The following is a 72,089-nucleotide window of genomic DNA, read 5'->3' on the forward strand; positions in this document are numbered from 1 at the left end:
TTCAATCCGGGGGACCAGCGGAGGGAAGGTGGCGATCTATAATTAAGATAAGTAATTAATACGCTGCTTAACTCGTGACACCCGTGACTCCCTGGATGAAACATCCACTCTACGCACTCGAACAGACCACGTATTCCAACCCGGGGAGAGAACGGTGAAACGACAAAAGTAAAAGCATATACCTAGCCAAATTAGCTGGCAAAAATTCAGCAATAAATTAACAATTACTCAAAACCACCTGCCTGTACATCTCTCGGACGGAAGAGCGACCTTAAGCATGCGACCGTAAGCACTCGACCAAACAAGCACTCCAACCCGGGGATCAACGGCGGGATGGTAGCGAATTATTTAATAACCGCTAGATATGACAATGCTTGAATCGTGACATCTGTGGTGGAACATCCACCCTACGCACTCGAACAGACCACGTATTCCAACCCGGGGGGAGAACGGTGAAACGACAAAAGTAAAAGCATATACTCAACCAAATTAGCTGGCATAAATTTAGCAATATAAATTAACAATTACTCAAAACTACCCGCCTGTACATCCCTTGGATGGAAGAGCGACCTTAAGCACTCGACCAGGCACTCCAACCTGGGGATTAATGGCGGGACGGTAGCGAGTGATTAATAACCACTAGATATGCCAATGCCATCCAGACCTAACCACGATAACCATATTATTCTACTGTAAATATGTTCATGTCCTGAAGCTCGTGATTGACAACTGGCATATACACCACCCGCTAACGACACATTATTATTATTATTTATTTTTTTATAATCAACCAAGATAGGACACCACTAATTATCGCCTATTTTTTTTTGCAGCACTCTCATTGGTCCAATCCAGCCAATCACGGATCAAGAACCCCACTACACCTAACTGTAAATAAACTGCATGAATTTGTCTTTGCACCCGCACCATGTTTTATTTTATTTTATTTTTTTTATTACTGATGCATTCCATCCTAGCTAACTAAGGTAAGTCAACTAGGGTTCCAGAAGCAAAGACATGCAGAAAAACCGATACCCAACTATCCAGATAGCCTGAAGACAAACCAAGTAAGCCTACTAAAATCCTATATTTAGGGGGCGGGAATCAAAATTCTTCAAACTAAGTATCTAGATCGGTGCATATATGTATACAATTGCTACTTGCCACCGTTAGTTTTGTTTTATTGCATTGGTAATAAAGTTAAGTATGCCAAGCACTAGTCTTTTAAACCAATACCTACACTATAAGGGTTTAACCCTTCAAATTAGATAGCTAGGCTAGTTTAACTCCCCCTCCGTCATTGTATTCAATGCTATACAAGGACGGAGGGGGATGGGTTGTCATGAATGACCGTTGAACTCACTAGAATAGGGACTTAAGACAACAGGTACAACCGTAACACAAAACTAGGATTCACACACAGACTACATGCTCACTGCATCAGTACACAGGGTGCATTGACTAATGATAACAATGCACCCGCCCCCATTTAATGGTCCAGCACGTACTCTAATAAGGAACCGGACAAAAGAATACCGTTCCGAGTACACAATTGCAATGCACCCGGGGGAAGCTGAACAAAAGAATATCGGCCTCCCCCACCCAAACCCCCAATACTTGCTGCTGGTAATAACTTGGTACTTGGTGATGCCTCGACCAGAAGCGGTCAGGCCCTTTATAAGGGCCCTATGGGCAACCTAGGGAGACACCACAGCATCGTAAAGGTCTAAAATTAACGAGCTACTCTCGATTCACTAATATCAAAACCTATAATAGCTCGGCCATTTACCTTTCGACCGACCGTTCAAAATTGCGCCAAATTCCCTCAATTAAAATTGCGCACCCTTTTCTCTTTGGCATTTAACTGCTCCACTCAAATTCCATAGCACCACCACCACCACCACCCACACCCACCTGCTACCGATTTGATCGGGCTGCTGGTGCTCCCTTGCACCTGCCAGTGCAGGCGGTCCCTCCTCTCCCATCCCCCCACCTTTCCTGTCATGGACGGAGGAGCCGGCCAAGGCAAGGCCGGCTCTTGTGCCCACGACAGGCGTGCGCTACAACAGCTTGTTCTGAATGTGCACGTAAAACCCTATGAAATGACATGACATGACATATGTGTATTACATCAGAGTTTGGTGTGTGATTTGGGTCCGCCAAGAAATACATGCTAGGAATGCACAAACCTCCTTGAAATAATAAATCAGTTATGGTTGTTTGAAACTGGACTTTATTATATTCATAACATGGTGTCAGAGTGCTCAAGAATGCTATATCATGAAGAAAATTAACAGGTTCATTAATTATTGAATGGTAATCCGAAAATGCCGAAATTAAACCCACTGGAGAATTTGAACTTCAGCAATCCGGGTCAGTGGCCGGAGTGGAAACAACGTTTTCAGTGATACCGGACAGCAACAAAACATTTCCAAGAGGAGGGAAATGTGCAAGTGAGTTCTCTTATTTATGCCATGTATTTCGATCATTCACTTTTGACAGAGAAGTTGACCCAGATAATTATAACGTAGTTTTGCACAAATTTGAGGAACTTTATACTGAAACGAAATATCATTCACAAGAGGGCAAGATTTCGTCAATTATGTCAGAGACGGGGTGAATCTGTGGAAGTTTTCATTCATAGTTTGTATGAACTTGCAGAAAAATGTGATGCCAGCTAAGTCGACATTGAACAGTCCTGGAGCTAAACTCAACTGCAAAGGTAGATTCGTGGCACATACTGTTTACAAAGGACAGATATATTATTTTCGTGTGTGTGTTGTGGCAGGAAACCAAGTGAATAACTTGTTAGGTCCTCCGGTTTCACAAGGCATGTGACTTGTAAAATGCATTGAGGAAATCAAAGAATTCGGTAATGACATATTTACAAAGCCAGGCCTGCTCAAATGTGAACCAGTCAAAATTGTGCTGAAAGACGATGCTAAGCTGTATAGTGATTGTTGCAACTTCAAGAAGAGTTCCGTTTCCACTTTTGTCGAAAGTCAAAAACAAACTAAACCGAATGAAAAATGAAGGTATTATTGAAGAAGTCACAGAGCCAACTGATTGGTGTGCACCAATGGTACCAGTATTGAAGAAGAATGAAAAGTATGCATCTGTGTTGATCTAAAGAAACTAAACGAAGCTGTCAAGCGCGAACGATATATATTACCTATGTTGGAAGATATTGCTCCTAAACTTTCTGGGGCAAAGGTGTTCTCTACACTCGATGCTGCAAACAGATTCTACCAGTTGCCACTTGATCAGGATAGCTCAAAACTGACTACTTTTATTACGCCAATGGGCCGATTTTGCTTCCGCCGTCTTCCTTTCGGGATTACCTCAACGCCAGAGATTTTTCAAAAGAAAATGACCGATATTCTTGACAATCAGAATGGAGCTGAAGCTTGTATGGATGACATTTTAATTTTTGGTTCGACTGTTGAAGAACATGACCGGCGACTAACCCAAGTTCTTGCAAAAGTTCAGAAATCTGGTCTTCAGCTAAACAAAGACAAATGTTGCTTTTGTCAATCCGAGATCCAGTATTATGGACATATTATCAGTGGCGATGGAGTTCGTGTAAATCCAGAGAAGGTTCAAGCCATTCGTGATCTGCAAGACTTGGCTGAATTGAGGCACATCTTGGGAATGATCAATTATTTGGGAAGATTTCTGCCGGACTTGTCTACAGTCATGAAACCAATGACAGATTTGTTAAAATCATCCAGTGCATGGTACTGGGGTCCACAACAGGAGGATTCATTCTCTAAGGTGAAGGACATGTTGATGTCAACACCAGCTTTACCTTTCTTTCATCCGGCTAAGCAGACAATCGTGAGTGCAGATGTCAGCAGCTATGGTATTGGTTCAGCTCTTTTCCAAGATCATGAGGGACAACTAAAACCAGTAGCATTCTGTTCTCGTACTTTAACTTCGGGAGAAGCAAAGTATGCACAGATAGTGTCTCACAAGTGTTTGGGCGTGTGAACATTTCTCACGATATCTGATTGGATTAGACACGTTCACACTACTAACTGATCACAAACCTTTGGTACCACTTATTAACACTCAAGATCTTAATAAAGTACCAGTGCGATGTCAGCGTCTTCTAATGCGTCTGAGAAGATTCAATGCGAAAGCCGAATATGTTCCAACTGTTAATTATTTATTTTTGAATCCAATCCACAACGCCACAAACTTTTCCATTCTGTTCACAATTAACTTCCTAGGAGTTCACTTATTATTAAGATGTCATCGGTTTTGTTTTATTTAATTTCTTACAATGCAGGTAATGATCGCGAAATTTATTTTACACTGTCGTCGTTTTGGTTACGTACAGAAACAAATAATAGGTGCGTTGTCCAATAATTCTATGATGTGTATAATGTTCATACATGTTGAGATCACAGTAAACGCGTACACAACAAAAAACTAATTTAGCAAAGCAGGTTTTGTTTTCGATAATAGCAAAGCAGGTTTTGTTTTCGATAATAGCATAGCGACGTACTCGCAGACATTTCTACTTTCTGTTTCACGATACTGCCACGTGATTTAAAGCCAAGGACATTGACCTTGGTAGAGTCAGATTTTTAGTACATGTGATCGGTTGACGGGCACCTGAAACAAACATACACTGATTTAATTTCAACTCAGTAATTCAAATTTACCTAGTGTAAAGCATGTATATTTTAAAATTAAATTTACATTAGGGTGGTTTTGGGGGGGGGGGGGGGGGTAATGTTTTTTTGATAGATTGCTATGATTCGAGTTAGTAGTATAATAAATGACGTGTTAACTACGATAATGAAAGAATCCTGTTTGTAAAAATAAATATTTATAAAAATTGTAGTAAGATATATTTGGGTACAAAATAATAGCTGTTGACATTTTCTCTGTTATGACATTATTTGGGGGTTTTTAAGTAGAGAACTTGCAGGTACATAACATGTATATTATGATATCATGATAAATGTGATAAGCCTGTGCCATGTGGTTGTTACACTTTTAATTTTTGTTTAGTTTAAATGATTTACAAATAGGCCTACTTAAATTATTTTTTGTGAGAGTTTTATTAGACATTTTACAGCTAAAATTCTTAATAACAAGACCATAGTTGTTACAATGTCAATTCACATTCAGTTCACAGGTTTGTGTCCATGGAGAAATCATATCATTCTGTGATGAAGACAAATTATTGTACTTGTTTTAAATAAAACAGAATAAGCACACAAAAAATCAGTTTCAATTCTTTATTCATAAATAGTCGACAGATTATCATGATTCAGAATTTTAATGCAACATGATATGCATATAATACATATGAAATTGATAAATGTTGTGTTCATGGTGTTTCTTTTTCTTGTGTAAGACTGCAATGACCCAGTCCTTCATCTTTGAGAACAACCATCATATTAGTTAAATCAGGATATTTATTTTAAAAACACAAAACATTAACTCTTAAGATATTTAATTTAGAAATAATTACTCCTCAAACTTAATCATGTTTATGGGTGCAATTCCTCCCGGTCTCTTGCCTCTAATTCTGATTATTTTGAGGGGTGCGATTTTTTCCTCCTCTGCATTTTGAGGAGTGTGATTTCAACCCCCCTCGTAAGCATTTTGAGGAGGGCGATTTTTAGCACTCCTGGGTTTTTCAAAAATGAAGGTCTGTATTGTATTCACGTTTTTGTCATTACCCTAACAGAATCTGGGGTGTTGATTTTACTAGTTGAGAGACATATTTAAGTTTAATGTTATTTGTAAGTGAACTCCAAGATAACGAAACCAATTTAAAAGTCTATCATCAGATTTAAGCCAAGGAAAAAATTATTAAAATGTGTTTAATATAATCAAGGAATATTTTTTAGCCAAAGACTAAATGTATAAAAATTAGCATTTGGCTAATTTGGCAATGGACAGGGCCCTGCCTTTAATTGTATGAAATTGAAACTGACAGGTTTCAGCTTGGGTTTTTTTTCTTTGAACATAAAGCACATTCTAGCCTTGATCCAACATAGAGCACTGTTAGTGGTAAGGCCTGTCAGACTTTGGCCTGATCAATATTTGCATGGTGTTGTTTAGTACATCAAGATTAACCTTGACTGCATATGCAAGCACATGCAGTCAAGGATAAATCTTGATGAACTAAGTGTTGTCAAACCTGCTCAAAATATAATATTGTCAAACATCGTCATCTAAAACAAATTCTGCTTCAAAATGTCCCAGAATGCAGCATAAAACATCTATTTAAACAAAATATGTGTGTGGGTCATTATCTCACATTGTCTATGTATGGTGGAGTCAAAATGGGTCTTAAAAATAGTTTGGGCTTCCTGGCAAGCTTAGTTCTTAGTACATTAATGAACTAGCCTAGTACTAATTAAAACACTAAAGTTAGTGTTAACTCAATACACTATTTTAAACTTTTAATAACTCTTAATTCTAACTATATCGTTTAATTGTAAATACTAACCTGAAAAAGTGTAACAAATCAGAAGGAAAAACTTCCTGGTTAACCTACAAACGAAACCGAAACTAGTTATTTCCTCGCCCATTGGTTTCCCCGAAAAATAAGTATTTTTCTTTTCTTTTTTACTTTCATGCGAAGTTAAGATGTAATAAACGTTATGACTTTGTTAAAATAATTAGCATCAAAACGTGGCTGGTTTGCAAGGAACCAAAACAAAACAAATCAGATTTTACCCCTGGTCTTTGACTCTTGGTACCGGCGTCGTGGTTAAGCCATCGGTCTACAGGCTGGTAGGTACTAGGTTCGGATCCCAGTCGAGGCATGGGATTTTTAATCCAGATACCGACTCCAAACCCCGAGTGAGTGCTCCGCAAGGCTCAATGGGTAGGTGTAAACCACTTGCACCGACCAGTGATCCATAACTGGTTCAACGAAGGCCATGGTTTGTGCTATCCTGCCTGTGGGAAGCGCAAATAAAATATCCCTTGCTGCTAATCGGAAGAGTAGCCCATGTAGTGGCGACAGCGAGTTTCCTCTCAAAATCTGTGTGGTCCTTAACCATATGTCTGACGCCATATAACCGTAAATAAAATGTGTTGAGTGCGTCGTTAAATAAAACATTTCTTTCTTTCTTTTTTTTTACTCTTGGTCGTTATCGATGTTCTGATATCATTTGGAACACCTCGGTTGATTACGATTATAGAATCGGCAGTAGGGCGAAACTTGTCGAGGTGTCCCGAAATCTAATCGTCATTTTTCGATTGCTAACAAAAATATTTGCAGCGACACCTAGGCTACAACATAATGTGTCTAGTTGTCCGAAATCGAATTATATTAATGTAATACACGCCTTTTTTCACACTATGGAATTTACTACAAGTTATTTATTGTTTTTTTAAATTGCACACAAAAATTGGTGGGTTTTCTTTTTTTTTGTTATTTTAAAAACAATTTTATTTTTCTTCTTACGTCAAAGCAAACTAAAATTATATACAAAATACATTTTTGTTTGAGGATGGGACGGACTATAGATTATGCTTCCATTTAAATAAAAAGATTATTCAGCCAACCAATCGATTTCTCTCTCTCTCTCTCTCTCTCTCTCTCTCTCTCTCTCTCTCTCTCTCTCTCTCTCTCTCTCTCTCTCTCTCTGTGTGTGTGTGTGTGTGTGTGTGTGTGTGTGTTGTTTCTTACAAGTTACAAAATACATTTTTCTTTACCCATTTTTATACAGGTAGGTACACACAAATGAAAATATATACATCATAATATAAATAAGTGAAAATGTGATACCCCTTTTAAAAAATTGGTTAAAGATAATCTGCCCCCTTTTCCTAAGTATTTTGTTTGATTGCAGACCTTGAGATGGAAAAAAAAAAAACGAGGAGAGTTATTGTTCCCTAACTTATAGATTATAGGGAGCCATTTAAGATAAATTATATTGTTTATGCGTATTGGACATGTGACGGTACATGCTCTTAATTTCTTTTCGCCTGTGGCGATATTAATTGTGTTAGAGGGCCGTGTGCAGTTTCATTGCACGTAGCCCAGGTGGGCAACTTGTTACGTAATACTTCTGCGCGACGGTCGTCTAATACACACCCAGCCAGATGTGGAGGCCATGTGGCCAGTAGTTACGTAATACCTCCGCGCGACCGTGGAATCTCTAGCGAACTGGCGACATTAAGTCTGACGATCTGAGGAAAAAAATACCGCTTGGTCGCGATGGAAATATCAGATGATAAGATTCGGTGCCGCGATGTACCCCTAGGCGATATTTCGATTTATAATAAATAGCTAGAGTTTTAGAGTTATGATGAGAAGCTAAAAGGACGGCTCCCAGGGAACGTAGTCCGTTGGACTTTGGTAAATATTTTATTTCTGCTCTGTTGTATAACCTTGATGTGATTGATGTGACTTTAAATATTTTAATACTGTATTATACCAATATTCTTTAGACAGTGTCTTCGGTCATCTGACGAAGTAAATCGTAGACTTTTTGTTCTAACATTATATGAGTATTTGGTAATATAAAGCTTAGCCAGTCATCCTAGAAGACCTAGGTAAACTGTAGGTTATTGTCTTTATTGTGATAGGTACCAGTATTAATTCTGTGTTACAAGGTTACTGAATGAGTAGTTAGGGTTAATTAAAAATTAACCCGTTAGGAATAGAGCTGTAATTCCTTTATTAATTAACTTCTCCTAGAAGCGTTTCTCAATTATCACACGTGTGGGTGTTTTGTCACGGTGAAGTGTTTAGCATAGTGTGTACACTAGACACCTAGAGATTAACTAATTAAGTGATCAGTTCTGGGTTGTTATTATTGTTGTTATTAATTAACTACTACGGCTGTACATTTGTCAGCTTACGTTAATACAGATTCCAAAGTGTATTGTGTTTTTGTTGTGTTTTCTAGTGAACTAAACGTGCTATAATAATATATACTTTATAAGATCGTATCTCTGATCATACCTAGAGACGAGCCACAGTGGGTATATACCGCCTGTTACAGAGAGATCTAATAGATATACAGTTAGGAGAGATATTTGGACAATCGTGTTTTATTCAGTTACGGGTATTATAGAATCCCCGTGACAGGACATGTAACAAAAATCAACCCCAATTCTACCATCTAAACTAATAGAAAATTCCCACTAGCCACTGCTAGTAAGAGCACTTTATGCATCATTAATACTATTACCCCCACCTCCACCCTCATGTGCGGATACGTCATCGAGTTGTGGGCTACGGGTCGTTATCCAGTAGTAAAGCGTTCGCTTGATATTGGGCTATTTCTCGTTCTAGGCAGTGCTCCACAAATGGTGCAACAAAGACCGTGTATGTACTATCCTGGCTGTCTATGGTATGTTGCAAATAAAAGATGCCTTGCTGTTAACCGGAAAGAGTAGCCCATTGCACAGCGCAGCGCGTTTCCTCTCACATGATCTGTGGTTCTTAACCATATTTCCTACGCCATATATTTAACCATAATTACAACGTGTTGTGTAGGACTACGTACATTGCTTCCTTGTTACGATTGGGCTATTGAATTGTATTTTTATGCTTAGAACACACCCAGTCCTTACACGTATCGCCTCAAATGCAACAGAAACCTACCTAGGCGATCTAGTACGTTTTTGCTTCAACCACAAGGTATGTGATTGGTTATATTGTCCAATTATATTATCATTATTACATAGTTTATTTACATGTATTTTTGTCGAGTTGGAAATGGGCAGAATTTTGAAAATAGCAATTAGTAAAAAAGTTAATCGAGTTTAAAAAAAGAAAGAAAAAAAAAAGAAGTTACAAGACAAAAATAAAAAGGATTGACTGCTCGGTCGAATATTTATATAATTTGGAGCATTTTAGAAGGACAGTCCAAAAATAAATAAGAGAAAGAAGAGAGGATCGGACTATTTAATAATATTAAAAAAAGAAAGTAATTTCGACATAAACTTTTGAACGAAGGTCTAAAAGTTTAAAGTCCGATCTATATGTCCACGTGAGTGGCCTCGTTAAGGCCGTTAGGATGCACAGCTTGTAGGGACGAGATGGGTTGCATCCCGTCAAGAAAACCCCTGGATTGACAGTCAACAGACGTTGAAGGTGTAGTGCTGTGCTGAAATACAGTAACGTGGTATTTTGACTCCCGTAGAATAATGACTCCCCGGTCACTTTTCTACGTTGAATAATGACTCTTTGCCGTAGAAAACTGACTTTTACGGTAGAATTGTGACCGGGGGGGGGGGGGGGGGGGGGGGGGGGGGGGGGAGGGGGGGGGGTAGGGGTGGGGGGGGGGGGGGCAGAATACTACGGCATCCCAGTAACGTGGTATTTTGACCCCGCGTAGAATACTGACCCCCGGTCACTACGGACGTTTTTGCAGAATACAAATACCGTTACTTTAAAATTCGGACCGCTGCAGCGATTTAGCTCAGTGGTTTGAGCGCTCGACTGAGGTGCTTGGGTCGTAGGATCGAATCTCCTCGGTGAACCCACTGTTTTTCCCCCCGTCCAACCAGTGCCCCACGACTGGTATAACAAATATCGTGGTGTGTGGTGTCCTTTCTATGGGAAAGTGCATATAAAAGATCCCTTGCTGGTTTTTCAGTAGGAGTAGCCAATGGAATAGCAACAGCTGGTTTCCTCTCTCATTATCTTCGAGGTCCTTAACCATGTCTGACGTCAGTATAACCGTAAATAAAATGTGTTGAGTTCATCGTTAAACGAATCACTTCTTCTTTTACGACGGCGACGGCATCAGTGGCAACGACGACATCAACGTTTATGTTTATATTGCGAATTAATTTCCAATTGAATTGTTAAAATTTAGTATAAATTATTATTTTATAAATAAAACCAGATAAGTTATGAATTCGTCTCAATCGACTATTTATTTTTATTTTTTAGTTACTTTGTTGTTTTTCAAACGAAACAAATTTATAGTAGGAGAGGTATATAATTCCGCTCGTTTTTAAAGTTGTATAAATACCAAATGTTCTTCATAGTTGATTTAGTGTATTTAATGATAAGTGTTTATAATTAGGCAATCTAATTAAAATTAGCTCCACTATTACATGTGGATCTAACACCAGCCAGTTGGAGCTCATGTCCACCAATCAAAACCTTACTTGCAGAATCATGCCAGTGATCTGAAAATAATTTGAAAATATTCCTAATTATCCTGAGGGTATACGATGTGTTTCATGTGAATCTTTAAACTCCTAAAATAATGACATTTTTTTCCCGCTTGCAAAACCCTCGATCATTTGCATAGGCTCGAAATGTTCCGAACGTTCAAACTATTTCCGGATTTGTCCGACAACGACTGCAGGGAAAAGCTGTCTGCTTTAACATATTTTTCATTGAAACTGAAATGCTACTATTATAAGCAGTCATGGAACGAGGTAAGCATTATAAATGTTTTTGTAGGTTATTTTTTCTTGAAAAATTATACAATTATTTGTCTTTTATTCCTTGTCACTTTTAAAAATACACACACATTTTCGACCATCTGTGATTTTCGTTATTATTGGGGGGAGAAAAAAAAATTCATGTTATTTTATTAAATTATTTTACTTTAGTAGGTATGACAAAGTCAAATATCGGAGGTGAATCTAGCCCAAATACCTTATGGCTAGCGAGCTCTCACCCACAATTACATTGTTTTGGTTGTTTCTTGCGTGGAAATGGTCTTCCTTTTTTTAAAGCTGCAATCTCGTCTCACATTAATTAGCATAACTGCATAGAAACACACCTACAGTTTTTATAAAGAACTGTGTGTGACAGTAACACAATTTTAATAGTTAAATAAAAAAAATTATAGATATTTTAGGTAATATTCCGATCAGCACACAGTACCCTCCCCTACATGCTGTATTGTTCTTCTTTAATGTATTTTCCAGGGAAACATGACCCCACTCCCACCCCCACCCCAACACACACACAAAAACCTTTGCTAGCCACAGTCTAGACCTCTACACAATTTCCTGCACAGGTGCCTGTTTTACAAAATATTTTGTTTCAGTGCTTCAAATTAATTTTATATGTACATTAAATTGTATCATAAACATGCTAAATTGCAAATTTTGCTGTAATAACAGCAAAAATAATTTATCCTAAAAACATCGACCTAGTAACTGTAACATTAGTATTTGTATAAACATGTTTATGTTGGTCTTGCATGTCGATTTTTCAAGATATAGGTAGGGCCTAAATGTCCAACATGTTAGAATGAAGACATTGTTGTACACATGATTGTAAGCATAACTGGCAGGCAAATCAACATAAATAAACATAAATAAAACAAAAACAAATATCCCAATCCACCCCCACCCCCAAACCACCCCAGTAACAACACCAACCCCACCCCAAAATAAAATACAAAATACCCTCCCCCTCGGCAAACACACACACACACATGCTCCCCCCCAAAAAAAACCCCAACAAAACAACAACCCCAAAACAAAAACCAACAACCAAGAACAAAAACAAACATATAACCCAGACGAACACGCACATTTTCTATCTATATTTACAGTGGCATGCAATAATCACATTTGTATTAATATTATTATTATTATTATTATTATCAAGACCTCCCCCACCAAACCACCACCCCCAAAAAAGAAGACACGTCACCCACCCCCCCAAAAAAAACATTTATTTTTCTTCGAAATATTTTCACTATCATTAATCACATTTGTATTATTAGCATTTAATTTTTTTTTTTTTTCAGCCTTTTATATTTTTTTTCCAAATGTATTTTTTGTTACTCAGCTTAAATCAAGAACTCCCCCACCAAAAAAAGACAACCCACCACCACCCCTAAAAGACCCGTCAACCCCTTACCCACCACCAACTTTATTTTTTCTTCAAAATATTTTCACTATCATTAAATAGACTGTTTTACCCAATTGTATTATAATTGCTAGTCCCTGTCACTAGTTTTCGTCACGTGCTCATTCAAACACCCATGTGCACTGCCTTTATTTTCTATGTAACATTGTTTCACTATTTATGCATAATAGAAGTTGGAAATGAATGGGGTATCGGTGCATTGTCCTGATAGGCTAACTAAATATATTAAGTTGTGAAAACAACAACGTCGCTTTGTATTGCTTATTTTCCTATTTTACGTTTATAACGACGTTAGGGTTCATGGTTACATTGTAACATTATAATGGTATATGTTACCATTTTCCAGTGGCTTTAAGAACACTATTACATATTCCAGAATAATATTTGGGTGTTTCAGATTGATTTTAAAGTGAAATATACACATGGTGATTAGTAGTTGAGTTTAACAGGCAAGTTTAGAAAAGCGAGTCAAATTTGGCAGACATATTTCACAGCACGCCAAACTTCAAAGGACTATAACTTTCTAACCACTAAATATTTTTCCGTCCGGTTTTCATTAATTTACCTTTTTTGGTACATATTTTTGCTTGAAATAAAAAGTTTGACCACATATTTATTTTTTTATTTTTCGTTGTTCTACCTAACTTTAGCCCAATGTGATTAAAATTAGCTCTACTGGTCTACCAGTAGATCTAACAGCATTGTGTGGACTCCCATGTCCAGGTGACATTTCATCTATAAATAATTTAAATAACCAATTACACTTCGCCTTTTATAGTGTTATTTGGGAGCATACAAATTCTAAAAATATTGGGTGAGACTATTTATGCAATAGGGGGAAAAGTGCAGTAATAAACTCTGGATTGTATACTTATATAAACAGATTTTATGGCTATACCATCAGGTTTTTTTGGGGGGGGGGGTTTCATCTTAAAACAAATTTTATATAAAATTTTATATTGAACTTAGTTTCCGGCATACTTCGTAATTCACCTGAATCATTTCGTATACCTTTGGCATAATCCCGAATGTTTTCAAATTCTTTTCAAATCACTGGCATGATTTTTCAAGTAAGGTTTTGATTGGTCGAATGAAAGGTCAACTGGACATGAGCAATAGTAATTAACCAGTGGAGCTAATTTTAATTAGATTGACTTTAGCCAGTTTATAGGATTTAAAACTTTAGCCTAGATTAGTGCATGGCGCACATTAAGTCAATACTTTTTTTAATGCACCACTCTCAATATCCGTTCGGACTAAAAAAGGTATGATATATATTTAATTTATTTTACAGGGTTTAAGCTGGATGTCAAATATTTGGTAATTCTGACATATATAGTCTTAGAGAGGAAATCTGCTACATTTTTCCATTAGTAGCACTAGCCCGACGGTATCCCTGTCCTGAGTCAGACCCCCGATCCTATCGGAGGCCGGACTCGGGATAGGCCTGTTCAAAACCCTAGTGGTATATGGACACGTTAAACCATTTACTAAGCTAGCCCGAAGGGACGTAGAAAGTGTGGTTCTTTGTACGTTCAAATATTCTTACAGTAACATACCCTATATATAACAGTAATTCAAAACTTTGACACTATGTTTCAACCGTTTGTCAACCGAAAATGTGCAACAAATGGACACATAAACCAAAAATGTATAGCCTACCTTACTCACTAAATCTCAAAATGAATCTTCCAACGACAACATAAAAATTTTGCCCGCCATTTTAAATTTGCTAAATAGAGGGAAGCAACTCGCCTTGCACATTAAAAAAAATATTGACTTAATGTGCTCCCTGCACTATAGTAGCAAAGGATCTTTTATATTCACCATCCCACAGGCAGGATAGCACATACCACAGCCTTTCATATACCAGCTATCATGCACTGGCTAGAACGAGAAATAGCTCAGTGAATCCACCGATGAAGATCGATCCTAAATCAACCGTGCATTGAGTTCAATTTGACGAATATATAGAGGATTCGCTACAAGTGTTTTTTAATATGGAAAATATCAAACCGAGTCTACATTAATCAGTATTTGTTGAGGCTCTGCCATCAAATTGCTTGTAATTTTAGGCATCCAATTTAAATCCTATTATTGTCAATTTATTTATTTAAATATTTATATTTTTAAAATTAATTTTAATTTAAGTTGAAATGTGGAAAAGGCCTTTAACAAATTGTGGTTTTCAGGGAACTAGTACATAAAAATAAGTAGGTTAAGTCAGCTTTTATTTTACAGCAAAATTAGCTTTTGGTGTCTGTCAAAAAGGCTTTAGTAAGGTGCTGTTAACCAGTCAAGTATTTGCTAGATGATTTATGACTCACTGCATGTGCTAATTATGATCATCTTAAACACTTTGTTCGTGTGTCAATTACATAGTTTTAAAATCACGCAAATTGCTTAAAGGTTACGTATAGTGAACTTTTGTGTTCAAAATTAAAAGCTACAAACTGTTCTAGACTAATTTTTGGACACTTGATATATAGCACATCGAAAATACATTTTAGTTCAGTTCAAATAAAATGTAGCATAGAAACATTGTACAAGTGTTTTAGGGTTAGGTAACTCCCCAGGTACCCAAATATAATTCACATAACAATGTTTACATACTGCAGGTAACATGGAAATATTGTCCCCTGCACTGATACAAAAATTATAAGTGATAGTCGGCAGTGACAAAGCTGATCAAAACTTTCAAGTATTGGTTGGCTCTGACCAGCACCAAGATCCATGGGCAAAACCATGACAGCTGTCTTTTTCTTGTGTTTTGATGTAACATTAAATTTTTTAAAATTGTTTTTTCTTTCACAAACTACACCAGTAGTCCAGTCTGTAAAATGAAATGAGCTGTCTTATCCAGTTCTCCTCTGTCACCAGAGAGTTTGGTTTGTATGGTTGTTTCAATAGGCCACTAAGATTGTCTCAAAGCGTTATAGGTTGGGCACTGTTCTAGGATGTGTTCCGTTGTTTGGTCTTCGAGTCCACAGCTGCAAGTTGGGAAAGGTGCTGGGTTGAACTTTTTGAACATATGAGCATTTAGTCTGTTGTGTCCTGTATGGAAACAGAGTTACGTGTACCACTCTGCTGAGAAAGAGATAATCATCCCTTACTGTCCTAGGCCTATTCACCGACCACAGTGGGCTGGAATCCATTGTAGATGAAGAAGTTTGTCCCCGTTTAACGCTTGCAGGACTGAACAAGCATCTGACAGAAAGACAACTTGTAGAGGCTTGTATTAGGGCTTGGGCCTCTGCATTATAGTTGGAACTATGGGTGCTGGTGAGGATGTCAGCTTTGGAGATGTTTTCTGAGGGGAACTTAACAAACATGCCTGCACCTCCTTTGGTCATAGCTTTTGTTGATGAGCCATCTGTGTATGCATGGATCCAGGATTTTTCTGGGTACTACTCATTGATCAAAGCAAATGTTTTATTTAACAACACACTCAACACATTTTATTTACGGTTATATGGCGTCAGACATATGGTTAAGGACCACACAGATATTGAGAGAGGAAACCCACTGTTGCCACTTCATGGGCTACTCTTTTAGATTAGCAGCAAGGGATCTTTTATATGCACCATCCCATAGACAGGATAGCATATACCATGGCGTTTGATGTACCAGTCGTGGTGCACTGGCTTGAGCGAGAAATAGCGCAATGGGCCCACTGACGGGGGATCGATCCCAAACCGACTACACATCAAGCAAGTGCTGTACGACTGGGCTACTCGTTGATCATGGCAATAGTCAACAAGCGTTTGCCCATGTCACCTTGGGAGTCAAATATAAATGTAGATCTATGTGACAATGTTGTAAATTGCATGTATTTGTTAAGTTTTTTTATTTTTAGGTAAAAATACAGTAAGTGGAGATAAGAACAACAGTTCCTTATATCCAGATCTTCAAGTAGTGGCAAATGAACAGCCCACAGTGGAAACCAGTAAAAGCAGGGAAACATGGTCTACCCGCTTTGAATTTCTTCTGTCATGTCTGAGCTATGCCGTTGGACTTAGCAATGTTTGGCGTTTTCCATATGTGTGCTACAAAAATGGAGGAGGTATGTATAATAATATCAGAGTCTATTATAATCATATTATATGGGCATGTGGAATAGAAAAATTCACCTGAGGTGCTGAAAATTTCTATCCCACATTTTGCCTGTAAATGTTTTTCTCTCATCCATTCAGTAAATAAACTATTATTTTATACAGACAAAGATGGCTGAAAAACTAACTTTTATTTGACCACTTTATCATACATAAACTGTACCATTTGCCATGTTTGTAGCACAAGCATAAGTACACATGTAGCTGGTTTCAGAATTACCAAATGTTTGACATCCAGTAGCTGATGATTAATAAATCAATGTGCTCTAGTGGTGTTACATTTATTATGGGGTGGGACATAGCCAGTGGTAAAGTGCTTGCCCAATGCACAATCAGTCTGGTATCAATCCCCATTGGTGGGTCCATTTAATTTTGATTAGCAACTGTCACAAATCTTTTGTAAACACAATTTTCCATATAAGGTGAGCTTAACATTATCTAGATTTTTCATTTCAGGTGCCTTTATTCTTCCATATATGATCACGTTGGTTGTAACAGGACTTCCTGTTGTTTATCTGGAACTATGTTTTGGACAGTTTGCCTCTGAAGGTGTAATCTCAATATGGAAGGTTTTACCAATATTTAAAGGTAGTGGTACACTGGTTATTTAAGTTTTACTAAACATTTAGTTGTTAGCATCTCACTGGATGAAAAATACATTTATTTATCCTGTAACTTACCCATGATATCCATGTCATAAACCCATGTGATAATTTTAGTGTATTAACCCGGTTAATAATGGTATGCAAATTTGCACGGTCTCTAGGTAATTTGTTGCTGTGGATGGGTCATTTGCTTACAAGCCAACAAGACCTGTGTACCTGATCGTAACGTTTTCAAAGATTTAGTTAAAATGTATGATTGATTTTTTAATATGGAAAATATCAACCTCGTCTAGTAGACTTGGTTGATATTTTCCATATTAAAAAATACTTGTGATGAATCCTCTATATATTAAATATATAATTACTGTATTTAAAAAACACCTAAAACCCAAGGTAAAGCAGAGTAGGCAGGAGACAATAATCTAAGAATCATAGGTAACCAGTCTAAGTCAGTTCATATGAGTTTTTAACTAAGTTAAGTGAATTGTATTTGCATTACCTAATCCATTGAAATTGGTTATCTTGTGAAATTTGCAACTTCTTAGTTCAGAACTCTTAACCACCTAACTGATAGGCAGTTGCATTTACATGTGAACATGTTTGAAATATTGTCTTCTGACAAAACAAATATAAGAATCATGTATGAAGTCTGTATCAGTGCGGTTGCTGATGGTTCTGAGCAAGTTATTATATGCCCATCTATGGGTCGTATTATAGTATGGCGTTGTCCGTCCATCCATCTGTTAACTTTTTCTTGTCCGAACCATATCTTGCTTACAGATGCATACATGACCATCAAACCTCATATGTAGGAATAACTTGGGATGGCGGTTGCGTATTATTACTAGGTAACTGTGACCTACTTTTCATGGTCTACTGCACATAACAATAAATCCTTGTGCGGACCATATCTTGCATACAGATGCATACAGGACCATCAAACGTCACATGTAGGAACAACTTGGGAAGGTGGTTGGTCCAAAACAAACTGTTCATTCATCCCATTGCAAAAATTTCAAATAATTAGAATTGAATCATACCCATAACATATTCATTACCGGTAATATAGATATGGTTTTCCATCAAACTCCTGATGGGCGTATCATGTACCTCACCGGCACTCTTGTTATTATATGTTACACCATTGGCTGTTTTGCAGGTTTTCACATTTCCCTGGAATCCTGAATTTTAACACTACCCAAAAACCTTCTGTTCTGTTATGAAAAGCTTACAATAGCACCCTAATTTTCATGACTATAAAGTTTCCAAATATGTTGGTCATTATACTATAAATGAGATTTTAAAAATAACAAATGGTTAGTAAATGAAAAAAGAAACATGAATGAAAACAATAATTTGCGCTTTCATATCTATACACACATGCAGGGTTTCTATCGGAGGGTAAAACGGGTATGGTGCCATATCCAAATTGTTTTACAGATTTGTCTTTTGACAGAATTTATTACTCTTATCATTAAATTAAATGTATGCTTTTCTTAACCCTAACTCTAAACTTAACCCATTTTTATTCTGGGGGAGGCTCCCCATTCTCCCTGTTGACTGTGGTTGCATTCAATTCCATAGCGCCATACCCAAAAATCTCTTTTTGGCAGAAACACTGACATGTATAATTTCTATTGAATGTTGGATGTTCGGTTATATCCAGAACTTGCCTAAACAAATGTGATATTTGTGTTGAAAATGCCCTACAATTAAACTTGTACCCTGCGCTGTCATAAGTCTGGCTATATCACTTAAACATGAACAGATCTTTTGACTGTCCTGATTCTGCACAAAACTTGTCATGCTCTAGATTTAGGAGACTCCCACATGTTTCAAGCACAATTGAAATATGCGGTACCTCGAAACTAGTTCAAATCAAATTACAGGAATTTACTGATCGATTGACACAACACTTTATGACAATATAAGTCTTGTTACATGCACTTAGAACTTTGACCTGGTGGGATGCTATTTGGTATACTGCCACCTTTAAAGGGAGGGTCAACTCAAATATGAACCTGATGTGTTGGAAAGATGCACACCCTGACCGCTAACACATACTGACACTTTAACAAATGAAAATTTTTAAAGTTAATAAAAAACCCACGATTATTCCTGCTAACTAGGGGCAGCCATTTTGTTTCATTTTTGTGACGTCCGGTGGTATAGCTTGGGGCGAAGTGACATTAGCTCCGTCCAACTCCACTATGCACAGTGTAAACAAATGCTCTAATTTACGACAAGATGCTTCGCTTTCATCAACTTGATTTGTAAAACAACATAAATGACTTGATCGTATAATAAACTATTTAACTAAATATATTTCAATTTGCATCAATAGAACGAAATGGAGTAGTATTTTTCTCTTTTAAAAAACCCAAAGAAAAAATGCATATTATTAGGCCTATTGGTAGGGTACGTTCGAGCAAAAACGACCACTCTCGATACCCAAGTGATAATTTGTTTTTCTTTGGGACTACGTAATTAGTCAGTTTTGTGATTTTAGATGGGAAAGTCTACTTAATCAAGGGACTGATAATGTCCATTACAATTTGAGGGGTGTCTGCGCGGTTATCATACAATATCCTGTGATCTTAATAAAAGAGGCACATCTTTTTAGTTTGTCAAGACACAGTCTGGGGACCATCTAAATATACACCTGCCAATCAGGAACCACAGTTACAGGCCACGGAAAGAAAAGACCAATTAACCAAGAAAACACTCCGATTATTATTTCATTACGTGGGTTAATTTATGTACAAAACATAATACAGTTGTTTCAACATTTTGACAGTGGTTGTTTATTTTGTATTGAAAAATAATATATACTTGTTGCTGGCTTACTGGGATGGATATTATTACAAAACATTGCAATGCATCCGCAAAAATCAGGTATGTTTTGTTTCTTCAGTTCGAAGACTAATAATTCCTGACGTGACATGTTAGGTACTACGTAACCACCAGCTCGCCAGAGGGCGTATTCACTGGGATGGTACAAAATGGCTGTGCCCGTTATATATAATAGCCATCATATTTAACAGTTTTATTAATGAACTATATGATTATACTTGATATTAAGCAATAATGTGCATTATATATTGTTGACTATGCACACCAGGCCAAATGCCTTAATTGTCCCTTCCATTAACTATGATACCGTAGTTGTTTTTGGCAATGATCTTGCTATTCCTGTTTATTTTTCATATTTCAGGTGTGGGCTGGGCCATGTTTATTGTGTCTGGTATTGTTTGCATATACTATAATGTGATCATTGCCTGGACCCTCTACTACCTTTTTGCATCCTTTGCTGCAGTGTTGCCATGGAGTAACTGTGGTTCTTGGAGTTCACCTTGTAAGTTTTTTTGCTTTATTTGGTGTGAATAAACTATTTTATACCATACAAACTCTATTCGTGACAGTAATAATAAAATCTGCTATACAAAATCCATTGATGAATTATTTGACAAAACAAAATCATGTGACAATTACAAATTGCATTTCAATGCTTTGACCATTTGTGACTTTAGTCAGGAATGCATAGTTAATTATGGTGTGTGTGTGTGTGTGTGTGTGTTTAGTTTACTGACATTTCAGTATATTTTAAACTATATGGGTGTTAAACACAATTGATAACTGTTCCACTTGGTCTGCAGAATTGAGTGAAAGAAGAAATAAACTTGCATCCATATAGTTTATACTCATATGTTTTATATGCTCTTAACTATACAGAATAATACCTACCATCCTATCCTAAACTCTGTTAACGTGCCTATATCCAATAATGGTTCAGGCACGTATACCCTGGGCCCAACCTCTGGGTATGCCAGTAACAGAGTTTGATTTGGAATGCCAAGTTAGAAGTTAGGTCAGTCTGGAACCTAAAACCTAAAGTTGAACTCCACAAATTCTATTTATGTCTGGAACAAATTAGAGCCCAAAATAAACTTTGACTGCTCAGCCAAAACACTTCATGTGATTTGAGCAATTTTGACAGGCTGCCAAAGTAAAGTGCATCGGACTGTTTACAAAAAAATAAAAAGAATTTTGATCATAGGCCAAAAATTTAAAGTCCGGAGGAAAAGGTTCGGAAGGTGGTAGCTCTGTGTTGGTCTGCAGAGAGGTTATCATCAGCAGCACCTTGAAGTTCGGTAGCTTCTAAGCTGGCTCTCCACAAAGTGGTGCCGTGCTAGTGTAGACCACCATAAACATCATCTTCAGGAATCAATAGATGGAGTTGTTATTCCATGTCCAGTGTTAATACTACTTGGGAGTGTGTGGAGCTGTGCCGAACAGTGAAGATTAAGACTTCCCCGTGATAATACTCCATCCCTTTTATCGGTGTGAAGAGGTACTCTCCCTGCTGATATTCCAAGGGATAGTAGCAGCTGGATTCAGAAGGTACGATAAGCTCGGCCTTGGTGATCTGTCTTAGTGCACCATTGATACTTGGATCGAAGCTTGCCAAGGTTCGTCTGCCAAACCTCTACTGTTTCTCCTGGAGTTGGTGTAGTCCGCCTCCTCTTTGGTTCCATTTGGGCCACCGGCTCTACATATCTAGTGTCCTCTGGAACAGTAGATAGTGTAGCCGAAGGAGGACGTGGTGGGTCTACGTAGCAAACATGACTAACAGCTGGCTTGACAGATCAACTAGGTGCTGACAGATCCACTGGGTGCTGACAGATGAACTAGGTGCTGACAGATCCACTGGGTGCTGACAGATCAGCTAGGTGCTGACAGATCAACTGGGTGCTGACAGATCCACTGGGTACTGACAGATCAACTAGGTGCTGACAGATCAACTGGGTGCTGGTTCTGTAGCAGGAACTGTAGTGGGATACCTGTTTTTCAGCTTAAGTGCCTCTTGTGCCTCTCGTGTCTCTTGACCTTTGATTTATATATCAGTTGTGAAGTACCTAACATAAATGCCAAATGGAACATTGGAGCAAATGAAGCAGTGCAGAAACTCCTAACAGGTTTATTCACAGAGGAGTTACATCCTATTGTCCTCTGTATAAATAAAGACATGCAGGGCTCGAACTTAACAACAGCACCGACGGCAATTGTGTTTGTTGTGATATCTATTGCCATCTATGGAAGGGATCATTTTTGGTTTTTATATTTGTTACTGGTTTAAAATTGATGTAGGCAAGCTCAAAATCGCCATTGGTGAGCATTTTGTCTATGGCAAAAATATTTCAAAATTGATGTAGGTAATGAATTCATAAGTTTGATCTCTGGACATGTAGATGTTCACAAACTACCTTCAACACTTGTTTATTGAATAGCTTTAGTTTACATTAAACAAAATAATGTACATGTATGGTTCATAAAAATTATTTTTAATGAAAGAAATGTTTATATTCTGGTTTTGATTGTCAGATTGTGTTGAGGACCGTAGTGAGTTGTACAACTGTAGCCGCTATAATGGCACTTGGCTTAACAACAAGTGTAACACGTTGGAGTCAGTCGGAGAAAAAGAGTATGCTCATATACAAAATATGTCAAAACAAAATGGATCATATCGGTCAGCAAGTGATGAATATTTTCAGTAAGTAGCAGAGAGATATTAAAGATGCTTTAAACTAGCACTGTAATTTGTAGGACAACTTTTCTGTAACCCAAACAACGCATAAAAATTGCACAAGTTTAATTTTAATTCATAGGCATATTTCTCAGCTTTCTCCATTTTTTAAAGTGATTGCCTGAATCAGTGTAAAAGCTGTCAGATTTAAGGGGCATTGTAAGGGAAACTTTATTCAACCATTATTCGGGTTGGGGGGGGGGGGGAGTAATTGCACTAAAGTAATTTTCCTTTTGAAATATATTTTATTCTCCTGTAAATCAATCTTGACTATAAGTCGTGACCCACATTTCAAGCCCCAAAAATGTAAAAAACCCAAAAACAATTACTGACTCATTAAAAATGGCCTACAAATGTGAAAGTATTTCTTATTTTCAGTGAATGAGAATCATGAATGGCTCAATGTATGATATTTGGTCAAAAGAAAACTATTTTAAGTTGTCGAAATGAAATTGTTAAATTAACTTACCAGCTAGGTCACAGAGCATAATTCAACACTAATTTTGCAATATCATTCAACAATAATTCAAATTGGGGCATAGTTCAACAGTAGAATTTGCAATACCATACTGGAATAGTATTCTCTGTATATTTTGATGTTAAAGAGTTTCTCAGCTTTTTTCTTTTGTGAAGTGATTGCCTGAATCTGCGTAAAAGCTGTCAGATTTCAGCGGCACTGTAAGAGAAAGTTTATTCAGCCATTATTGGGGGGGGGGGGGGGGGGGGGGGGGGGGGGGGGGGGGAGTGGGGGCGGACTAATTACACTAAATTAATTTTACTTATGAAATATTTTCAGTGATTCATGAATGGCTCATGTGTACAATATTTAATCGAAAGAAAATTATTTTTTTAAGTTATGAAGATGAGAATTTTTTTTAATTATCTTAGCAAGACACAGGACATAATTTAACAATAATTTTGCAATACCATTCAAAATAATTCAACATAGGACATAGTTCCAACAATAACATTTGCAATAGCATACTTGAATAGTATATTGTCTTTATATTTTGACCTGTAGTGGCAAGGTTCTGGAAATGTCAGAAGGATGGCATGACATGGGAGGAGTCAAGTGGGATCTGGCCCTATACCTTCTGCTTTCTTGGGTCTTTGTCAGCATATGTTTGGCAAAGGGGATCAAAACTTCTGGCAAGGTAAGTCTGACGTGTCTACTGGTTCTGCTTCTGTATCACTAGGCCACTGAGGTATTCGGGGGTTCGCCGACAGGGTATATATGAAGAGTTCAGGCACAAAATGCGATATAAACCATGTTCTTTAGTTTTTTTAATTAAAGCCATTATTGTATGTCAGTAAGGGCTAATCGTAGGCCCACTTATTTGCCGCAAAACGCGATTGATCCTTATGAAATTGTATTGGGTAAATTCCGTTTTTTTATTTTATTATCAAAATGCGATATACGTCAATTTAAAAAATCACTTTTACTGAAATAGAAAAAATGGATATAGCGTTATGCACCTAAACTTTTCATATATATATATATACCGGTGTGTGCAGTTTAAAAATGCTGCCATTTTAGGATTTTAAATTCCTATCAAATGACAAGTTTTCTTAAAACATTTAAATAAACTTAATTCTGTAATTTGTTGAATGTCTCAAAATTACTGGGGTACATCATGTTCTATAATGTTGTCTGTTGCAAGATCTGTAGTTCGCGCCAGCACAATAGTGGTGTGTTTTGTTACATTCGATTCAGTTTCAGTGCTTTAATTTTTCACATGCTACCATATTCACCAGATTCTAAAATCAGTGGTCATCCAACGGACTACCTTTGTGAAATTCATAGTCGCCCTTAGCCAGTAAAGGTCACTACAGGCAACTGGGATTAGTAATGTAAATGTCTTTGAAAATCCGTAAAATGCCTATAATCATGATAATCTGTCCAAATTTTCCTCTAAAACTGCTATATTTTGGTATGCAAATTCCTATATTTCCTATATTTTAATATGTACAAGTGGCTGGGAGACCTGCAGTCACAAATTGTATGAATCGCATGTGACTGTTATACATTGATAAATGCACAAGAAAAGACAAACAATTATTATAATTACAAACACAATCTGTTTACTTAAAATACACATAAATAAGTTTTTAATGACATCACATTTGACACAATGAAGGATATAGTGAATTGTATAACAGTGGAAGTTTATAATTATATGAGGTTAAGAGATTGTGAAACAAATCTATCTCGGTAGATTTGCAAAACAAGTCACCTATTGTGATATATGATGAATTGTGTGATATTTGGTTTGCAGGCTGTGTATTTCACGACATTGTTTCCATACCTGGTCATGTCCATTCTGTTCGTACGAGGTCTCACTCTAGATGGGTCTGCAGACGGCCTGAGATACTACCTCACTCCACAGTGGGACAAGCTGGGCAGTGCAGCGGTTTGTTGTTTGTCATAAAAGAACCATTCCTGATTACCGGTATACTGATGCCTGTAATCATGCATGACATGCATGAGCCCGATTTTTAGTCAGTCTCTTACCTTTATCTTGATTTTTGTTTTATTTTGTTATGTTTTTATTCTTGTTATTTCATTTACCGGTACTTTAAAAAAGAATGGCCCTTTTGATTTTTGTTTATTGGAAAGTAGAAAAGTTAATAATTCAGTAAATATTGTTAATGTAGAGTTTGGGGGTAATTATGAATGTTTATGGGATATTTGTAGAGTTGTGTCCAACTTTTTCTGTTTGACAAAGGTTTCTGAACTTGAACAAAGTGTTTGAAAATATATCAGATGATCAATTATGTCCAACTGGTGATGCATAAATTAGGTAAAAATATGGCTTGTGTCTCTCTACTATGGAGGCTGTGACCCCCACTCCCCCCACACACACACTAGAGGTTGTGTATTCCCACCCCAGTTATTCCTATAGTCCTAATAAGTATTATGACAACCAGACCCTTGAATGTTATGTGACTTTGGCAGGTTTGTGTCTTTTGTTCAAGGCAGTTAACCAGATCTGCTGATGCTGACAATAGTACCGTAATCTACAGTACACGAACAAACCATAATTGCGTCTAGACGGCGACTCCGTCCAAGCTAGACGGCGTCTAGACTAGTCAGCAAAATTTTAAAATTTCCTGTTTAGACGGTTGATCGGTGGTAGCTGCAGACACTGAAAACATGCACGAGCTACTTGATTTGAGCCTCTAAGTTTTTTTTGTGGGTTGTCAATTGCCACTACATGAAAAAAAAAAAAAAAAAAAAAAAAAAAAAAAAATGAATATATATATATATATATATATATATATATATATAAATATATATATATATATATATATATATATATATATTTATTTCACGTGGGGGTTTTTAAATCGCGATTGACGTGTTTACAAGGCATTCACACTACATTTAAAATAATAATTAAATAATAGATTTTTATTAACCAATAGCCCTTGTAAATCGTTCAGTGGGAAACGATTACAATAAACAAACAATGAACAGGAGTGTATGGAGAAGGAAGAGTTCTTCGGTTTACTAAGGAAAGAAGTGAAATCGAGAGAAAAAGGGGGAAACGAAAGAATAAGCTTGCTTTTGCGTACGTGACAATTAGCACAGCAGTGGACAGTTCATTTCATTTGTGAGGGGATGTCGAATCTGTTTTTACGTTTACTACATTTAAAAAAGTTAAATAAATAATAATAATAATAAAAGAGAAAATGATAAAAATAAGTGTTTTTAAAAGAGGGGGGGGGGGGCATACTGCGTGTTAATAAATATTTAAAAATAATAATAAGTTTGCTTTTGCCTACGTGACGAATGTCATGGGCAGCTATGGATATTGTTTTATTTGTCGGAGGGAATCAGGTTCCCAGGTCCGTAGGAATAATATCTGGGGTAGGGTGCACAACTTAGCGGGGGATCACAGCCCCCATAGTGTGGAGATGGGACACAGGCCATATTTTTACTTTATTTTTGTCCTCGAGTGCAAGTGGGGCAGGCTGCTCCACCCCCCCACCCCCTCTCCCCGGTCCACCTAAATTCCCACAGGCCTGGGATGTCGAATATGTTCGCTGGGGCATTAGTTTTCAAATTTTATTAATTTTCTTGTTTGGCCAATAAAATACATTACATATATGGTATTTGATCCCCGTTAAGTCTATTGGTATGTTTTATGATACCTTTTCAGGTGCTGCCACAAATTTTGGAGCAAGTAGTATATTGTAGTATTTACTTTATTTTTTTGTGTGTCTTCGTTAAAGTTTTCAACAATAATAATAAAATGTGACTACAAAACTCATTGTATATTCACCGCCGATGTGACCAACGATCCCAACGATCGCGGGTTGCATGTCGTTTACGAGTTTTGTTAAATAAATGTGTGTTGGCGTGATTTCCAAAAAGAACATGGGTACAGGTTTTTTCTTGAGCTGTTGTTGTTTCAGGTTTATTCTCTCTAGCACCCATTTATCTTTTCCTCCATTAACTATACCAATATTACCTGTATACGTTCACCGCCGATGTGACCAACGATCCCAACGATCGCGGGTTGCATGTCGTTTACGAGTTTTGTTAAATAAATGTGTGTTGGCTTGATTTCCAAAATGAACATGGGTACAGGTTTTATCTGGAGCTATTGTTGTTGCAGATGTATTCTCTCTAACACCCATTTACCTTTTCCTCCACTAATTGTACCAATATTACCTGTACACGTGTACCGCCGATTTGACCAACGATCACAACGATCGCGGGTTACATGTCGTTTACGAACTTTGTTAAATAAATGTGTGTTGGCGTGATTTCAAAAAGGAACATGGGTATAGGTTTTTTGTCAATCTGGAGCCGTTGTTGCAGATGTATTCTATCACCCATTTACCTTTTCCTCCACTAATTGTACCAATATTACCTGTATACGTTTACCGCCGATTTGACCAACGATCGCGGGTTACATGTCGTTTACGAGCTTTGTTAAATAAATGTGTGCTGGAGTGATTTCCAAAAAGAACTTCGGTACAGGGGCTGTTTGTATTACAGCTATATGTATATTTCCTTTTTCTAGGACTGTCGTTGTAGATATCTCTCTCTACTGGGTTTTTTTTTTTTTTTGTGTATACATTTTTTTCAGTGTTAATCCATACAATTTGATTTGGGGAAAATATTCCGTGGTTTTTTTTTTTTTATTACTATTATTATTTTAGTTTTTTTTTAGTTGTTTTTTTATGTCATATATTTATATGCTAATTTTATCCATTCAGTTTGATTTGGGAAAACACCCCATAATAAAATACCCCTTTTTTTCACCTGTAGCCATACATGCACACCAGTGTGTGTTTATACCGCCAAAGTTACAAACGATCGCCGGTCTGTGATATGCTTAGTTACATAAATGTGTTTACGTGATTTGCAAAAGGAACTTAGGTTACAGGTTTTATCTGGAGCTGTTTATTTTGCATGTGTATTCTCCACTAGTTGTACCAATATCATTATTTATTATTTCACTCGGGACATAAATTTGATAATAACTGGTAACTCGTTTATTATCCTCTATACATGTATGTTTATCGCAGACATGACCAACGATCACGAGTCGTTTCGTCTGCGAGCTACTTTGTTAAAGGGACATTCGCGACTTTGCTGCAATTTGTAAGATGTTATTGACTAACAGATACTTTTTAACGATTGTAATTACATATCAAACATATTTTTCTGCATAAAATATTAGTGACTGTATATTAAACGTGTTTCTGATCGTTCTAATATTTGTACTAGGTTAAATTTCATTTTATTTCCTAAAATAATTTTTTGTTCGTACGTACGAAATTATTGGAAGACAAAATCCAGTTTGGGCTTCTTACAAATATTAAGACGACTAGAAACACATTGAATATACAGACGCTGATATTCTAAACAAGAAAATATATTTAATATGTAAGTTTAATCGTAGAAATATTTTATTAGTCGGAAACTTCTTATAATGCAGCAAACTCAGGAATGTCCCTTTAACACAGGCACCAAGCGTTAGCAAGCAGAACAATACTGTCGAATTACGTACTTTACATGAACATGCACGCTCTTTGAACTGAATACACATTACGCAATACGGTTTTATGGCTCTTTGCTGTGTCGCTTTGTACTTGCTTTGGTGGTCTGTATGGAGAGATGGTAAGAACACATGTACGTACACCTGGTTGTGATGCAATACACATGAACACCTGCATACATGTGCATGTGCAGATGCAGACAATGACATAAAAACAAGTTTGTCAGCTGGATTTTGAATACGGGGTTGTTGGGGTTTTTGTTTGTTTGTTTGTTGTTGGGGGTTTTTGTTGTTGTTTTATCTGTTGCTTTGATATTGCAAGGACTGTGCGGTCACGAACAAGCTTCATTTTGTCAATCCAATCTTGGAATAGTGGTAGTCCTCTTACTGCCGGTGCAGGAAGGATGAAGTTGTCTTGTGCCTTGCTCGGACGCATTCTAGAATCGTGGTCGATCCCCGCCAGTGGGATTATGTCTCGTTCCAGCTACTAAGTATGTACTATCATTGGGGGGGGGGGGGGGGGGGGGGGGGGGGGGGGGGGGGATATTTATAAATAATAAAATTGAAGTGAAAATACTTTATTTAGATTTTTTTGGGTGGGTGGGGTGGGGAGGGATATAGCCTATAACAATGACTGCGGGGTGTATTTGAAAGGCGTGGAGAGGGTGGGGGCATGGTGTCGGTTCAATGGCCTGGGAGATGAAAATAAATATATTTCACGGTCTGAACCTGCTTGAATTTCAGGTGTTAAAATGTCACATTTCCGGCCTTCTGAACAGAGTAACTGGAAAAGTGGGAGAATGAGGACTATTATGTCGGTACCTTTTAGGATATAAAAGGGACATTCCTGAGTTTGCTGCATTATAAGAAGTTTCCGACTAATAAAATATTTCTACGATTAAACTTGCATATTAAATATATTTTCTTGTTTAGAATATCAATGTCTGTATATTCAATGTGTTTCTGGTCATCTTAATATTTGTAAGAAGCCCAAACTGGATTTTGTCTTCAAATAATTTCGTACGTACGAATTTTTTTTATTTTAGGAAATAAAATGAAATTTAACCTAGTACAAATATTAGAACGATCAGAAACACGTTTAATATACAGCCACTAATATTTTATGCAGAAAAATATGTTTGATATGTAATTACAATCGTTAAAAAGTATCTCTTAGTCAATAACATCTTAAAAATTGCAGCAAAGTCGGGAATGTCCCTTTAATGGTTACATAGTAGGACGGGAAGGGGAAATGCAATACATTTAGTCTAATTCAGCCAAACAAGTGGACACTAGATTAACAGTTGGGCACAAATTTAGAGGGTTCACCAAAAATAAAAATGCAGACAGTGGCCTCAAATTTTGTTCGTCAATAAGAACCAAAATTGTTCTGAATGTGCAATTTAAATATGACTTGACCTGACTGAAATTTTAAACGGAGTGCTTTCATAATCAGGTTAGGTCAGGTCATAGGGTTTAACGTGCATATTCAGAGCAAGCTGTTTTAGCGCATGCCTGTCATGGGCACAGGTGCCGGCCTCAGCTGGCTCCTCCGTCCAGGACAGGAAAGGGTTGGGGTGGGTGGGAGAGGGGACTGTCTGCACTGGCAGGTGTAAGAGAGTAGCACGTCCAATCGGTAGCAGGTGGAGGTAGTTTTGGTGCTATGGCATTTGGGATATCCCGTAGGATTAAGCATAATTGAATGTAGGAAATTTTACGCATTTTTGAACGGTCCGCCTAAATGGAAATGGGGAGCTATATATATTTTTGAACTTAGTATGCCGAGAGTAGCTCGTTACTGGAACCTTGTTGGAGTTAAGATGTCTCCCTAGGTTGCCCATAGTGGCCCTTAAAGGGCCCGATCTGTTCAGAAAAGGAAATATTCACTTTGTTTCACACACACACACACACACACACACACACACACACACACACACACACACCAATTGCCACATTTAGTAAAAATTGTAGGCATTAGGACAAATATTGTTAAAATAGCAACTGATTCAAAATTGTAAGTACAAAAATACTAAATAAATTAAGAATAAAAGTACACAATATTTCAACTCAATATCTTGAGGCATCGGTTGAGTGCTCGCTTGCGGTGCTTGGGTCGCATGATCGAACCACCTCGGTGTATCCATTCACCTGATTGGATTTTTTTTTCTCGTTCCAACTAGTGCACCACATCTGGTCAAAGGCTGTCATATGTATTTTCCTGTCTGTGGGAAAGAACATAAAAAAGATCCCTTGCTGCATCAGAAAAAAAATGTAGCGGGGTTTCTTCTGATGACAACGTGGTGTTTGACATCCAATAGCCTATGATCAATGCATTCTAGTGGTGTCATTAAACAATGCACTTTAACTTCTAACAATATTAAAGTACAGATAAATGTTCATAAATGTTAAATTTTTAAAGAACACCACAGTAAAAACGAGTAATATAAATAAATATTATGTACCGGCTTCGGTGGCGTCGTGGTTAGGCCATCGGTCTACAGGCTGGTAGGTACTGGGTTCGGATCCCAGTCGAGGCATGGGATTTTTAATCCAGATACCGACTCCAAACCCTGAGTGAGTGCTCCGCGGGGCTCAATGGGTAGGTGTAAACCACTTGCACCAACCAGTGATCCATAACTGGTTCAACAAAGGCCATGGTTTGTGCTATTCTGTCTGTGGGAAGCACAAATAAAAGATCCCTTGCTGCCTATCGTAAAAAGAGTAGCCTATGTGGCGCCAGCGGGTTTCCTCTAAAAAACATAAAATATTGTCAGAATGACCATATGTTTGACGTCCAATAGCCGATGATAAGATAAAAAAAATCAATGTGCTCTAGTGGCGTCGTTAAATAAAACAAACAAACTTTACAAATATTACGTAGTAACACGAAAATAACTGCGATTTGGCTTAGATGATAAAACGTTCTCAATTTCATGTCGGCCTTTTCTTTGACCTACAAGCCCAAGTCAAAACTAAAACGATGTATATTTCTCAAGCAGCTCGTGCGTCTTGTATCAGGGACAGTTCTAACATTGTCTGGGTCACCATAATGGATTAAGTACTAGCCAGTGCACTGTTCGACGATTAGTCTTCGCAATAATTATTATCTTTTGGATATAAATTAATAAATTAATTGTGCTAAATAATACTAACTACGTTTTTAGGGGTGATTTTAAAAAGTCAATGCAATAATTTGAATAAACAAAATCATGGGCTCCGTTTGTTTCGATGTTTGATCTCCCCGAGCAGTATGGTCTAATCGTGTGTGTGTGTGTGTGAGAGAGAGAGAGAGATCAGATGACGTCACACTGTTGCAGCATGCCACCTTCATTGTATGTGACAATCGGTTGAATCGACCGTTGCCAAGCATGCAAATCGGGCCAGTTGTTCAAAAATTAATCACTGTGTAACCATTAGTTAAGAGAAATTATTAAAACCAAATATTAAATGACTTCAAAGAAAAAAAAATTGAAAAATATATTAAAATTTGACTTAGAACAGCACAATTAAAAATATATTAGGCTAACCCAGCAGTGGCCGTAGGAAGCTGCCAAAAGGGAGGGGGAGGAGGGGGCGCACACCTATACACACCCACACACACACACACACACACACACACACACACACACACAGGTGGTTCGATCCTGCGACGCAAACACCTCAAGCGAGCGCTCAATTGACTGAGCTAAATCCCGCCCCTTCTTGAAGGAATTTTGGCGTATTTTAGAACTGTTCACCAAGCAAACAGTATAACATTGTTAACATTTATGAGTTTGGTGGAGTTCTACATTTATAGGGTTATTTTAAAAAATGACCATACTGGGGGGTGGGGGGTGGGGGTGGGGGGTGAAGGCATTGCAATTGTAGTATTCGTTCCGATGATAAGAAGAGACGTACGCTTCTACTTGGGTCAGAAAAAGGACCGGGGGTGGGGTTGTGGCAGTATCAGTTGTGGGTAGAATAATGGTAAATAATTATTGGGTGGAGGGTTTTTTTTTTTCGGGGTGAGGGTAGGAATAGTCTGTAACTCACTTTGGTGAAAATAAAGTTCCCTCCGATTACATGCCACATAAATGATGTACTGACTTTCTTCTCTCTTTTTTGTTAATTCAAGATGTCTGTGGGTGCATTCTGGGATATTTAATTTAATTATTCATTATTGGGGTGGGTTAAATTCTTTAACCATTAAATGCATTTTTGGTTAATATATCTTGATAATTTTATTTTATTCTACAAATACATAAAATATATCAGACACTACTGTAACGGTCTTTCTTCTTTGTCTTCTTATTATTTGGCTTTGAACTTACTGTATTAAATACCTGAAAAAGAAAAAGAAATCCAAAGACAGTCCAAATATCATACATTAAAAACAAAATAAATGAAGTGTGGATGAAACCAATCTTCGTCATCTCATTTATTTTTTACTTTATTGATTGACTGATTGATTTTTCTAGGAAGATAGGACAATTTACTGTCATCACTGCTGATAGATCACAATTACATGTATATAAATAAAATCCAGGCGCGGATATAAGTAGGCTTTTTTTTTATTAAAGCAGAGTACACATCTAAAATTTCAGTTTCTATATGTAGTACCGTAGCGTCATCTTCCATGTATATATTTACCATCGGTTGATACCGTGCGCATATGGTGTCGATTTTTAAAAATTATTATTATTAAAAAATTTTTTAACCAAAGATCTACAGTTTTTTTTCTATCAAATTTAGATAACGTTATTCTTATCGAGTCTTACCCATTGTTGGTCCCAGCACGAGGAATTCGCACCTCCACCCCCCGCCCCATTAAAAAGCCCGCGTATGGGCCTGATATACTAGTACTTTCTTTATGTGATAGAACCAACTGGCCTAGTTGTGCCTCATCGCCGGCCCAATTACACCTATTTTCTCCCACCTTTTACAATTACCGGCCATCCCATATAACACGTGGAAAAGAGGGAATTAACACCCATGCACGGTGTGGTGATTTGCTTCCTTTGAGAGTCTGTGTATTCGAGACGTCTGGAGTCTGTGTATTCGAAACGTCTGGTGGTTTGCTGTAAGGCAGGCAAAACAAGACCGTAAAAGAGAAATGTTTTGTATACTTCGGATTGTGGTTAGGTTGTGGGGAGCATAATTGTATATAATTGTTATTATTTTTGCTTTTAAGCCTGTAACACATTTTGTTCGATGATGGGGACCTAGGTACTATGCTACACAGTTTTAATTCAGTATGTGAGTAGATGAATTCTAGGATATTTGATTTCATTATTCATAAATACAGTCGGAAAATATGCTAGATACTAAGTTATAAAGGTCTTATTTCATCTGCCGTATTATTTTATTTTTGAACTTACTGTATTAAACACCTATGGGGGGGGGGGGGGGGGGGTCCCAGAAAGTGAAAATATAAAACAATAAATATAGCGTGGATGAATCCAATCTTCAGACTGCTGTTGTTTCTCCACTCCCGCTGCACTGAATTTTATGTGCTTAAAAAGGAACAGCTGCGAGACAAAATTTGAATTAAAATGTTGTTGTTGTTTGGGTTTTTTGTTGTTGTTTTTTAAATCGTCACAATATTGTAAATACTAATCAAAGTCAAAACTGATATATTTGAAGAAAAAGAACTTAATAAAAATAAAATAAAAGTAAATAACACCTGAAATAACCCCAGAACTCCTCTATCTGTGTGTGTGTGGACGGGGGGGGGGGGGGGGGGGGGGGGGGGGGGGGTCACACACACCAGACAAACCTGCACCCAAATTACTTTCGTAAATCGGGTTGGTAAACGCACAAATGTGCATGTACGGTTATTGGAGAGAAATGGCATATTTTATGATTACACGTTTTTCCAAATCAAAATCAAATGAACATGTAAATGACAGCCCTATATAAAACCCGCACTCGATCCTTTTGTAATTGCTGACACGTTTTGAGTTATTAAAAGAAAGCTCCTAGACAAAATAACATAGGACCGTTGGTAAAAAAGATATACTAGTAAGCATACTGGTACAGCTATTGGAACACAGGTAACTGAGGGATATATATATATACATACCCGCACAACAACAACAGTCCCAGATAAATCAGGTACCCAAGTTTCTTTTGGAAATCACGCCAGCTCACAATAACTATTAACAGGAGTTATGAAACGAAACAACAGGTGATCGTTGGTCAAATCGGCGGTAAACATAATATTTGTACAGCAAGTGGAGAAAGGGTAAATGGTGGCTAGAGAGAATACACCAGTAACAACAACAGTCACAGATAAAACCGGTACACAAGTTCCTTTTTGAAATTATGCCAGCTCACATATTAACAAAGCAGCACACAAACGATCGGCGATCGTTGGTCAAATCGGCGGTAAACAAGTATACAATGTTATTGATACAGCAAGTGGAGAAAGGGTAAATGGTGGCTAGAGAGAATACACCAGTAACAATAACAGCCCCAGATAAAACCTGTACCCAAGTTCCTTTTTGAAATTACGCCAGCTCACATATTAACAAAGTAACACACAAACGATCGGCGATCGTTGGTCAAATCGGCGGTAAACAAGTATACAATGTTATTGATACAGCTAGTAGAGAAACTGTAATTGGGGGTTAGAGATGATATACCGGGCCCATAACAACAGCACCAGATAAAACCTGTATCCAAGATCCTTTAGGAAATGACGCTAACTCACATTAATTAAATAAAACAGCTCGCAGACGAAACGATGGTTCGGATCGTTGGACAACTCGGCGGTAAACATGATATTGGTACAGCTAGAGCAGAAAGGGTAAATGGTGGCTAGAGAGAATATTCTTGCAACAACAACAACAGCCCCAGATACAACCTTTACCAACGTTCCTTTTGGAAATCACGCCAACTCTCATATTGACAAATCAGCACACAAACAAACGGCGATCGTTGAGATCGTTGGTCAAATCGACGGTACACAGAATGATATTGGTACAGCTAGTGAAAAGGTAAATGGGGTTAGATATAACATATTTGCAGCAACAACATCTCCATATAAAACCTCTTCCAGGCACATGTAGCACACACTTGTGGACGAATATGTACGTTTTTTTTTTTTTTTGTCCTATATATAAATACAGATTTTTTAAAATTGGCTTCTGTTCCCTCCCCCACTAGAGACTGAGCCCCCTCCATTAGAGATTGTGCTCCAAACCCCCACACCCGGATATTGTTACCACGTGCTTGCGTACGTTCCTATCGAAAATCACTCCCAACACAGACGAAATGACTAACGATCATTTGTCAAATCGGTGGTAAACATACATGTATAATGCTATTGTTACAGATGGTGAAGAAAATGTAAATGGGGGCTAGCGGGAATATATCCACAATAAAAACAGCCTCAAATAAAACCTGAACACTAGTTCCTTTTGGAAATCGATTAACAAAGCAGCTTGCAGACCCGCGATCGTTTGGGCCCTTGGTAAATTAAGCCGCAAACATAATTATATTGCAGGCGCGTGTGCACAGGGGTGTGCTTCAGGGTCTACCCTCCCCCTTCCCGAATTTTCTTTAAAAAAAAAACTTTTTTGCGAAGCATGACCCGACATTCCCTAAAAACATCTCACCAGTCTAGACACCGGTACTCAATGTTCTGCAAATGCGCCTGTGTACATTGTTTTGTAACCCCCCCCCCCCATAAACATAGCTCGTCAGTCTAGACACCCCCCCGCTAACATTATTTCATACGCGCCTGCATTGGCAAAAACAGAAAAAGAAAATAATTTTAAAAAACACCCTAAATAATAATACATGTAATAATAATACAAATAAAATGCAAGCCACGTGCACATTTATTTGTCGATTTCACTTCTTTTCTCTCAAAACCGCAATACACCCCCCCCCCCCACACACACACACACACACACACATGCAGTGACGCTCCTTTTCCATTATACTTTTCCTTTTTCAGCTGTCTACAAGGGTTGTCGGTCAGTTAAATTACATCATGTGTTTTGGTTTTAAAATTTATTATAGTCAGTATAGAGTGAATGATTTAAGATGCCAATCGGAATATATCAATAACAGAAGTTTTAGGATAATAATTTAATAATTCTGCTTTTAAAACGTATGTCAACGCTGCGGCATACAAGGTTGTTTTTTTTTTTTTTTTGTTTTTTTTAATTAAATTAAATTTATAACATATCGGCAGTTAACAACAACCGACAGATAAAGAGGTCACAGATTCGCAGCAAAGTGACCGGTGCGAATTTGCAGAATCGCAGCAAGTTGTTACTGGTGTGGAACAAAATAGTCTATAGCCAATTTGGTTTTAAACATCCGTCCCTCAAACCACCCCCCTCCCCATTTTTTTTTTTTAAATCGGTGGCACATCGAAAAGTCAAACTGATCCCCCATCATATATAATGAATTCTTCCACAGCTGACGCAAGTTGCATGTAAGTCAGTTTTACTATTTATTTATTTTTAAAAATTGGTGTTTCACTTTTATGACTTGAAGCTGTTAATAACAATGTGCATGTAAACATGGTCAATATAATCCTAATGAACAGTTCTACGCGTTGGATGAAGTGCAAACGTAATTCTTGTTGAAATAAATATTTTACAAAATTGACGATCCGCCGATCGGCGAATGTTTGGAAACATGGGTTTTTTTCCGAAACCGCCGAAACCGCCGAGCCGATTTCCGATATTGCCACTATGGTTGGTTCGTGTACTGTATGTTGTAGGAAGAAAGCTTGAATTGTTTTAGATTTGTTTTTTTGTTTTTTAAGTCCCTTACCGGGCCAACTGGATAGGACTATAACACATGACTGAAAATAAGTTAGCTCCCCTCCATTGATGGAATTCTTCTGCGCAAGTTCTACTTCCATCTCTGTCATTCTGTCTGTCTGTCCATCTGCCTGTCCATCTGCCTGTCCGTCTGTCCATCATGTACTGATACAGATTATGTTTGACTTTCATGGCAAATTACCCATTTTTGACAGAGTTATGGCCCTTTAACTTAGGAGATATGAAAATGTGTAGGGCTTGGTAGGGGACAATGTATTGCTTTAGCAGTACTCTCAGAATGCTTGTTCTCAACATTTCAGGTTTGGAGTGATGCTGCTGTTCAGGTTTTCTTTTCTCTATCACCTGGTATGGGAGGACTCATTACTCTGGCTAGCTACAATAAATACCACAACAACTGTTTTAAGTGAGTTTTAAGACAACGTTCAAAGTTAGTGTTTGTTTAACGACACCATCAGAGTACATTGATTCATTAATCATCAGCTATTGGATGTCAAACATTTGATAATTGTAACATCTAGTAATAGAGGAAACCGGCTACATTTTCCTATTAATGTCACTGACAGGTACTTTTCGCACCATATTTTCACTTTGTACAAAATAAATATAAAATATCTTACCGTAAGTTCACATTATCTCCATGTTTTGTAACTGGTACAGGTTTTAAAAGTATGTTTTCTTCAATCACAGTTTATTGCATTAATTATTAACATCAAACAAACGTTTCCAAAATTAATTTTGCATTGGAAGTTTTTCAGCATTCTGTAAACAAGAGCGTCATGCACCCAATTGTTTTTATAGGCAGAAGCAAAGTGATAGCATTCATATTAAAAACAGCTACATTATTACTATAGCTGTGTTCACACTTACACAAGTTAAACTGATTTAACTATACTTGTTTAGCTAAAACAATTTTGGATGGAAATGACAAGCATTCACACATATAATAGCTAAACCAGTATACAGCTGAAGTGTAGTTATCTGGACTTGCACATGGCATCAAAACAACAATGCACTTACTGCATTTTCTGATTTTGACATCAGTGTCACTTTCACCTTATACTAGTTTAACTAAAACAGTTTGCATTCACACTTACATTTTAAACTGGTTTAATTACACTAGTTTAAGGTTATGCTTAACCAAATTAAAGGAAAAACCATCACAATCAACCCTGTTAAAATAGTTCTGATTTCCATATTTATATGAACACGTCTGTATGTTTTTACGTTTCATAATTTTGCACAGAATATTAAATTTAATGTTAAAAAGATGAAAGAAGAAGAAAGTACCATTACTCAAAGAGAACATATCAAAATATTTATTGTATACAAAGCCAAAACTATGGTGCAGCATGCGTCTGTTGTCCACCTTAGCGGAAAGGGATCTTTTATATATGCACTTTCCCTCAGACAGGACATAATTACCACAGAACCAATTGTTGTTAAACTTGCATAATTTTACTTCTAGTGTACCATATATGGTACTAGTATAAAAATAGATCAAAAAAAGTTTCTGTATTTGACTTTTGTTATTCAGTTTACAGGTAAAAACTACCACAGTATTAAGACCACCTCGTTATTGTGGATTACGACCAGTAAAGTCAGTCCCAATAGTAGTTTTTAGTGCATTTTCACCCCATCAAAGCAACCATATTATGATAGCAAATTTTCAGTATTTTTCGTTTACACAAGTGTTGAAAAGTCACGCATCTAATGGTTTCTTTGTTCTTGCTGATTGTTAACAAATGACAGGTAGTACAGTCAAAGAGTAATCATGTTAGTTTAATCTGTGGAGCATAAAAAGGATACCGGGACTTTTAGTTTCCGGAAAACATTATCACCTAGTTAATATTAAAGAGCGGTGTTTTCATACTGCAGTCAGTCATGTCACCCACAAGCCTGGACACATTGATTTGATTTCAACTTATTTTTGTGCTTATATTCAATTAAGGTTCAAGCACGCTGTCCTGGGCACACCTGTCCAGGACAGTGGGTTAGTTGTTAGTTGGTTAGTGGTTAGTGAAAGAGAAGAAGGTGTAGTGGCCTTACAACTACCCATTGAGCCCTTAAGAACTCGCTCTGGGTTGGAGCCGGTACCGGGCTGCGAACCCTGTACCTACCAGCCTGTAGTCCGATGGCTTAACCACTGCGCCACCGAGGCCGGTCCCTGCACACATTGTGATTACAGCTAATTAAATACAGTTATAAAGAAACACACTGACTATACAAATTATTTAACTTATTAAGAAGAGCATCACTGCAACTACTTTTAATGCCCAGCTCAGAACATTGATTACTCTGAAGTTGCCTCCACATGTGTTAATTGTTAATTGGAATATCGCTCCATCAAGGTGACCGACTAATCCAATAGGTAACAAAACAAGTGATATTTAGAGACAAAGTGAGTTTGTGTATTTTGAGCAGGTTGTGTCAAAGCGTTGAAAATAAAACATGAATATTGTAGTCATACAATCACTATTTCGATATACTTTTATATGTAACATCGTTATTAGAAATGTCAAATTCAACAATAGACAATAGACATGTTTTTCATATAATTTGACTAATATTCAGTATTTATAAATTCATATTGACATTAGTTCTTAATTCTATTTTAGTGCTCACTATAAATAATTCAAATAATTATGTTATAATTGTATATAATTTGGAATCAACATACAAAGATAGTAACCCACTAATAAGACCACCCTGCTCTTAAGATCATATTTAATAAGTCTCGTGGGTGGTTTAATAGCAGGGTTTCACTGTAACTAAAAAAAACCTATTTATTTATTTGTTATTCAATGTATTTATTTATTTACTATTTTATTTATTTATTTACCGGTACTTACTTACATCAGTATTTTCAAATTATCAAATTATTTATTTTCTATGTTTTTATATAAAATATACATTTGCGAAGGTGCAGACAGAACTTCATGTGACAACCAGAAATAAAGTACAGTACACATTAATTGTTGACTATAATAATGTGTGTAGATTTGTTATTTCACAGTGATGCCATCATTGTGACAATCATCGACTGGTTGACCAGCATATTCGCAGGACTGGTTATATTCACAATCATTGGCTACATGGCGTTTGAACTTGGAAAGCCAATCTCAGAGGTCGCCGAAGGTGGTACGTATCAGTTTTAAGAACATACTTAATATACTTGTACCTGTTGTGGAGCACTGTAGGGTTATATAGTGGGCGGTTTACACCTCCCCACTGAGTACAGAGTGTAGGAAATACTTCTTTTTTTAATTCTTCTTTTATCTCACAGTCCCGTTTTTTTTCACTCCTTTGAATTCAGTCTTATTTCTTGCCGATCTGACAGCTCCTCCTATTTTTCAACTTCTTTGGCTGTCCACCTCCACGTCTTGGTCCTTGTCTCTCCAACCGTGATGGGTCTTGTCTTTAATGGCTATCTATGCCACACACCTGTCATTTCTCATCAATTTTAGTTGTGGGCTTAGTCTGATCACTTCGGTGAGTGTTCAGTGGTTACTTGTGGCTTTAAGAGGCTGTTCTAACCACCTACTATACTCCCCTACTACCGGCGGTCGTTAGTTAGTGCCGTGGATCTGATCAGCTGTATTAGTGGCAGAGGAAGAGGATGTCATGTGGGTGCAGAGAGTTACATAGAGATTGCACCCGTGGAGAAAATTGAGATAGGTAGGTGATGGTGTGGACTTCTCTGAAGACAGTTTCGGAGAAAACCGACAGATCCAGGTGAAAATAGATTGAAATCATGGGAGAAATTGGAAAGTTTTTTTTATATTAAAATAATGAGAATGACAGGTAGAGAGTGATAGATCAAAACGAGTGGGATACAAACTTAGTTCCTCCCTGCTGTAAATCAAATGGCTTAATAATAGAAGTATCAGTGTTAAATAATATAGCCATATTTTGTCCAGGTTGCTTCTCAGAAGCCAGGCTAGCTGTGTTAAACATTTTGATGGTAGTGATGGCTTTTTTTGCTTGAAGGGGTAAATGTTTTCCACAGTAGCTCCATTTCTGAGAAAGTTTAGGTGCTAAGTCAGCCAAACTTCATGTACACATCATCATGGGCAGAAGAAACTCACTGCTACCATCACTTGTATTGTGTATTTCAAAGGAAATATGAATGATTTTGCATTAAAGATTAAGATTTTTGCAATTATCGTTATTTTTTCAACATTAAAATATCTTCATTTCAGCAAAGTGTGAGCTGTAGTAGAGCTTTCAGTAAGAGATGTTTATTTTCTCAGTCCCATCGGTGAATAGATCAAATTCACTGTTTTAGAGGGTATTTTATTATTGTTTTAAAAAATGCTTCATGACTGGTATAACAATAACCATGGCATATGCTGATATAAAAATGTATTTGCTAATTGATTAATAAGAGTAGCCTAATAGTGTATATGTGGTGGTGGCAGTGGATTTCTTCTGTCTTTCTCTAGATATTTGTGTTTTAGATGTGGTTAAACAATGTCCTTTCCATTTCATGTCCTATTTCATATCCCACTTGTCCAATGCATTCTTTCAGGAGCTGGCTTAGCATTTGTTGTATATCCGGAAGTGGTTACAAAACTGCCCGTGTCTCAACTGTGGGCCATTCTCTTCTTTTCCATGCTTTTCACTCTAGGTCTTGGCACACAGGTTTGTGTACATGTTGCCTGTTAATTACTTGTTGAAACCCATTACGGTCATTTGTTTCTCATTAGTTCTATTCTTTGTGTTGCTTTATTTTGTTGTGTTGTTGTTTTGCCCCCGTTTCAGTTGATGACATGTCACATTTGAGACGGCTAGAGCCAAAAAGCTGTTATAGTTTTTGTTCATCTCGTACCTGCTATGTAGCTGATTTAACTTTATCAATATAATCATCATCAACTGATATTAATTAAATGCAATAGTGTAGGCCAGTTTTATTAATGGGAAATTTGGGAAATTTAAGTTGATTACCGGGTAAGATACCTTTTTATCATTTGCACAGATAGAAGACCTCCCGGCCAGAAAATAGTCAGTACGACACTGGACTTTAACACAGGTTCCTGATTTGAATCTCCTTAGTGGAGGTAGCGCGGGAATAGATTCCACTTGACTTTACTGTTCTAGGTTGTACATGTTGGCTTGGGGATTCGGGAGGGAAATGGAGGAAAATGTGTTGGCTATACATGGTGGATACATTGAATATTGTGTCTGAGGATGAAAAACGTGGAATATCGGGAAATATCGACAACAGTTTGGAGAATCATATTGTAGGACTAAGAACCTTGTTTCTTTAATAAATGATACAATGTCATTCCTAACTTGTACCTATTGTTTTAGATAGTCACTGTGACGACAGTCCACACCACTTTGGTGGATGGTTTTCCAGAAGTGTTCCGAAAGAATCCTCGCTATTCCACCTATCTCCTGTTGGCATTAGCCAGCTTTTTTTGCCTCACAGGTCTCGCATTCTGCTCCAGGGTAAGTATTTCAAGGATACTAGCTTCCAGATTTGAAAATGCATGAAGATGCCAGCACTTCGAAGATTAGGAGGTGGGAGGGGAGACAGTTATTAATCTAGTTATTGTATGATAATAATGATTTCTTGTCATACTAAAATAATGTCCTGATACCATTATGATGAATTATTAACCAAGTTCTTGTGAACTTTACAAAGAATTGGTCAGAGCAGGAAACAAAATATTCATTCATATCCAAGGCTCACAATTGACAAGGGAGCATGAGGCAATTGTTGCTCAAAGTCCACAGGTATTATATGCTTTCTAATAATTAGGTTCATCAGCAGCTTTTGCTTTCCATCTGCAAGTATTTATAGAATTTATATCAATATCTGTTGTCCAGAACTGCTTATTAGCTAGCTTTTGCATCAAGAATAAATTTCGAAAAACATAAGATTGCTTCCCCAACTTCACAAAATGAATCTGAGCCTTGGGATCCATACTGTTTGCTTTGAAGTGGGTGGTGGATGTTGGAATGTATATTCTGGCTACTCCAGCTTTAGAATAGGGATGTGGGGAGGGGGGAGGGGGGGTGCCTTCAATCCACATATAAAAAATGCAGACAGGCTAGGAGCAGTTCAGTCTGGAGGTAGGGGTGATGGGGTGTATTTTTAGTATTTTCTCTTTAAAAACACCCCACCAATGCATTTCATATATATAATACATATCATATGGGTGTAGTTCCAGACTGAATTGGATGAAAAACCGGACTGAATATGGTCTTGCTCACTTGTAAGAATACATAATGCTTTCTGTTTAAGAACGAAAGTAGAACAACATCAATAGGAGCTGTGGTTTGATATAGATTTTTGTCTTCCTGGACTAATCTGGAAGAAAAGTAAACATTGATGCCAAAGCCTGGTGTAATGTGATGTATGTTCTATTTTTGTTACTAATGCAGTGTTTTATTACCCTTAGGGAGGAATGTATCTTCTTCAGCTTTTTGACAATTATGCAGCATCATATTCTCTGATTGTTATTGTTATTGTGGAGACCCTAGCAATATCCTGGATTTATGGTAAGTTATATCTTTAAATATCAGACATTGTGTGCATTGCATTGTCAGTATTTGCATTTGTCTTGATCTCTATATAATTGTCTGTCTGGATGGAGGGATGGGGTGTGGGGAGGAAAAGATAGATTGACAGACAGTAAGTAAATGGATAAAGGGATAGATGTATATTTGTGGACAAAATGTTTCCTCTGCACCAGCTGCAAAGTTTGTAAATGGTTGAAATTTGACAAAGATGATGACATGAAAATACTGTAAATCAGGAAATGTTAGCGAGCATAAAATATTAGCGAATTTAGCTAGGCCATACAAAACACTAATATTTCATGACAATAAATTTATTAATGAGACATGCAAAAGACTGTTTTGAGAAACTTTTTGCAACTGTTTTGTTGTCGATTACTAAGCACACAACAGTGGTTACATGCTATTGATTAAACTATAAGTATAGCAAACAATAACAATAGTTAGCAGACACTACTGCAGTTTTGTACTAAATTTAATTCTTTGTAAGCTAAATTAAGTCCAAATATATCGGAAGTATTCTTTCAGCTGATTCTACAACTTAAAAGCTTGACTTTTTTAATGTCTGATAATGTTAACATCACTCAAGTTTTATGTTGCTAATATGTCACTTATTTGGATTTTGCTAAAATTTAAGATTGCTAATATTGTATGCTTTACAGTATTAATTCTGCAAATTGTCACATAACATTTACAAATGACGAAAATTTTTTATTTCTTAAAAACTATTTGATTTTCCCCTCATTACCATTAAACCTTGTACAATACATGCATAGGAACTTTTGGGTACCCAGTTCACATATGAGAGTGTTTTGGTAAGAAGGGGCCACATGCCCCTAAAAAATCAGCTGATTATGTAATTAAAATGTGTATGTTATGATATGCTAGAACACTTTAAACTGAAAGCTGTACGATAAGAAATCAGGACTTGTAGTTTTAATGTGGAAATTCTTTATATCCATACAGGGGCTGACCGATTCTTGGATGACATTATGTCGATGCTGGGCAAACGGCCTAGCAAAATCTGGATTATCCTTTGGCAGTTTATCTGCCCTTGTATTCTTACGGTAACACATTTTGTGTTGATTTGTTTTTTTGTTTTTTTTGCTAGTTGTGCTTCAAAAAGCATTTCTATAGACACATATCATGTCTGATGTTCTCTGAAACCTTTTAAAACATAAACTTAATATTTTGTCTAAAATTACGAAAAATAGAAACATATCGACATGTAAACTGCGTTGTCTTCTCTCGGAACTCTTTTGCCTGAGTAAAAGGGAAGTAGACCAATTTTTATTTTAATGTAGCGAAGCATTATAATAATATAGCTAATTTGGAATTTGAATGACATAGATATTCCAATAACAAATTCTTACAATAATAATAAACTGGGTGCATGATGATTCCAATGTAAAATTGCGATTGAATATGTTTTTGTTTGAACTTAACTAATGCACTTGACTGTGTTTGAAGAAAATCTTGGAATTAAAAAAATTGTACTATTTATGAAATATTGATCTGAAGTTAAAATTGTTTGTTTGTTCCTTGTTGTTTATTTTAAACCTATTTTCGTGCTTATATCCACTTAAGGTTCAAGCATGCTGTCCTGGTAACACACCTCAGCTATCTGGGCTGTCTGTCTAGGACAGTGGGTTAGTGGTTGGTTTGTTAGTGGTTAGTGAGAGAGAAGTTAGTGTAGTGGCCTTATACTTACCCATTGTTAAAGTTTGCTTTGTTTAACGACACCACTAGAACACATTGATTTATTAATCATCGTCTAGTTTTGACAAATAGTCTTAGAGAGGAAATCCGCTACATTTTCCAATTAGTTGTAAGGGATCTTTTATATGCACCACCCCACAGACAGGACAGCACATACCACATCCTTTGATATACCAGTCATGGTGCACTGGATGGAACGAGAAATAGCCCAGTGATCCCACCGATGGGGATCGATCCTAAACCCGACTGCACATCAAGTAAGTGTGTTACAACTGGGCTACATCCCATCCCCTACCCATTAAGCCATTAAACTTGTTTTGGTTGGGAGCTGGTACCAGGAGGCGAACCCAGTACCTATCGCCCATAAGTTTGATGGCTTAACCATTACACCACCTAGGCTTGTTAAATTACTGTTGAATATGTTATATTTATTGTATATGAAGCCGAAACAAGGGTGCGAAAAGTGACTGTTGTTGACCTTAATAACAGTCGTCCTTAAAAAAGAGAGTTTTATTCATTCATTTATTTCAATTTATTTTCATGCTTATATCTAATTAAGGTTTAAGGACTCTGTCCAGGACAGTAAGTTAGTTAGTGAGATGTCGATGTAGTGGCCTTACACCTACCCATTGAGTCGTTAAAACTTGCTCTGGTGGGAGCCAGTACTGGGCTACGAACACAGTACTTACCAGCCTTATGTATAACACCACTATCTGTTTTAGTTCTGTAGCCAATTTCACAAAACATCATAAGTTTACATTTGTAATTAACAGTTATATGTTTACATGTGTTTGGCTTCTATTTCACACAGAAACTTTAATCATTACAGAAGATGGAGCATTGTAAGGATGAAAAAAAAAAACCCGAAACATTAACACATCAAACTACGGTATATTACTTGTACTGTTGTTACTAATACTAAATGTTGTTTAGTTGTAGATTTACACTTACATGCTAACTAGGTTTTATCAAATTGGTCTTAGGCCCCGTGCTTATAAACCTTAAAGTCTAGACTTTGATATCATGACAATGCCATTCAAATAGCATTATGTTAAAGTCTGGACTTTAATAAAGTCTAGACTTTAAGTTTTATAAGCACGAGCCCTGGTCTGTATATGTTTATGTATATATATATATTTTTTTAAACATTAACAGGTCATTCTTATCTTCACGTGTGCAAACTTGAGAAGCTCTTCATATGGCGATGTAACATTCCCTTTGTGGGCCGATGTGCTTGGCGGGTTGATTGCACTCTTATCCATAGTGATAATTCCCATCATGGCCACACACGCTGTGTTCAAAGAATACTTTCATTCAAACACCACCTTAATAATGGTATGTTGACAAACTGCTGAGTCACATGTGGTCATAGTGTTCTAGGGATATTTGACAATAGAGTCTAGGAATCGTTTACAGCTTTCAATTTAATAAAGAAAATTAAAAACAGTTTTAAAATGTTTCCTTGGTTGATAAAATTACAGTTAAAATTCATTTGAACCTTGTTTTAAATTCACTTTTTTATCTAGTGTAAGGTACTGCTTGGCAGTGGCCCAACTTATCCCTTCCTAAGGCAGGGCTGCATACTTGTACGGATTGGCCGTATTTTGTACGGTTAAAATACCGACTTGTACAGCATACAGATTTTATGGCTGATTGTACGGATACCATCACTGCAATATAGAAAAAATGTATTTTACTGTAACGCCACAACTAGTTGAAGAGTTATTTAAAACATAACTGATACATATGTTATGCATATAAACATGTTCTTGGATAAACAGTCTTGAAACATGTTTGTAATAGGCACAATATAGCATTCCATCTAAAGCAGACATTTTTTAAATTGATGTATGAGCCAACATACACACACACACATACACACACTACACACATACACTCACATACACACACACACACACACACACACACACACTTGCACACATACACACACTCACACACATACACACACTCACACACATACACTCACACACATACACAAACTCAAGTGAATGAAATAAGGGAACACTTGGTGTTAGAGAGGTTTTGCATCCACACTGTTACTTTTATGTATAGTGATAGGAAGGGTCTTCATGAGTACTCAGGCATGTGCTGAGTCTAGCAAGACTTGAGTCCATTCACAGGACTCTAGTATCCGTGCAAGGAAGAACACTCATTTAGCTCATTTAATTAATTTATTTTTTTACGTAATTTGTGCCATATGCTTGCAGCCAGTTACATTATAGAGCTATGAGAATGTGTGGAACATAATACAATGGCATGATTTGGCATCTTATGTCCAGCGCTGGAATTAACATGCATAATACTATTTTACTTTATTCTTTAGTCTCATTATCATCTAGTGTTAAATATCGGATACTTGTGACTGGGTCGCTTCTGACCCTTGAGTACTCGAGTCCAATATTTTAGACTCGTGGAGACGCTAGTGATAGGTCACTTTATGATGAAAAGGCCTGCTACACATAATTAATTTTGAGGCTAATATATAATTAATATAAAAAAATTAATAATAAAGAAATACATTTCTGAGAATGCAGCCATCTTTATGTCAATAACTGCCAGTCTACAAAACTAGTTAACCGATGATGATTAGTATGGTTACCGAAGCATATTGGGCCAAATTTACGAAATCTGTTTTTAAAAAGCAACAATAGGTGTTTAAGCATCATAAATGTATATGGTTACATACATATAAGACATAGGAGGCTTTGTAAAATTGGCCCATTATGCTTAGCTATCAGTATCCGAAACAGTAATGATGTGGTTGCAAAACCATTCTTATTGTAAAACATATTTAATTCATTGTTAGTGAAAAACACAAAGATTGAATGACAGTAGGGTGGGATTGACTAAAAGTAGTACAGTTATCTTCCTGACACTATAGGTGATGGTTTTGGTCACAGTCAGTCTAGCATTTACATGTATTATGTTTTTTCCTGTTATAAAAAGTCAGTATCTTCAGTTTCATATGCTCATAATATTGCTCATGTCTGTTCAGTGAATTATACAAATGTGCCGAGGGAATTACTGGCAGGAACTCCCTGTTTCTAGCTCTATATAATTTGAAAAGCAAGTGATACTAGTATGTGGACTTGATTCTTTAGCCAGTAGAGGAATTGAGCACTTTGATAAAATTAAAACCATCATGTTTTCTGTTAAGATGTGATTTTTCTTCTTTAGGCAATTCGAAGAACGAGCCAGCCATCAGCAGACTGGGGACCAAGGCTTCTTGGAGATCGTAAAGCACGAGCAAAGTTCAATACAAATAATTTCAGTAACATTGGTTCTCCACCAGTGATGGTTCTATCTGAGACATTTTCTACACCTTAGTAATAAATGACCACTGTACATTGGATATATAATACTGCAGTATTAAATTGTGACAAACAGTTTGGTGAAAATAAAAGGTTATGTATATTGCAAAAATAGATTGTGATAACCCGTCTGATTAAATTTCAATGATTTTGCAATAGTTGAATACAGTCAAACCTTTCTGCAAAGACCATGCATTGGATTTACCATATTAAAAGTAGTGTTTTTGAGAAGGTGACCTTTATATAGAGATCATACAAGCATTTTAATACTGAAGGGATGTTTACGAATTGATGCTTGTATGTTTGTTTCCATGGACTTCAGTATTTTCAAGGAGGAAAGGAGATAGAGAAGCTTATTAAAGGGACTATTCTCAGTTTGTAGCCATGTTAAAAGGTTTTTAACAAATAAAATATTTTTACATTATTAAAATTACAAGTTACTTTCATTTTCTTGCTTAGAATAGTAATATATTACTCATATGGTTGGTTCATATCAAAATATTACGTCCCACTAGAATGTCAAGTGAGATGTAACATTTCAATAGTCAAATGATGACTTCATTGATTGGCACATTACAATCTTACTGGAACTTCAACCAAACAAAATCAGTAATATAAATTAAAATTTATTATGGGTAATAAATGGGATATTAAACTCTCCACCATTATTTCAATCGGGCCATAAACATGATACAAAAGGGAAAGCTCATTTAATATCCTATAAATCTCTGTAACCAATTAATTTCTGGACATCATAATGTTTTGTTGTATCTCAATATCAATTTTTTACTAAAATAATTTTGTAGGTATGTTTTATTATTCTTTCCAACTGCCAAATAAAATTTGAAATAATTTTTAACAAAGGTCATTCCAAATGTATTTACCCTGGTATCCGTAAAATGCTTTATATTTAAAACATGTTACAGTAAGATAGTGTTTTAAAAAATAGGAAAAAGCAGAATGTGTTTATTTTGTTGGAGGGAACAAACAGAAGTCTTGTAATGGCTAAAAACTCTGGTCAGTCCTTTTAAATTTAAGTCACTCTATTTGTGACCGTGGATGGGAAGGGTGTGTGTGTGCACAGAGTAATATAAATATACTAGTCCCTGTACTTTAAGTGATGATATGTTCTTGACGTAACCTATTCTGTAATATAATTGCAGATGCAATATTGGGTCCTGATTATTTGCTCAATTTGAATATTAGTATTGGGGTTAGACTTGTAAGAACCATTCTGGAGTACCCTGTATTGTTTTCTATGACTTGCAGTGGACTCAGGTGGACTCTGTAGCATCTTCTGTGTACATTTTTATATTCTGACAATAAATAATCATACTGGTCAAATAAGCCAGTACATCTGAATGACACAACTGTTTTGTCGTAATCAAAACTATGGGCACAAGGCAGGAATAAATTGGCATTTTGGCAAAGTTGTGATTACCTCCATTACTTCTATCAGGTGTTTCATCTAGGAGGACCTCTATGACTGGTTTAACAAATCAAAATTTGCACAGGAAAGAGTTAAGTGGAATATATCTTTGTCTATAGCTGTAACAACATACATTCATGAATCACTGTCAAAACTGATAATATCAGGTGTTGGCGAAAGGTGGGCATATCCTGCTCCACTGTTAACTTATTTCAAGTTTCATATAGCTCTTTGATAATACCATTTATTGTTTTGTATTATGGTACAAAACGAGATATATTTTTGATAATAGCTTTCCATCTGGATACAAAATTAAATGATTTGAAAAAATAAATGAAAAATATTTAGACATAGACATGATAATTACATACCATGGCCTTTGATATATTTCCTGTGGAAGATGGTTTGCGTGTGTGTTTTTACATATCCCCATTGAGTCTTATCAGTGTCCTTAAAATGGGTGGAACTCGCATTATTTACTACTGACATCAACATTTCCATGCAGAATTCTAACACCCTCTGATATTTAACCAAATTTCACCAACTGGGTAATGTAGGTTTTTATGGTGATGCATTTTATGTTTGTGCATTGTTAGGCCACCTATCTTTGGGTTAAATAAATTTAAAATTGAAGACTTTTTGCTGGGCAGTAAACACCTTTGTTGATACATGTATTTGTATTTTATGAATATATGGAACTTACTCTTTTGGTGATATTACAGGTATAACCAGATAATCTGGATGTGACTTGTCCATTTATCACAACCATGTTGGCATTATAGATTTGGTCTATACAATGCAACATTACTTCTAGATTATTTAAAGGAGCAGATGCTAGTTTCCACTCGTAAAAATGGACACTAAGTTTAGTTAATCTACAAATCTGTACCACATTTGGATAAAGTTACAATAGAGTGAAACAAGAGTTTGTGATGTTGAAACGGTGAAATACCCTTACAAATAGACTAAAACTTGACTCCGTAATTGTTACTTCTCAGATGCACATGCATTTAAAAAATAATTTTGATATTAAAAACAGGATGACCAGAAACACTTTGGATGTACGGAAATGGATAATTCAAACAATAAAATGAAGTATGATTTCTGTTAATTAAAAGGGATCTAATATTTTAAAAATATGCCTTAGTGTTTAAAAACTGGTCTGTCGCTTTAAAGATAGATTGGTGTGTATCCCTATGACATTGCAGTCAGCTTAAGAATTGTGATGTTTTAGATCATTTTAGTTATAGATATTATTTAAAAAATGATTGAACGCCCTCAAAAGTTAGCAATTGGTTTCAAAAAGATTGTTTGACGTGGTACACATAACGTGAACATGTCTGATTTTGCAGCCATTTTGTTAGCAACTCGTTGCAAGTTGGGGTGGGACGTAGCCCAGTGGTAAAGCGTCTGCCTGATGCATGGTTGGTCTAGGATCAATCCCCGTCTGTGGGCCCATTGGGCTATTTCTCGTTCCATCCAGTGCACCACTACTGGTATATCAAAGGATGTGGTATCATGTCTGTGGGATGGTGCATATTATAAAAGATCCCTTGCTACTAGTTGAAAAAATGTAGTGGGTTTCCTCTCTATGACTTTGTCAAAATGACCATATGTTTGACATCCAATAGCCGATTATTAATAAAAAATCAATGTGCTCTAGTGGTGTCGTTAAAACAAACTTTTTTTAAACATTGCAAGCCTTATTGCACTGCACAGCGAGATCGCAAAGTTGCAAGAGTTGGTGAATTAACCAATTAGACCCCTGAATATTACTCCTTAAGATACTGTACACACACACACACACACACACACACACAGAGAGAGAGAGAGAGAGGGAGGGAGGGGGAGAGAGAGATGTACGTGCATCCGAATAATTAAAGGGACATACCCTACTTTTTAAACACTAAGGCATATTTTTGACTATTGGGGCCGTTTTTGATAACGGAAATCATACTTTACATAGATTTTATTGTTTAGGTTATCCATTTCTGTACATTCGAAATGTTTTTGGTCATCCCGGTGTTTTTAATATCACACAATGCATTTCTCATTTTTTAAAACACGCGTGCGTCTGAGACATAACAGTTATGGAATCGAGTTTTAGTCTAATTTTAGAGGGTATTTCACTATTTCAAAGTCATAGACTCACGTTTCACTCACTTGTAACTTTATCCAATTGTGTTACACGTTTGTAGATTAACTAAACTTAGTGTTAATTTTTCACATGTTGAAACTAGGGTATGTCCCTTTAAAATGTAACTGAATTAGGTAGTTGTCTTTATCATTATTATGTCGCTTGTCTAAACAGTCTAGACTACAAATGTTTTTCTCCTTTCTCGTTGTTTAAGTTCTTAAAAATAATAACATCACGACGTCAGCGATGACGCTTTCACATAACTAGGAAACCCGACAATTTGTCCAGTGTTTAATAATCTGATAACTGTGTAACCACAAAGTTGTGAGAAAACAGCGTCGTGTTTCACGGTGTCGGACCATATCTTGTCACGAGTGATTCCGTTTCTAAACATACTATGCCCTATAGTGCTTTAGGCTGTATTTAAATACCAGAGTAATGGAGTTTATGTAAATTCTACGAATTATATAACAGAAAAAAGGAATGTTTGTTTAACACACCTCAGTACATTTTAAACTACGGCTATTAATATATTGTCTAGCATGGCCTAAAAATAATGTTTCACAGAACGTGCCGCAAACAAAATGGGTACTATAGGGTTTGTGTGTTTTTCGGGGTACTACATTCACCCCTACGGGACCCGATAAAATGTTACGTATACACTCTTTTCACCTACATGTTGATGATAATAATAATAGTTTTTTAAAAACAAAATAGAAAAAAACTTTGGGTCAACTAATGTTTCTAGGTATGGTCGGGTGCTCCGGAATCGCAGATCCCTCTTTCCAGGCCTGTGGTTATTTCTTCACTAGCTCGAGTATCCTCTAGCCCGTTCCTGTTTATATAAAACAGGACTAGAGGACACTGGCTAGCCCCCGCCCGCTATCGACCCCCATCGGGCTGATTGTGCTCCCGGCCGAGGCCGGAACCTGCGCCCATGACAGGTGTGCGCTACAACCGCTTGTTCTGAATATGCACGTACAACCCTGTGACCGGAGTTAACTATGGCTAGTTTGAATATGAGAAAAAAAACCCTATCGTTACCGCCATTTACTCTACTACTGTACAGTAAATTATCGCTCTAAATTCACTTCTTATAGATAGGAGGCGAGGCAATTTGTATATCCACAAAATTTAAATGCAGTATCCTCGGTATTACATAACACCATTAATTGATTTAAATTTAACACACTGTGTATCTGTATTGAAAAACGTTGGTTAAAAAAGTTACCTAATTAATAACAATCAGTCTTGTTTTAGGACGTTCGTACATCTCTGTTATGATCATTAAGCAGAAATAGAATGACTCGATACGGAAATATAATCACTTTCACACGCACCCCAGCCGCCAGTTTAAGCAAACAGTATTTTCTTATCAGAACTAAGCGCTTCTTGATATCCAAAGTTACCAGGGAATGATTACTATATAGCGGATCCTGGTTGTCTTTAAGGGAGGTTCCAAATTCGGGAGTGGCATTCAGCGTGGGCGGAAATGGACTACTAGATATTTTACATAGATGTTTGAAATGGGGTAATATTCAGATGCATTGAGAGGTGTGGGTGGGGTGTTCCTGTCACATTATGCAAATTATTACTTTATGATTATGGGTACCGGAAAATGGCATTTTAAAGTATATTGAAAGAGGACACGAATAACCCCCTGAAACGGACACTGAAAAAAAATTGGATTACTTTTTAAAAAAGATATTGGCTGCCCTGTTGGAAACCACGTAGGCCTATGCAGTTGAGACCCGCTATAAAAGCAGGTACACACATCAGGTATATAGTCTATAAAACTAAATCAACACAGTTGTTTTAGTCAGCAGGAATGACATGGTATACACGAGGATTTACGGAATAACAAAGAAGAGCGAGTTTAGTTAGATCCACTTAGCAAGTTTTGAAGGTAATGAGCTCTGGCCGCATAGTTTAAGTTTTCTTTTGGCATCTTCTACTTTGTGACACGGTAGTAGCTTTCCTTACACAGGACAAAACGGTAAAAAAAAGTCTTAGAAGATTCGCTAACATTTGTACAGAAATTTAATATATTTTGTAGACCCAAATTTGGGGACATTTCTAATTGTGTAACCTAAATTATAGCGTTTAAAACAAGTTGGATTAATAATTTGACTTGTAGTGTATCAGTACATGTTTTAAAGGCAATTTTGTAGGCTTTTTTTTTTTTTTGACAAACTATTTTTCCATTGAAAACCTTTGGAAGTGTCGATCCATATGTTACGTATTATATACTTTTATTTTATTGTTTATTTTGTATTTTAAAAAACATTTCTCTCTCTCTCTCCTCTCTCTCTCTCTCTCTCTCTCTCTCTCTCCCTCTCTCCTCTCTCTCTCGTTTTATTTTTGTTGGGGGTTGGGGAGGGTGCTTTGTGCTCTGTCAAAGTATAATAATTAGAAATTACGAGCAAGTCCATATATAAATAACAATAACTTGACAGAATATGATTAACAGGACTTGTACAAAATCCCACCTCTTTAAGAAAACCACCACCAACAAGCGACGAGCGAGCATCACCATGCACGGTCTCACCTTCACCTTCCTCCTGTGTCACGCTGTTGTCGTCGTTGCGGTGACGCCGACACCACCTAAAGACAAACAGCCTGGCAGCTTTGGCTCCGACGTCGTCCAAGCTGTGCTCAACGATTTGAGGAACGCCTGCATCTTTTCTGACGACAACCTGTTTTTGAGGAGACTCGCCTACGTTGAGACTAAAGATGGCTTTGCCGATAAAACGTACAGACCGATGTATCACGGCGGAATTTGGCAGGTACTTGTATTGTACATTTTATTTTTAAAAAACAACAACAAAAAAAGCCACACACAACTTAAACACACGCACACACACACACACAAACCACAGCCAAAAAACAATAAAAAACGAAAAAACAACAAAAAACGACAATCATTTAGTTTTATTATATAATAATAACTATAAAATAGTACTGAACATCAGAGGAGAAATTGTCTGCCATCACAGAACCGTATTTATACTAGCGGGGTTGGGGACAGGGACAAGCTCTAGAATAGGGGCCCCATTTCACAAAACATCAAAGTTTAGCCTACGTATGCGACTAGCAATTATACCGGTTATAAATATGTTTTTTGATGTGTGTGGCATCTATTTCATGCAAACAAAATTACGGAAGTAGGAGCATTTTAATGACAAAAGAAAATGAAATATGTATTCTTAAAACTATTATTGATTAGATGTACTGTTAGTAGTAATATGAATTATGATTTAGTCGTAGATTTACGTTTACGTCCACAACTAGGCTTTTAATTTATTACTATGTCCTAGTATTTTTGTATTGCCATCCCACTTATTTTAAGCCAAATACGGCCATGCGTCGTTGTGAGTATACTTACTATATCCACGCGTTTTTACATCCTCGTTCAAAATGCTAAATAATAACGGGTCTCCTAGAATTCTTTGTCACATATGATACGATATATAACTGAATAATTAGAATTCAATGTTTCACGAATGATACCAAATATAGGGGCCTATCGGGTGAACAATAACTAACACACACACGCACACACATGCGCACAAACGCCACGCATGAACACGCGCACACACAAGCACAGGCAGGCACACATATATCAATGCTAACAGCTGAACAAAAAGTATCAAGTATCGTTTTGCTCAGCTGATAGCTCTCGAGTGCCATAAGTTTTATTCTCGAGTACCATAAGCTTTATTCTCGAGTGCCATAAGCTTTATTATGAAAATTCCAACTGAATCTGTCATTACGCTACTACATCTTTATAATATACCGGACAAAACAATTTTGAAACAGCTAACTGTAAAAGGCACATTGGTTACCAAACAACTGTGTTTTCGTCCCTAGGCCTCACAAACATTAGAATGAAATCCCTTTGGATATGCATTAAATAATTAATATTCTTGATCTCAACGTTTGATAATGAATTAATATTCCTGATTTCAATGTTGGCAGGATATGCTCAGCTTTCGCGAACACCTGATATCACCACTGTTTTGACAATGATTCATGAGTTCATGTTATCATAACTGTACTTATTCCAGTAAGCAAGTCTAGGAATGACAGTCCTCTTTGTAGCGGTGTAAGAGGGATGCAATCTCCAGTAAAGGATCTCCTCATGAGTGGCTGTCCTCCTATAGGCGAGGCACTAGATAGATTCATGGAATCAGCCACTATTTTGCCAAATGCCCATAGGCGTACGGGCTCCTCTTTTTGTAGGGGCGGGGAAGGCTGATTTTACCCCGAATTAAAAAAAAATTGCCCGAATTTGGATAACAACATTTATTCATATTACTACCAGGGCCGTACCCTCCGGGCTGCCCCCCCCCCCCCCCCCCTGAGAATCTTGTCCTTTTTTTCTTTTTTTTTATATCTCCAGTAATAGCATAGAAATGTTTAATCTTTATAGTATGTTAAAAATTATTTATAAAATTTAGTGCCCCCCCATGGATTTTGGTCAGGGTACGGCCCTGACTACCAAACAACTATATAGGGATGCAGGCGAGTCAGTGCATTTTTACATGGATTACAACTAATTTTGCTGGTAGAATGATTGAAATACATGGTAAAAAGGTCTCAGGTTAGCACATTTTGCCCAAATATCTTCATAATTTTTGCCCGAATTTGAGGTTTTGCTCCCCGTCTCGTACGCTTATGCAAATGCCCACTTGACTCTGCACTGTACAGAGATACGGCCTTGATCACGTATTAATGAATGAATGAATGAATGTTTAACGACACCCCAGCACGAAAAATACATCGGCTATTGGATGTCAAACTATGGTAATGCAAATAAATAAAGTGATGATCAACATCAATATAAAAATTCAAGACAAACAAAAACATTGTAAAGAACTGTGCAAAAACACAAATATCACAGAATTTTACAGATACTGAATTTTACTCAAAACTTCAATTTTGTGCTGTATTGGCCATTCTCAAAGAGAATGTTACACCCCTGCACCACGGTGAGGTTACAGCACACGCGGGGGTGATCACGTATTACGGTTTTGTCGTTCGGGCCTTATTCACAAAGATCTCTTAGGCTCTGTTAGACAACAAAGCGTCCTCTTTGCAAGTCTTTTAGCATTGCCCTGCAAGATCGCAAAGTTGAGAGAGTTTAGTGAATTAGGCCCTTGATTTAGTGTTGAACACGGAATGTACACGTACTTTCAAGAAAATGTAAATAAATAAACAAATGAAAATAACAAATATTTCAGGTAGATGAGCTACGCTTCCGAATGACTCAAATGCCGGGCCCTCCGCTTGAAGACATCAGACAAAATATCCTGCAAAAGCTGACCATCGATTGGTCTAAAGTCACGTGGTCAGACCTACGCAAACCGCTTTATTCCGGTTTGGCAGTGGCTATGTATGAAATTCTTATAACGAAAGGAAAACCTGGGGTGGTTTCAAACAGCGTTGGCGACCAGGCACACTACTGGGTGGCTACGTACAGAAACACCAACACCAGTAAAGACTTTCTGTCTTCTGTACAAGACATGCAACAAGGTAATGGTGTTTTATAAATTTTAAAAGAAAATTAAATAGGGCCGCCGTAGTCCAAAACTGGCCGTGATAGACTGATATCTGCTGTATGTCCAGAATTTATTGCATTTTTACGAAGATGCAGTTACCACAAGATATTCTGCAGCCTACATATACAATTTCAACTTAATAAATTATACAGATAACAGATAAACACCAATAATGGCCACACCATAGCAATCATCTGAATGGTTGTAACGTACTCTGGATTTATCTGGTTCTTAAGGCTCATTTAGACAGGATCCGACTGTTGCGTCTAATGTGTCTGCGGCTTGCGTTTTGAGCATATAAACTATATACGATTATTTCATTGCGGCTGGCCGCTTGCGTTTTGCAGACGAACGCATCCAGTCTAGAAGCTCTCATTGAAACTAATGTATTTGGATTTTTTTTTTTTTTTTTTTAGCCGGACCGCAGGCATGCACCGCATCCAGTCTATATAAGCCAATATACAAATGAGTTCTGCGGTGATTTTGGTTATATCAAACACTAAACATCCATACTGAATCGATATTCCCCGTAAGGCCAAGCTCATAGGCCTGGCCAGAATCTGGACGTGGGATATGGACGTACCTGGACCTTGATTGGACACAGGCACCTTAAAAGCGTTACTGGAACTGGGAGCGGAGGGGGATGTGGGTACTGCGTCCAACTGTAAAAACAATGCATTCCCCATCCTTCAGAAAAAAAATCTAAGTAATATTTAACTGACCCCCCCCCCCCCCCCCCCCCCCCCCCCTCCTCCTCCCCTCGTCGCTGTCATCCTGTGGCGCCTGGTATATTTTTAGGGTTTAGGATGCAAGAGTGACGGCTTGTTGTTGTTTTTTTTAGGATGCAAGACTGACGACAAACTCGACTTATTGTTTATACTGGAAAGCTCCTCAAGAATGGTTTCAACGGACTTTGAGAAGGTGAAAAACTTCACCAAACGTATTGTAGATACACTACAGATCGGCCCTGACCACGTCAGAGTTGCAGTAGAGAGTTACAGTTCACAAGCAAAGCTGGAGTTCTCACTGGACCAACACAAAGACAACACCAGCGTGCTGGCAGCCATTGATAATGTGGCATATGTTCCTGGAAGCATGAATACAGCGGCAGCCCTGAAGCTTGCAAATGGTTAGCTTTCGTTTTCTTTCTTGGGGGTGGGCGTAGGGATAAAACAAATAATGCAGCTATTTGCTTTGTGCGCGCGCGCGCGCGTGTGTGTATGTGTGTGTGCGTGAAAGAGAGGGAGAGAGAGAGAGGGAGGAGAGAATGAATGTTTAACAACAACCCAGCACGGAGAGAGAGAGAGAGAGAGAGAGAGAGAGAGAGAGAGAGAGAGAGAGAGAGAGAGAGAGAGAGAGAGAGATGGGGGAGAGGAGGAGAGGAGAGAGAGAGAGAGAGAGAGAGAGAGAGAGAGAGAGAGGGAGGGTTATTGGGAGGGAGAGAGGCTGGTTGAGACAGACTCGGAATGACTTAAACAGATGTACATATGTTTGAGTATTTGAAGGAGGTATGGATGGATGGATCACAGATTATTTATTAAATTGTTTTTAGTTTTCATGCATTTGAGATATATATAAATAAAAGGGAGAGAGAGAGAGAGAGAGAGAGAGAGAGAGAGAGAGTGAGCGAGAGAGGATGCGTTGTCAGAAAATTATGCAGGGGGTTTAGACTGTCGACCGGGAGTCATGCTCCCCCGGAAAATATATATTAAAAAGAAAATTTGCTTTAAGCAGGGGGCTTTGACCCCCGAACTCCCCTTGCACACGCGCCTGGAGTACAAGTAAAAGATCTAGCATTGTAGCTAAATGAAGTAGCCTCACACACACGCACACGCACACGCACACATACGCATGCACACACATACACACCATCCGAAAATCTAGTAATAAGACCAATTATTTCACGTAACGATCAGCAAGGTAAATATTGTACCGGGGATTCATTAATGAAGTGCTCCTTTTTTCTCTTCTTTTCAGAAACTGTATTTGCCCAGAGAAACAGCACTACAAGAGACGCTGCGAAGGCCATCGTCCTTGTCACGGGCGAGAAGCCAGACGACGCCCTAGAAGTGATGATTAACTCCATCAAGCTGAAGCAGCAGGGAATCACCATCTACACGGTGTCCGTGGGACCCAAAGTCAACGTGATGGTGTACCAGCAGGTCTCCAGTCTACCCCCGTGCCGCCACGCCTTCAATGCTACTACATACGATCAACTGGACAAGATGCAGCTTTCGTTGGTACACACTCAGTGCATAGGTACGCAAAGCATTATCTGTTTGTTTGTTTGTTTGTTTGTTTTGTTTAACAACACCACGGGGAAACAATGATTTATTAATCATCGGCTGTTGAATGTCAAACGTTTGGTAATTTTAACATAGTCTTAGAGAGAAAACACGCTACATTTTTCCATTAGTAGCAGCTGCAAGGATCTTTTACATGCACCATCCCACATACAGGATAGCACATACCACGGTCTTTGATATACCAGTCGTGGTGCACTGGCTGGAATGAGACGCAATTCAAGCGAGGGCTTTACCACTGGGCTACGACCGACCCCTGCTAAAGCATTATGTACACATATAATAATAATAATAATGATGATGTTGATAGTGATGATGATGATGAATTATTTTTGTTATATCCATACAAATATTTAACCACAATGTCCTAAACACGCATCCCTATGTCAGTCGGTTTAAATAGAATACAATGCTACTACTCATGAAACTTTGGTGATGTCTCATTACTTGGTATTTCCCAGCTTTCACACATACACGCACACAACCTACTTTGTTCAGAATATCTAACATAAACCAATATAATATGAAATGTCCAACCTGCAATCACTGTTAATTTTATAAAGAACATAATTTGTCATAGTCGCGATTAAAGTTTTGTTTTATTAGTAAAAAAAATTGTATTTTTATTATATATTTGCCTTTTAGTTCCGATTGTTCTACAGCCTGGAGAGTACATCTATCCCTGTGGATTTAACGTAATTCTGCAGACAGATGGTGGTACCCACGGTTCTACGATTGAGGTACGTATATGTCGACAAATCTGCAGGACCCAATTTACAAGACATCGTAAGCCTAGTTTTGCACGTAAACGTAAATCTACGACTAAACCACAATTCTTTACACTATAACACTAACAGTACAACAAATAAAGTTTAAAGTACACGTTTCATTTCCTTTTGTTCTTAAAATGCTCCATCTTCCGTAATGATGTACTATTCTGCGTGAAATAGATACGAAACACATGTAAACCTATGACCAGTATATAACTGCTAATCGCAGAAGTAAATTTACGATGTTTTGTGAAATTGGCTTATGTTGCAATAAACCTGTTCAGGGGTGATACAGCACGATGATAAAGCACCTGCATCAGTTAGGATGGCCAGACCTCGACGTGAAAAAAACAAATTGAAGTGATGATTAATTGCCCCCATAATTTAGATTAGAAGATAATATCACATTGATACCATATAAATTGACATGCTATAAGGGGAGCTAAAATCACTCTCCTTGGTCTAGTCTCGGGGAGTGATGAGTAGAGAGAATGATAACTCCATTTGAACGACACGGTGACATTCTGATCTGGTGGCCCATAACTAGCCTAAAATAACGACGGTTGGAGCAGTACAAAAAATCTCCGGTTGGACAAAAAGGGACTTTCTAAACTAAACTGCACCTTTTGCCCATTTCGCACCGTGTATGCATATGTCGAAGGGGTGGGGGTGGGTCAGGTGGCTAAACTGTTCCTTGCTTATCTTATGCTATACATTGTCTAGTAGTAATATATAAGCTCTTGATCAGAACATGTCGAAGTAAAACCACAACAGTGCTATTTCCATGTTATACACTTAATGGGTTATCTCAAAACCGAATGCCAAAAAAGACGCAATTATTATATCGTTTTTCTTTGAACTCTTTCCTCTCAAAAGTTAATAAAGCATTAAAATTATCATTGGTGTAAAACACACCTGAATACATAGTCAGTCCTGGGCCGTCTGAAGAGTTATGCATTTCTACCTTGAAGTATCAATACGTCAGAATACAAAGCTTTGTGACTGATTACACGTTGCTGCAAACTACTGATGCAGAAATTAGTGATTTTTTTTTTCAAAACCTCGACAGTGTTTGCCAGCATTGTTTATTTAGAAAACAAAAAATCAAATATTTACATCGATGCCACACATATAATAAAATACAAAAGGAACATAATATTGGCGACACCATTCTTCTTCAAAGAGATAGTTTCTTCTTCTGATTCTTTCGGTGGTGGGGGTAGGAGAGGGCATCATTCAGTTTTGAGTTAATCCTTTAACAGCCGCTGATTAAACAAGATGCTGGGGGAGGTTTTAAGACGTCATACACTGGCAGCATATTGAGTCCACCTGGAAATATGTTCCACCGCGTTTTATAAGGAGCTCCAAAATATTTGTTGTAACTTTAAAACTAACCCAGGCCCGTAGCCAGGATTTTGAGGGGGGGGGGGGGGGTCGTTTAGGCTTAAGGTGAGGCAATTTTGCGTTGACGAATATTGAACAAAGTCACCGGTAGGGAGGGGGGGGGGGTTGGTCGACCGACCCCCGACCCCCCATTGGCTACGGGCCTGTAACCCTAAGCCTAACCTTAATCATAAAATGAAACAAATAATCGGAACCCAATACTTTGCCGCCTTCAATCAAATTACCCTAAAATCAGAATTTATTATTTTGCCCGAAACATAGTATCATCGCTTACAAAGGAAGCCAGTATTTCCTTCACTTTCTTATACCATTTCAGGTGAGCTTGATTAATGGGAAAGCTAAAGCCTATAGCTCCTTCAACACGTCCTACCCAGACGCCTCTAACCACGACGACAGCAAGAACGTCACAGCGGCTAATTCTACAACATTCTCGATCCCGGCACACACAAATATGTCGCTGTTTCTGAGGACCGAGACCTCTCAAGGCTTAACGTGTAGAGGCAATTTTAAAGTACTCGTCGATACCGCCGCGTCAAACCAGTCAGGTATGTCCGGACAGTCACTGTTGTGGCCGTCAGATAATGGGTATAATGACTTATATTAAGGCTTTTTCACTACATCTATTTCCAATAAAGGGTTACATTTATTTCCAATAAAGGGTTTTCCAATAAAGGGTTACATCTATTTGCAATAAAAAAAAGAAGTAAAATTTGTTTTATTTAACGATGCCACAAGCGCACATTGATTTTATATCTTATCATCGGCTATTGGACGTCAAACATATGGTCATTCTGACACTGGTTTGTTTAGAGGAAACCCGCGGTCGCCACATAGGCTACTCTTGTACGAAAGGCAGCAAGGGATCTTTTATTTGCGCTTCCCACAGGCAGGATTGTACAAACCATGGCCTTTGTCGAACCAGTTATGATTTACACCTACCCATTGAGCCTTGCGGAGCACTCACTCGGGTTTGGAATGGTATCTGGATTAAAAATTTCATGCCTCGACTGGGATCCGAAACCAGTACCTACCAGCCTGTAGACCGATGGCCTAACCACGACGCCACCGAGGCCGGTATATTTCCAGTAAAGGGTCTGCAGGTGTACAAAATTTATGGAATCCATTGGACTGAAGAATAGACAGGACAGAAGGGCAGCTATCGTCCCACCAGGAATATCGCTGAGGACGTAGACTTTACCTCTACAATATCTGGTCCCCCCACCTCAAGTTCGTTCTTAGTTATCGCGTCTAATTATGTATTGTTGGGTAGATGGGTTTAGAGTGCATAACACCAGTATTGGATGGTTGCGTGTATATTGTAGTGGATGGGTAGCTGTTCTGATGGATATCCTGTCTGTGGGATGGTGCATATAAAAGATCCCTTGCTACTAATGGAAAAATGTAGCACGTTTCCTCTCTAAGACTGTTAAAATTACCAAATGTTTGACATTCAGTAGCCGATGATTAATAATTCAATGTGCTCTTGTGGTGTCGTTAAACAAAATAAACTTCTTCTGTTCTGATGGATGGAATGTTTGCAAATAAATGGAAAAAGGGCACGAGTGAACATAATATGAACATTGCTGTTTTGATGTTTGCTATACACTATACTATAAATCAGAATCTGTTGCATACAGGACGGGACGTAGCCCAGTGGTAAAGCGTTCGCTCGATGTGCGGTCGGTCTGGGATCGATCCCTGTTGATGGGCCCATTGGGCTATTTATCGTTCCAGCCAGTGCACCACATGTGTACTACCATGTCTGTGGGTGGTGCATATAAAAGATCTCTTGCTGCTAATCGAAAAGAGTATCACATGAAGTGGCGACAGCGGGTTTCCTCTCAATATGTGTGGTCCTTAACCATATATCTGACGTCATATAACCGTAAATAAAACATTTCCTTCCTTTCTGTTGCCTACATTATTTTAATATTCCGTATACGTACTATTTCAGACTGCCGCAAAACAAAAGCAGACGTCGTCATTCTTCTAGATGTTGGGGAAACAAAGACAGCTGGAGAATTTAATCAAATGTTGGACTTCGCTAGAAAATTCGCCAATCAGTTTGATGTAGGTGTGGACAAAACACACATTAGTCTAGTGGAGTTTGCAGAAAATGCCACAAACCAGTTTTGGCTCACCGACTACAAAACCAAAGGCGAAGTTCTCAACGCGTTTCGTCATCTTCGGCGTTATGGCAAGACTGCCGATTTGTCGTCTGCGTTAGCCTTTGCGCGGGAACACAGCTTTACTCCGCGACATGGAATGCGCATGGGTGTGGACAAAGTAATCCTCCTGGTAACGGAGAGCACCTCGGGTCACCAGCGGCCATACGGAGAGAAGCAGAGCTGCTACACAATGAAGGCATCAGAATCGTTGTCGTCGTCATCGGTACAAACTTTGACAAGGTGACGTTGGACCTGTTGGCATCTTGGCGTCACCACGTGGAAGAGATCAGTGCTTTCACTGACCTTGACACGGTGCTTGATAACGTGACTGAAGTAGCCTGCGCCAGTGAGTTCACAAATATGGTGCAATATGTAATGTCTTGGTTATTTAAATTATTTCTCAAAACCTTTCTTACCGTGTCTGTTGGTTTGTCTTTCTACTCAGCCCGTCTGTTAGACAGATGTATGCCAACTGTCCTATACTTTAGAAAGCCTTAAAAATTAATTTGTATTTTAATAATAGAGAAAAACGTCCGTGAAACATGTGAAAGGCGCATGTGTTGCGTTTACGTACATGTAGTTAACAACAACAAAAACAAAACTCTTTAAGATTTTTATTTTTCTCACGTTGACGTGTGGTATTATAAATATACACACAATTTGTTTAAGTACTGTATTCTTAAATATAGGTTCATTATGTGCTGAGTGAAACTAAATTACATTTAGGAATTTACAATGGTTAAAAACATGTCTGCTTTGAATTAATTTCATAGAAATCTATGTATAACGAAATTTTGTTTTGTTTCATAATGTAACTTAATGTATATTGTTTGGCTGTTAATTAGATTTATTACCCCAACAGGCACTCATAACGGGGAAAATAAAAATCATAATTTCTCACTGAGAAATTATCATGCATTGGTCTAACGAACAATACTATTGGATGATTTGACGCTTACAAACCAATGACCTTGTCGGTACTAAATATGACGTCATCACGATTTGGCAAACACAATTACGTCATGTAGTTTAAAGAATTTGCGTTTACGGCTGTCTGTTTTTGGTGTTAAATTTATAACAAAATGTCATTTTAATGCAGTTCATTATAGATTTTGTACCAGAATAAAGAGGACATTTGTTTTTAAAAATGATCAATGGACGTGATTAAATTACAAAGTTATAGCAATACTCAGAACAGTGCGTAAAGCGGTTTATATCCTTTTAATACATGTACGTGTATGTGTGTTGAAAATAAAGGCTTTTAGAGAAAAAATAGCTCAGGTAATAAATAGAATAACAAACTCGTAACAAGATATTATCAAATGTATGTCCCTTGTGAAATAATTTTCATTTGTCACTCGCTAAAGCTCGTGACAACTGAAAATTATTTCACTCGGGACATAAATTTGATAATAACTGGTAACTCGTTTATTATCCTCTATGTACATTTACTACATAAAATTTGAAGAGGGATCAAATGTATCAATTTACGTGTAGATCGTCTGCTACGCGTAAAAACGCGAACCACACGCCCGTGCAAAGGGATTTCTGTGACCTAGATACACGTCACGGGTGCTGACGTATAGACATTTTAAACTAATTCCTAGCAAAAAATTAAAAAATTAAATATTTTCATCATATTCAAATCCACAAGCGGCTCCCTAACTCTAGCAGACGTTGGTGAAATTTTATGTATGCATTTAAGCTTCTTTTTAATATTACTCTTTTTATAGATATAATGAAGTCTTTCTGTAATTTTGTTAACACAGAGGCTTTAATCCTCACCAATAATATTCACGTACGAAACAAGAATATATACTTTTATATTAATAATTAATAAATTTATATCTAGCTCGAAGTTTTTCTGGTCTTATCCTACTTAATCCTACCCTGAAAGTTCGGTTTAAAGAGACTGTCCCGAGTTTGTGGCCATTGTTAAGATGATGCTGACAAACAGACGTTTTAAAGACAAAACGTACATGTTAAAGACATTTTTCTGCGTATAAATACCAGTGGTATGGTATTAAATGTGATTCTGATCGTCCTTGTGTTTGTACCAGGTCAAACTTCATTTTATTTTATAGTATACATTACTGGGAAATTATTAGGAGACCAAATCCAGTTTGGGCTCCTTACAAACATTGAGACAACCAAAAACAAACTGAATATCAGACACTGATATTCTAAACAAAAAACTCTATCGTAGCCAAGATTTTATATTGCGGAGGGGGGGGGGGGGGGGGAGCAACCAATATTGAGGTGGGGTAACCCATACTATGTATGTATGTATGTATGTACGTATATATGATTTTATAAAATTTTATAATTAAAAGAAATAAAGGTTTGATTTGGGGGAGGGCCACGCCCATGGCCCCCACCCCCACGCCACTGACAAGAAACTATATTTCGTATAGCAAGACAGGACCAGAATAACGTTGGGCTACTACGTCAGAGTTGTCTTATTTTGGCGGTTTAATCTGCAATACCTTTTTTCTTTTCTTTTTTCTTTTTGTTTAATTCAGAGGTGAATATTTTTTGTGAGGAACTTGGACTACAAAGAAATTGTAGCATTGAAGACCTTGTTAGACTAATTGGTCCGAAGTTCGGAGCCTCCCTCGTGCCAGGTATGTTATATTTAGTGTCTTAGTTACAGGTCTAGTGTGTTCAAAGCGACATGATGCATGCATTGAAATTAACGGTTATGGCTACTTATAAACAAAACCAACAAAAAAACCGACCCCAGTCAAACAAACAACAGACAAACAAAACAAACAAACAGAACAAAAAAACCAACATGTTATGGAAATTCTTATCATAAGATATTTGGCTTATAATAACGGATTGTTTTGAAAATAAACGACCATTTCATGGTCTTTAGTTATTAACAATCCACCTCAGTGGATCCATTTAGCCGATTGTTTTTTTTTCTCATTCCAACCAGTGCACCACAACTGGACAAAGGCCGTGGTATGTGTTTTCCTGTCTGTGGGAAAGTGCATATATAAAAGATCTCTTGCTGCATTAGAAAAAAATGTAGCAGGTTTCCTCTGATGACTACGAGTCAGAATTACCAAATGTTTGACATCCAATAGTCAATGTGCTCCAGTGGTTTCGTTAAACAAAACAAACTTTAACTTTTTGATTGACATCTTCACACAAACTTGTGACGTCGCACGCAAAATCAGTTATCGTAATCGTATTTATAGGTATGCAAAATGTATTTAAAGTTACAATTCCATTCATTCGTAGACCTAAATTAAACCATTTAAGCCATCTCAGTCTACACTCTTAACAGTTGTCTTTAAACCACATTCATTGTTAACAATGTTTTTGGGAGTGGTGGTGGGTTTTTTGTTTTGTTTTGTTTTTGTTTGTTTTGTTTTTTTGTGGGTTTTTGTTGTTGTTGTTTTGTTTTGGGGTGTGTTTTTTTTTTTTTTTTTTTTGGGGGGGGGACCGGATGGGGTGGTGTTAAATTTGTTAAAAAAAAATTCAAATCGTTTTTTTCCCCAGGTTTTTTTAATTCTCTCTTTTTTTTTTTCAATTGTGTATGTGTCTAACACGTCTTTCTATGTGTTTTGTGTGTCCAGGTCATGGCTATATTGTATCAAATCCATGCAATATGAGTGCCATGTTTCCGGGTATGCCGCCGATAAAGAGATTCCCTCATCCAACCGACACTGACAAGTTTATCCTGTGCGAACACCAGACTCCCCTCATCGTGTTGTGTCCGCCAAATGAAGTCTACGACGGCACTAAGGAAACGTGTGTTGTGTCAACAGCAACAACAGCACGACCACCAACTCACAGCGGGGTCACGCCGGTATCGTCTGCTACAGGCTCCACACGTATGCCGATATCCACGCTAGCCCAGGTCTGCTCGCCAGCCAATATAGCCAACCATTCCATGTTCCACCCGTATCCCGCGGACAGACACAAGTTCCTCCAATGCGGCGGTATTCCCTACACGGCCACGGTTCTGTTGTGTCCTCCTGACAACATCTTCTTGGATTTTGTGAGTAAATACGGGAACGAGTTCGTTCTTATGAAGAATGGCCAGTTCAACAGGACACAGCCCAACCTGTGCACGAAATCCGGACAGATATTCCCTCAGCGTGACCCGACAAAGTATGTGACCTGTGACAAAGATGGGAACGCACTGTTGAAGACGTGTCCCCCGGCAATGACGTTCAACCCTCTGTTAAATTCGTGTGATTTTTAGATAGATGCTTAGAGGAGTCCATCTGCAAGACCATGACACTGATTTTCTGTCATATTACTGTCTAACCGCAAATTGTGTACACACATTATAATGTTGAGTGTTTTATATGCCTTAATAATAAAATATATGTTATTATTGTTTGAATGTGTTTTCATTTTATACAACCCACAAATACAGAATGGGCCAGGACTATATATGCGGGAAGGTGTCTCAATATTTGCTACTGATTATACATAGGCAAGATCATCATAGAGAATTCAGAAGTGGTGAGGCCAAATTTAGAATTGTAAGTAGGTGGAGTATCACATACATAATTATTATGGTAATACTGGTGGAAAGAAAGTAAAACCAAATTTAATTAATTACTAGAGTAATTGTGCCTGTATAAAATACAGATATGGAATGTGGAATTGAACGTCAGTACTGTGTGGATACTGTGAAATGAAGGTTTTAGCTAGTTCTTTGTTTCCATCAGTATATGATTAATGTGACATCAATTAGAAAGGAACGGGACGTAGCCTAGTGGTAAAGCGTTCGCTTGATGTGCGGTGGGTCTAGTATCGATCCCCGTCGGTGGACCCATTGGGCTATTTCTCGTTCCAACCAGTTCCACAACTGGTGTAACAAAGGCTGTGGTATGTACTATCCTGTCTGTGGGATGGTGCATATACAAAATTCCTTGCTGCTAATCGAAAATGGTAGCCCATGAAGTGGCGACAGCGGGTTTTCTCTCAATATCTGTATGGTCCTTAACCATATGTCTGACACCAAATAACTGTAAATAAAATGTGTTGAGTGCGTCGTTAAATAAAACGTTTCTTTCTTTCTTTCAATTAGTAACAACAATGGGTAGGTGTAAGGTCACTACACCCTCTTCTCTCTCACTAACCACTAACCAACTAACAACTAGCCCACTGTCCTGGACATACAGCCCAGATAGCTGAGGTGTGTGCCCAGGACAGCGTGCTTCAACCTTAATTGGATATAAACACGAAAATAAGTTGAAATGAATGTACATGTTACTTCCTCGCATATTTAACCAACACATAGCACTTTTCATTTAAAATACTTTGTTTATTTTCAATACTATGAATGAATGAATAAATAAATAAATAAATGTTTAACACATCCAGCACCGAGAATACATCAACTATTGGCTGGGTGTGTCGGGTGTCAACTCCCCAGTGTTTGAACAAGTCTTCGCCGCATTCGGGCAAATACGATGGAGACTTTCGCGCAAACTGAGCTGGCCTGATAACCTTTCACCATGTATTTTAATCATTCTATTCGCAATATTTAATTGTAATCCAGGTAAAAAAAAATGTGTAGTGTTTCATTTAAAACCATATATGGCTGTTTGGTAGTAATGCAAATGTATATGAATAAACGTTATCCAAATTTGGGCATTTTCGTTTAATTTGAGAAAAAATCAACTTGACCCCTTTCCTTTCTTACAAAAATGTGAACCAGTACGCTTATGGCTATTGGGTGCAGCAAACTACGTTATAGCCATTTATTGTGGATGGACACAATAATACAGATACCATTAAAATGACAGACCCTAGTTTATTTGGGTTTTTGTTGTTGTTGTTTTGGGTTTTTTCACTATTAGAGACATATTTGACAATTGAAATAAGATTTTACTTAGATTTTATTCTTTATAGATATCCATTTCCATTCATCTGAAATGTTTCTGGTCATCCTGGTGTTTGTAACACCACGAAATGCATTTTTTGTTTTATACTTTTAAAAACGCACGTAACGATTATGGAAACGACTTCTAGCCTATTTTAGAGGGTATTTCCCCGTCTCAGCGTCACAAAGTCTTGTTGGACTATTATAACTTTATCTAAATGTGTTACAGGTTTGTAGATTAAACAACCTTAGTGTCCATTTTTCCATGTTGAAACTAGTGTTTGCGACTTTAAATTGTCTCAGAAAGATTAGGCTTGGATCATCACAATGTCACTGGCTGTTTTTAACAAAAATACACCGAGGTTGCTCTTACTTATTAAAATCACTTGATTGTTACATACGTCTGTGTGAATCTTTTACAGCATGCATTTGGAAAAAAAAACGTTAATCTTAAAGACAATTTTACAATTGAGTTATATTTACCTGTGCTCATAGGCGTATGAGCTCTTTTTTTTTTTTGGAGGGGGGGGGGGGGGGGGGGCAGGCTTGTAGTTGCACGAATTAAACGGAAATGCCCGAATCTGGATAAAAAAAAATTCATATTAGCATTACTGCCAAAGCAGCTATATAGGATTGTAAACAAATCACTACGCATTTTTATATGGATTAAACTAATTTTGCGAGTAGAATGATGGAAATATATGGTAAAATAGCCTCAAGGTAGCACATTTTGCCAAAATATCTTTATCGTTTTTGCCCGAATTTGAGGATTTGCTCCAGCACTAGGGGGGTAGTTGCCCCCCCCCCCCCCCCCCCCCCCCGCCTCGTACGATTAGGTCTGTGCTCATATTTTTCCACAGGGAGTGGCGAGGAGTGGGCTTAAATTTTACTTATAGAATGTAGGAAATTGTATTAAAGGGACAGACCCTAGTTTTTAAACACTACAGCGTA

The 72,089-nt window shown here is 37.5% G+C and overlaps 1 protein-coding gene across 1 annotated transcript; it reads left to right on the forward strand.

Moving 5' to 3' along the window:
* The first annotated feature begins 11,277 nt into the window (after positions 1-11,277).
* Positions 11,278-49,942, forward strand: LOC121383475 (sodium- and chloride-dependent glycine transporter 2-like). Its single transcript, XM_041513544.1, has 15 exons — positions 11,278-11,385; positions 16,695-16,901; positions 17,407-17,538; positions 20,770-20,910; positions 22,938-23,106; positions 24,161-24,293; positions 25,416-25,550; positions 38,236-38,339; positions 40,950-41,074; positions 42,465-42,577; positions 43,247-43,387; positions 44,344-44,443; positions 45,428-45,528; positions 47,336-47,515; positions 49,379-49,942. The coding sequence occupies exons 1-15, from the start codon at positions 11,376-11,378 to the stop codon at positions 49,526-49,528; spliced, it is 1,941 nt and encodes a 646-aa protein (XP_041369478.1). The 5' UTR covers positions 11,278-11,375; the 3' UTR covers positions 49,529-49,942.
* Positions 49,943-72,089: the final 22,147 nt, after the last annotated feature.

This window comes from Gigantopelta aegis, chromosome 10, assembly GCF_016097555.1.
Source record: "Gigantopelta aegis isolate Gae_Host chromosome 10, Gae_host_genome, whole genome shotgun sequence".
In the NCBI taxonomy this organism is placed as follows: Eukaryota; Metazoa; Mollusca; class Gastropoda; order Neomphalida; family Peltospiridae; genus Gigantopelta; species Gigantopelta aegis.

Coding starts and splice junctions, on each gene's coding strand:
- LOC121383475 (XM_041513544.1), top strand. Junction 20,911..22,937: donor TGGTTCTTGGAGTTCACCTT/GTAAGTTTTTTT, acceptor TTTGATTGTCAG/ATTGTGTTGAGGACCGTAGT. Junction 45,529..47,335: donor TCTGCCCTTGTATTCTTACG/GTAACACATTTT, acceptor AAACATTAACAG/GTCATTCTTATCTTCACGTG.